Consider the following 72,089-nt stretch of genomic DNA (forward strand, 5'->3'; position numbering starts at 1 on the left):
AAGCTAATGTGGCAGAAAATGAGTTGACAACAGAGGTAACTAGAGTGTGTGTGTGTGTGTGTGTGTGTGTGTGTGTGTGTGTACACATATGTGTGCATGTACATATCCTGCTTCAGGCAAGAAGAAGTTAAAACACACACACACACACACATACGTATACATATATAAATACATATATTTTTTCTTTTAAGATTTTGAGATTTTGATGGTCAGACCTTCAGGTATGTCAGACTCACTAGTGGGAGTAGAAGGACGTAAAACCTGGGAACCAGGTGGTCCTGTTTGCACTATGTGCCATGAAGAATTTAGCCATGCGCAAGCATGGTTCCTTCCCTTCTCACCTCCAATCAAAGGTAGTTAGAACCACTTATGTGTGATCAGAGGAGGCCCTGGCTGGAAACAAGGAGGAATTGCCTTTATACGTGGGCTGAAAAGAAGAAATTGAGGGTGTATTTTTCCTCCCCACCTGCCCTGATTTTGCTGGGGAAACCTTATTAGGTTGTTACAGTCTCAGCAGATAAAATCTGAGAATTCATTTTTATTTATATGTGTTTTCTCGGCATTTCCTCTGATAGACTTCAGTTGTAAAGAGAGTTATAAATGCTGTTTCTGCGGGCTGTTTTTACCGCACTGTATCTGTGTTATTTCAGAGGGCCCCACTGAGACTTGATTCCAAAAGGTCTTGTTGTTGGATAGAGGTCTGCTCCTTGTTAGCTGCAGCTCAGAGAATTCTTGATTGGCATTCTGGAGCAGCTCCAGTTACCCAGAGCGGTCAGGGAAAGCAACACACTGTGGATACAGCTCAGCTCATTCACTTCTATGCGCTCAGTATCTGCGGAGTTAGTCATTCATTCATGTATTTAATAGGAGTATGAGTACAAATCTAAATAGAAGTATATTGTATATGTGTGCCTATATGCACATAATATATTTATATACACACACACATACACATACATATCATATTATATGATGCAAACTGTTTTATGATCCAAACTATTTTAAACATGTGGGATACAATATAGAACAAAAACAAATAAAAACACTCTCTCCTCTTGGAGCTTACATTATTATAGAAGTGGGGTGTAGGAGTAATACACTATCATAAACTATTATATCAATACATAATATAATTTCAGATAGAGATGATTGCAATAAGAATAATGCAGAGTGGAGGGACTTCCCTGGTGGTGCAGTGGTTGAGAATCTGCCTGCCAATGCAGGGGACACGGGTTCGAGCCCTGGTCTGGGAAGATCCCAAATGCCGCGGAGCAACTGGGCCCGTGAGCCACAATTACTGAGCCTGCGCATCTGGAGCCTGTGCTCCGCAACAGGAGGCCGCGATAGTGAGAGGCCTGCGCACCGCGATGAAGAGTGGCCCCCACTTGCTGCAACTAGAGAAAGCCCTCGTACAGAAACGAAGACCCAACACAGCCATAAATAAATAAATAAATAAATAACTTAACTAGCAACTTTCACGCTGTGCATTAAAAAAAAAAAAAAAAAGAATAATGCAGAGCGGTGGCTTGAAGAGTGATGAGGAGGAGAGAGAGGTGGAGGGCAGGAGGCTGTTTAAGTTGGAGCGGCCAGAGTAGGCTTCCCTGAGGACCTGAAATTTTCCTGGAAACCCGGGAACTGAGAGAGCAAGCTGTGCAAAAGAATGTTCTAAGCAGAAGGGAGAACCTGTAGAAAGGCTCTGGGGTGGGAACAGGCTTGACGTTTTTTAATCGAAACAAGATGGCCACCATGACAATAGTGCAGTGACCACCAGGTGGGTCGTAGGAGGTGAGCAGGGGGAGACAGGCAGGGACAAGGTTATGTAGGATGTTGTAAGACCTTGTAACAAATTTTATGGGTTTTGAGTTTTATTCTAATGGTAAATGTTCTGAGCAGGAAAATGACATGAAAAGATTTATGATTTTAAAGAATGCTCCGGAACTTGGCTGTAGGGGAGAAAAGTGCCAGCAAGGAACCAATTCAGAAGCTATGACATTGATGCAAGTGAGAGATGAGGGCAGTGTGGGGCCGGATTAGCAGCAATGGGAGTGATGAGTACTTTTTTTTTGGATGAGGAAAATTAAGCTTAAGTTCTCGACCCAAGATCATAAGGTGAAAAGTTGGTGGAACAGGATGCAAAGCCAGGTCTATCAGACTATTTTATTTCCACTACAGCATCCCTGGAGACCTAAGTTTTACCACACAGGAATATGCTTATATGAGCAAAGACCAAGCATCCTAGTCAGTTTGAGCTGCTACAGCAAAGCATCACAGATCAGGTGTCTTATAAACAACAGAAATTTATTTTTCACAGGCTTGGGGCTGGAAATCTGAGATCAAGGTGTCATCACCATGAGGTTCTAGTGGGGTCTCTTTTCCAGTTTGCAGACTACCAACTCCTCCCTACATTCTCACATGGCGGAAAGAGCAGAGAGAGAGCACTCGGGGGTCCCTTTTATAAGGGCACTGATTCCATTCATGAGGGTTCCACCCTTGTGACCTACTTACCTCCCAAAGACCCCACCTCTTAATACCAGCACATTGGGTGTTAGGATTTCAACCTATGAATTTTGGGGAGCAAACCAACCCATTCAGTCTGTATGCCAAGGATGATATTCTTTATATATATCATTTCATATCTCATTCATCCTAAAGGCTTAATGGTCACCTATGGACTGATTGACCTGACAATGACACAGGTCAGTGTGGATACTTTTGATTTTTTAAATTGCTTTGATAGAATTTTAATCATTTCCTCTCCTTTCCTCCATCTCTCTCCCTCCCTCTGCCCCCCCAATGAAGAAATAGTGCCATGCTTTGTCTGAGAAACCTCTTCCACTTTAGCTTTAACTCTGCGTCTCAGGAATGGAACCCTCAGTGTTGGCAGGCAAATCCTGGTCCCTTTGGCAGATGTGCACATTGGCAAGCGGTACCTTAACGGTACCTCACGGTGCACGGTGCCAACAGCTCACAGATCAAGTGTTCCCTAAACAGTAGTATTCCCTGACATGATGGATCATTATAGTTTCATTACAGTCTTTTGAGTCAATGACGTGGGAAGAATGGGCTATCCTTTTCAGCCCCTTGGGAAGAGAGCTATTTTGGCTCCCAGTGGAACCACCTGCCATTTTATCCATGTCCACCATTTCCGAGTTTCTCCCTCAGGCTCTAGTACCTGCATTGGGCTATCGCACACAAGGAGCCACATTTTTAATGATTTTCAGTGATATAACAATTACCTTAGCATTTTCCAGTGCATTTATGGTGTGAGGAAAGAGCACCAAACTGATAAATCAGAATAGCTAGCAACTGGTTGGGAGTCTGGTCATGCCATTTGCTCTGTGATTTTAGAAGAGTAACTATTTAATATTGATTGTTATTAAAGTTATTCCTACTCCCTTTAAATTCTGATTTAGAAAAATTCTACAAGCATTGATGTTGTTAATATTTTTATCTATGTTCTGTCATTTAGCAAAAGAGGGATGTTGAAATCCCTGTATTTGACTGTAGATTTGTCTATATGTCCCTTTAGTTCTGTCAATTTTTGCTTTGTAAAACTTTTTGAAGCTCTATTATTAGTTTAATACAGAGTATGATCATTACACAGTCTTGATTAATGTAATCTTTAACCATTGTTAAATGTATTTGCTTAGTAATATTCTTTCCTTTTGAAGTATACGTTGATGACTACTAATAGAGTCACATCTTTTTCTGTGCAAGTTTTTACAATGTATTTTTTTCTATCCTTTTATTATCAGCCTGTTTGAAGTTTCTTGTTAATATCCGGTAACCAGGTCTTGCTTTGTATCCAATTTTACAACTTCTGCCTTTTAATTGGTTTGCTTAGTCTCTTTATTTTTAATATAAAGATATATGTTTGGGCTTAATCCTACTGTATTTCCTATTTGTTTTCTATTTATCCCATTTACTTTTTGTTTCTCTGCATCTCAGTCCTTTCTTCTATTTTTGAATTTTTAGTATTTAGTATTTTTAAATTTTTGAATTTACCTCATTTACTTATTTGTTATAGCTCATATTTTTCAGTGGTTGCTCTAGATATTACAACATGCATGCTAACATTTTACATTTTTCTTCAAACAAAACTATACTACCACATGAAAAATGTAAGATTCCTATAATAGTATATTTCCATTTTACCTCTCCCACTCGGAGTCAGGACAAAGGTGAAGTGAGTGAGGTACAAACATGACCCTGAGGGTGAGTGCCTCCTTAAGTTTTGTGTCCTAGGTGCCTCACTCTCCTCACCCTAGTCTCAGCCCTCCTCCCACCCTGATTTCTGATATTTTATGCTATGGACCCACAAATTGCTATTATACTAATTTTAAACACTCAATGGTCTTTAAAGAAATTATAAAAACACATAATTGTGTGTGTGTGTAAATAAAAAGGTATATTGGCCCTTTTGTTTCTTTTTAGTATTTCCTGTGATCTGACTTTCATATGGTATCCTTTAGCATTTTTGTGGTTTAGGTCAGCTGTAGACAAATATTCTCACCTTTCATCCATCTGAAAGTGTCTTTACTTTGCTTTCCTTTTTGAAGAGTAATTTCGCTATATAAAAAATTCTGAGTTGATTTTTTTTTTCTTTCAGCACTTTAAAGATCTCACAATTTGACTATAAAATATGTATGTGTGATTTCCTTTGTATTTATATTGTTTGTGATTTGCTGAGCTTCTTGGTTCTGTGAGTTGATATTTTTTTCAAACATTTTGAAAAATTATTGGAAACTCTCCAATTCTCTATCTTCTTTCCTCTGATACACCAATTACATGTGTTATATTATTAATTTTGTTCCAAAGGTCTTGGATGCTAGAACTCATTTTTACTGAATCTCTTTTTCTCTTTGTGTTTTATGTTGAGAAATGTCTATTGACCTGTCTTCTGGTTCAGTGATCCTTTCCTTGATGTAGTCAGATTGTTTTGAAGCCCACGAAATAATATCATATTTTTTATTTCTAGCATTTCACTTAATCCTTTTATTAGTTTCACCCCCCCGCTGGAATTGTCCATCAGTTCCTACACGTGAACTTTTCCCACTAGATCTTTAATATATTTTTTCATACTTATTTTGAAATCATAATGTGCTAATTCCAACATTAGAGCCAACATAGACCTGCTTCTATTGACTAATTTCTCTCTAGGTCATGAGTCATATTTTCCTACATTTTTCATATGTTCCTAATTTTTAATCATTTGCCAGACATTCTGTACAAAATACAGCAGCTAAGGAAATAGATGATATTTACCTCCAGAAGAGGGTACACTCTTTCTTCCATCAGGCCACTCATGAGTTGGCTTGAGTCAAACTACTCTAAAGTTGAACTGAGTTTGGCTACTGTGTGGAGAATGAAGTTAGGATTGCAGGAGAATGAGAGTGGCATCAGGAAGGCCACGTGGAAGGCTTTTCTGTTCCCCAGAAAAAGAGCGAATGGTGGCTGAAACCAGGGTGTTAGCAGTGGAGGGGACAGTGGTCCAATTTTAGGCATGAACAAGTATGGGCAGAAATGAGGGCACACTGTGAGTACAAAGCATCCCTAACCTGGGACAGAACAGATGTGCAAGTGAGAAGGATGGAAGGATTGAGGAATGATGACCTCAGGGTTTACCGGCTGGCTCTGCCTCTTCAGGATTGATCACATGGCAAACACATCACCCATTTCTCCCACAAGCCCACACACAGAAGATGGCACATAGTAGGTGTACACACAAAAAAATGCCTACTGAATCACACAAATTCCGCCTGATCTGCCATATCTTTGAAGCCTACCTCAGTGTTCCCTGAGCTCTCTTTGACTAGCCCCATCTACAAGTAGCTTGCTGTAAATAAAAGATGTAAAATTATTTCAGGGGCAGCGGAGTGATTTTAATATCCTGTGATATTAATATCCTGTCAAAGACGCTGCCACCCAGTGAAACTCTATGGCTTGCTTTACTTAATTCTGTAAGAAGAAAAGCCACAGTGGCCTTAATGAATCCTCACCTGTAGTTCTGAGACATCTAAATATTTCAAACCCCTTGTGCACACCATAATCCTGCCCAGTAAGTAGCAAATAGTCCTCAGTATTTTCTTTGTTCAAACTGCATTATACATTTCTGGACTTACAGATCATAGCTCTGCTACCTATGCATGACAGGCAGGGAGATTAGCACAGAAAGGAACTGATAAAAATGTTTGCAGAGACATGTTCATTCTTAGCAAGACACAGGGCATTTGGGTCATGATTATCAGTGTCCAAAGATGGGGGTGGGGGGCAGGTGGAAACTAGATTGGGTGTACAGGGTCTGGAATTATTGAGCTGCTTTAAGTTACAACATATCCTCGGCTTTCCTCCAATTACTGTCTCCTTACTAGGCAGGCTCTCTGTGAATGCCTCAAGCCACAGGGTTTTCCCTCCTCATTTTCTTTCCAGGTATTAGCAAATTACCCAAGGAAGGGCAGTTACTGGGCTCATGACAAAACTCTTTAAAACCAGCCAAGCCACACTCTAAAGGAACTGCCACCTCTCTTACAATTAAAACCAGCGTCTTCAAAGCTATCCATGCGAAACAGCATTATTTGGGAGGTCTAGCTTCTGTCGGTCTCTGCTTCCACACTGGCCTCGGGGCAGGGACAGTGTTGCTTTTTTGAGCCTCTAGACTAAGAATGGACACTCAGTATAACCACTTATGTAGTGGAACAAGGCTGACACATTTAAGTGAGAGTTTACTAAAGGCTTGGTGTTAATCAAAAAATGAACACCGAAAGTTATGTACCACTCAATAATCTGATTTTCAAGGCGTGGCTTGCTTTCTAGGGCTTACGGGCTAGATATTTCTCACCATTCACAGACTCCCTCTCATGTGGTAGGTGTTATTTCTACACTGTCTCCCCAGAGCCTAAATACCTAAGGTCCTGGCAGTCTGGACCTAAAAGATGAGGGCACAAATCCAAAGAGAGAGGCAGGATCTTTGTTTCCCATCTACTGAAGGATTCCTTTCTGAAGCCAGGGTTATATTGTGCAGTTCTGTCCTCATTTGTGCAAACTATTCTAATTCTTCACCAAAATTAGGTTCTTTCAATGCAAGTTTATCCAGAAAAACACAGTGGAAACCCAAAATTTTCCCTAGAGCTACCGCAGATGCTGCAAGGACCAGGATTGAGAGTGAGTCTGGACCCCTAAGAGTGGCTCCCTTTAATGTAATCTGCCCACATATTCATAACTTCCCGCAGTGACTAACATCTAATGAGTACCAGTGATGGAGCCCATGTCCTCCAGCTGAAGACTACAGGGACACACTGGTGTCTAACAATGCTGGATTTATGAGTTGCTGAAAGAAGGGTACCACACACCTTAGGGAACCATGGGACCTTCAGTAAGACGGTGTTAGGAGGCACTAGTTACAGGATTTGGACTTGTGTTAGGTGACTTGGGGAAAGTTCAAGGGATTTTCTCTGTTGTGTCTTGCTGTCAGGAGCTTGGAGTAATACAATGATTGGATGCCAATAATTTTTAATCTAGGCAGTAGGAGAAATGAAGTGGCTCACAGCTAAAAGCTAAGAGCTGTCACAACTACACAACTACTCCTTTTTTTTTTGTCCTCTCTTTTGGATGCGGGTAGATAGGTCAGGCTGTAGGCATTTATTCAGGGTATACAGACCTTCATCGTTGCCATCTTCTGCTATCATGAATGTTTTAGAGAATGTTTTTTGGTAATTGGGCTGGAATTCATTCCTCCTGTTTCTTGGCTGCAGGATAAATCATTGAATCATCTGGTATAAAAATGGCTTTGCAGTTGCATTTAAGGGTCTGAACAAGAGGCACCGGCCAATCGTAACACAAGTGATTACCAGAAACAAAATGGCTATCAGTTCTTGTAGGAGATCCTAAAGCCAGGAGCTTAGATTACCAAACCCAGGCTACAAGAACATGTCTCAAATCCCAGCTAGGGTTGTTCTAGAGAGCCAGATGGCTTTTTCTTTTATCTTAGCCACAGACTGTTCTATTTGACTGGCTATATTTATATAGGTGCAGCAAGATGTGTTTCTAGGACAAGCTCCTTCTTGGCTAGCTGAAGGAACAAGAGGCTACATGATCCTTCATCACAACTTTTGTTTGTCAAGTCTTCAGGGAAGCTGCTGTGTCATGTATGACTTTTGCGTGGGTCAGAGATGACTTCTGAATCTCTTTTTTCCAGCTGTAGTATTATTCTTGTCATAGGAACTCAAGCTCCCTATCAATTAGAGCTCAAGGTGAATCCTTCTTTTTGGTCCATGATGTGGTCATGAAGAGGACCAGTTAAGTTAGCTATATCAACATGAGTGATCTTATCCAAGAAATCTCTCTAGACTTTTCTATAATTCCAGTCTGTGCTTGTATAAACACTTTGCCTTTAAAAACGCACACCTATCACTCAGCACAAGCCACAGGACTGGCTGATCTTGAAAAAGCTATAAACATGAGTTGGCACCCAACCAAAAACCTTCTGTTGCCTCTTTAGAGAGACACGAAAGCATAAAACAATGCATTTCATTTTTTTTTTTTTTTTAATTTTTTTTCAATGCATTTCATTTTGAAAGAAAGGAAAGAGAATGGACTATTTGAACACCTACTCTGTGCTACCTGCTAAGATAATTTGCAATCATTTATTTTAATTCTCCCAACAACTTCATGAGGCTCAAGTGCTAGATTTTCAGGAAAAAATAGGTAGAATGGACTCTGCTCTTTGTGTCTGCCCTGTAAATTATGCCTCTATCATTTGGAAGCAGCACTCATAATAATTCCCTTTGGGAAATTAACCTTCTCCTTGTCCATGGGATTCTGATGGAGTTAATCTCACCCGTTACTGTTAAGGGTGGGTGTATGGACCAGAACTGACCCAGCAGAGTGGTTGGTTTGATGTGGCACAAGAGACCCAATTTGGTCTAATCAGAGTGAATCTTGAAAATGTGTTTTCGAGCAAGTAAGACAGTGAGGACTTTTTCCTTGTGGAATTCTAGGCAATAGGGATAATGTACAAGTGGAGATACCAGAGGTCACCGTCTCAGAAGCCCTCTGGAGAAAAACAAAGGAGCACAAAGCAGTGATGGAGAAAGTGTGACACTAAATCTTCTGAATATATGTGAATATGAAGACAGCTGTGCTTGAAGCCATTTTCCACCTGACTTCTCAGTCCTGCAAGCCAGTGAAACTTTTCTTTGTTTTCCCTTCAACAATTTGGGTCAGGTCTTTTTCTCACTGAAAACCTGTAACAATGGAGCTGTTATAGGGGGTGGTGAGGAGGGTCGGCAAGATACAGTTTCTTGCCTAAATTGAAGCTAGTATTAGGACAACTAGAGTCTGACAAATTAGTTTGACTCAGAGGTCCATGCTGTGCCCGTGCCTGGTGACACAGAGAGTGGAGTGGGTGCTCGGAAAACGCAGGTGAAAAGGAAGCTTCGTGAAGAAGACATGAAGGATTGGTAAAGCTTTGATAAACTATGGTGAGTAGAATGTCCTTTGGTATTTTTTATTGTGCTACACTGTCCCTGGTGATCACAATTAAACTTGTCTCTCTTTGTGGCAGGAACACCATTCTAAGGACAAAGGCAAGCATTGTCAATAAACTAGGAGGCAAGCCACATTACTCACGTGTTTTGCAACCACTGGATTTTGAGATGGTCAAGCCTATTCAAGAGTCACTTTTTTAAAAAAAATTTGAATCATCTCAAGGAGAAACACAGTTATCACAGACTGACAAACTCCCCACGAATTATGTTAATTTTACTTTATATCCCCAGTATTTAGCATGGTGCCTGATATATAGAATATCCTCAATAAATATTTGTTTAGTGAGTGTATAAGTAATTAATTCTACCTGGGGCATAACCTCCAAAGACCTCTTGCTCAGCTGTTTGCTATCAATTTCCTGAGTCCAGCAGCTCCTTTCGCTGATAAATGGTCTCATTGTTCCTTCAACTGTAGATCAAAGAACATCTGTCCTACAGGAAAGCAAAGTCAGTCTCCTAACAGTCTGGGTTTCCATTATGCTCACAAGAGCAAGTTTGGATCACTCCCTAAAATGCTATGGATAACAATATGCTCTCCCTTCATGATGCGAACGGGGAGGGCAGCAGACTTAAAATATAAATAACGACCCGAAAGCCAGGTAATTTGGAACTATTTCATAGCTGATGAGCCATTATTCCTCCCTGTCATCAATGCCTCTAAAACAGGCTCTCCTATCACCTTGTCCAACCTCCATCATAAAATTAATTACCTCTGGATAGACCCCATTTAATTGCTCATAAAATTGATCTTACTTCTCAGATTTTATGGCAACTAGTATGTCATCAACAAAAGTGCCTAGAATAAATGGGATGCTCATTATCTACCTTGAAATAAAATAAAATAAACCCATGATGGATGCAGGCGCATTTGACACCTGTGTCTCTTGTACTGTAATGGGTAATTGCACAGCACCCCAGAGATCTCTGCTGGGCGGCTTCTTCACTTTCAAAAAATAGGAAAAAGGCATGTTCTTTCAATTAGAAAATTCAACGCATTTCATTTTTGAAAAGTGCTCTCGTTAGTGCATTTGGTTGTCTCTCTGTTTATTCAGTTATTCAATCCGGAAGGAGTGTGGTTATAGAAAGAACGTGCAACTTGGAACGAGAAGAACCTGGATTCTAATCTTACTTCCTCCGTGTAATAACCATTTACCTCAGAAAAATTACCTTTTCTCAACTATAGGTTTCTCCTCTGCAAATTAAGCATCATGATATTTATTTCATAGGCTGTTGTTAGGTTTAAGGGCGATGATGAATACAGAGCACCTAATAAAGCCCCTGGTCCAAAGACGTTTAATCAATGTTAGATGCTATTATATGACTATCGTTGCTATTAATAAACCAACCAGGAAGCAAACATGCATTCAGTGAGGCAGCATGATGGAGAGAGGATGGATTTCGGTAGATCAGTGCTTAGATTCTGTGATTTATAATCTGTATATCCTTAAGTGAGTTACTTAATCTCTCTTATCACCCACATCCTAAAATGTAAGTGGGAATTTTAACATTTAACTTGGAGGATCAGAAGAGATGGTGGGTGAGAGCGAGTCCAGAGCAGCGCTTATTGTAGAGACCCTGCATGCACAGTAGCCCTGGCTTCGGCCTCATACTTCTCCTCCTGTGTCCATTCTGAGTGGCGCTGCTGAGGCTCCTGATATGCACCCGGAGTTTACTTAACTTGCTGAAGGTCCGGCCAGAAGGGCAGGACTCTGACCCGCGGCAAAGATCCGCAACGCCTGCAGCCGAACGGAGCGCGTGAGTCCGATGTTCCCTCTCCATTCTCAGCGAGGACCGGTCCAGGAGGCCGGCCTGGCCAAGCGTCCACCCCTAGGTTGCTGGCCCAGGGAACATTTCCTTCCCTTTCATCTGAAGCCTCACACCCTGTTTCTCAGCTCCTCAAAATACATGTTTCAGTTAATGGAAGTTATTTCTGTTCTAAGATCACCTTCTCTCTCTGAGCTCAAACTCCTACCCGTGTGGTTCCATCTATCTGGAACACAACGCTCTGCTTCCACTTCTATGTTCTTTCACTTAGATGTTCCTATTCACCCCGTAGTTTAGAGTATGTGCTGTTTCCTCTAAACTTGGATCTTCTCCTAACCCCCAGGTCTGGGTTAGATGCCCTTCTTTATCTGCATGTTATTCCCTTCCCATAATGCTTGCCGTGTTGCCTGTTCGTCTAGCTTTAATTTATAAACAAACTGTGTGAACGTACATGTCTCTCCTATTCATCTCTCTATGTTCAGTGTGGGCTTCCAGTAAAGATGTGTTGAAATGTTGGATAAACTATAGGCCAATATGGGAAGTTCTTAGGTCAGAGACCAGGTGATGAGTCTTTGAAGGGTACCTCACTCAGCTCAGCCCAAACCAGATAATCCAAAAGCCTTGGTCAAGTGAGTCAAGGGAAATAGCCCAGCTAAAGAGCAAGAGGTCAGAGAAGCTAAAGAGAGGTAGAGCAGGAAAAGCAATGGAAGCACCCTGGAGAAAAGACTTAGACGGGATGTGGACCTCTGCTACTCATATTACAAAGTCTCCTGTTGGTTGTGGTGTGGGGCAGATAGGGCAAGTCTTAGAGGTTTTACATCAAGGGCTTGAACAAGTGGCTGAGAAGGAAAAAGAAATAGCTTCCTATTGGCATTTTCCACGTATTTCCACAGGAAGTAAATACACAGTATATTTTATCAAGGACATTCATTAGAGAGAAAAGATGGTTTTGTGTCTAAGTGAGTTTGGAATTGTCATTATCTGAGTCAAGCCATGTTAACTATAATATTGCCAGACATCTTAGAATCTTTACAAAGAACATGAATTTCTAAGCTCAGACCATTTTCCAAACTACACAACCATATCATCTTTTTTTTTAAAGGATAATTTCATTGAGCTTATATCCCACGAGGCATTGGTTTAGAAAACACAGCTTCTTACTATTCTTCGTGGTTTGTATTATTTTTACGGCTTCTATCATTTCAGGTATTTATTTATACTTGCCTTGTTTTTAGAAAAGATCTAAAGCAATCAGTACACTAATGATCATTATAGTTTTGCTTTCTTTGGGGCTTTTTACACTAATGGTTTTGTTTGACCTGGAATTTAAATCCTCCTTCATGAATTCTACTGAATGAATCAGAGGTTATTACTTCCCTCTGGCAAAGAGAAGTAGAGAGAGCTACCTTCAGAAGGTGGAGAGATGAATGAGCATTTGCAGAATCTAGTCTGGGAGCTTTTGATCTAGGATGCAACAGACCCATGGAGCCTCACAGGGCAGGGCCGGGAAGGAGAATGGACATGACGTGGAAGATTTTGAGTCACAGTGACTTAAAAACTTGCTTAACCTTCTGGGGTCTCAATTGTATTGAGTGCATGGCTTCAGATAATAATATCTATATGAAAAGGTTGTTGAGAAGATTAAATGAAGTGAAGTTTATGGACCCCCTAGCACAGAGAAGCTCTGTGAGCACAGAGAAGCTCTGAGGGTATGATGATGATTTGGTAATGGCACAGATTCTCACCTCTAAGATTTCCTCCCATCAGAGTCTCGTGGCTCCTTTCTATTTTGGTCAATCTCTTATTCTTCCCTGAATATTCTCTTTCTCCATTTGCTAGTATAAGGTTTCCTACCTTTTCTCCCAGATGTCCCCAGAACCCTGAGGAAAAGTATAAATTTTGTCTGTACCTGTTCTGCTAAGGTAGTGCTCCCAATTCTTCAGCTAAGACAAGCTAAGTGCGGGGACAGGGATTTAACAAAGCTGCCCCCCAGGGAACACCTGTGCAATGTGCTGATGGATAGAGACAGCTTTGTGTCTGATCCCTGGTGTGGCAGGGAGAGGGAGGAAGGGGAAGGGACTAGCAGTTTTCTGCATGGAAATAAAAGTAAAATAAAATAAAATAAAATAGTACATTCTCCCTATGAGCTGCACACACCCAACTGGTCTCAAGCCAGTCACAGAAAGACAAATACTGCATAATTCTACTTAAATGAGATATCTAAAATGGTCAGACTCAGAGAAGCAGAGAATAGAATGGTGGTTGTCACGGGCTAGGAGGAGGGAGAAATGGGGAATTGCTTTTCAGTGGATATAAAGTTTTGTTACACGAGATAAGTTCCAGACCTCTGCTGTACAGCACAGTACCTACAGGTAATGATAGGGTATTGTGCACTTCAAACTGTGTTAACCGGGTAGATCTCTTTTTAACGTATTCTTACCAAAGGGGGCAAAACACACAAAAGAGTGCAAGGACATTTTTGGAGGTAATGGATATGTTTAGTACCTTAGCTGTGGTGAGAGTATGCATATACCCAAGCTCATCGAAATATATACATGAAATGTGTACAATTTTTGTATATTATATTTCAATAAAGCTTAAAAAAAACACAGATATGCTCACATTCGTTCTAATATAAAAAATAATATTCCCTCTTCTATATTTCTTGCTAGTGAGGTTGTCTGCCCACTATTTGAGTAAAAATGTTGATCCAGGAAATTCTGACTTTGCATATCTCCCACACTTTGCAGTTTTCTGCATTTACCTCTGCGTGGAAACATGGACCCAACCACTGGAGGGTTGTGAAGAGAAAATGTGAAGAGGTGTTAGCAGAGCATCTGGTATATAGTAGATGCAAAAGAAATGGCAAGTGTTGCTGTTACAAAATGTGTTATAATATAGGATATTATTTTGTATCACATCGGGAGTAGGAAGGTATAGAAACTTTGTGCATGGACAAGAGAAAGAAACAGGGAAATGGTCCCGTGGTACCCAGTCTGTGTAACTCAATGTACCTAGGGCTTTATTACCAGAAAGTTGAATTTGTAGGACTTGTGGAGTCTAATGAAAACTGCTTTATTGTTTTGCATCTAACTATCTCTTTTTAACCTATTTAGTGTTGGCGATCTTTCCCCTGCCCTTGGATGGAAACTCAGTTTCCCGACTTTGTTGGGTATACCTAAAATCTAATGTCTCAAGACAGCAACTGAAAATGTCTAGTCCCAGTGGATTATAACTTGGAAAGTTGAAAGGGGTCTAGTGCTCACTCATATTCAGCTCTCTCCTTCCTGGGCACATAGGAAGACAGCATTTTCCAGCTTCTGGTGCAATTATGCTTGCTACCATGTTGGTGAATTCTGGCCATTGGGATATGGAGAAAAGCCATTTATGCCATGTATACCGTTCCAGGTCACTTTATGAAAGCCCATGTGCAACACTCCAGCTCTCTCTTGCTGTGCTTCAGAAACCCTGGAAGTCATTTGTTGAGGTAGTAATGATGAGATGGAATCTCAGTCGGTGACATTCCCTATGTGAATATGTGAAAGAGCACCTCCACCCCCCAAACCTAGGCATACACACACCCACTGTTATAACTGAGACGTGTGGATGAGAAGAAATAAAAAAAATTGTGGTGTGAATTAATTGGAATCGTGGGTTTATTTGTTACCTCATTATAGCCTCTCCTATCCTGACCAATTTTCTGAACTTGATTTAGTTTTAAATCTTCTGCTCTCTACGTGCTGCCAATGGGTTTATGCTGCTCATTTAAAACAAAAGAGGTTGGTATAATCCTCCTACTCTCTTTTCTACCTGGAATTTCTCCTCCTCCAGACTCATGAAATAATTTTCTGCCCCCACCAAGCAGAGGGTAGGGAGGAGAGATAGGGGAATGAGAAAGTTCTTATCTAGTGTTGTGCTAAGATTTTCTTACTTGGCAGATGATGAGAGTTGCCCTCTCCTTTGTGAGTGCCATGGTGAGTTCTTCAGAATCTCCCCTGCTGAGACCCCGCCACTGCAATTCCTATCACGTGACTTCCTTCCCAAATCTCCTCTGGGCTTCTGTCTTAGCAGAAAACTCCACATCTCATTACTGCTGAGTCTTATCAGCCCGGAAGGTGGCCCTTTGGGGCAGGAGTCCTTTGGAAATTACTCCAAGCTTCCATCCCTACCTCATGTGGTCCCAAAGTTCCATGCCTGTTTGATTGACTCTCAGAAGGAGTGCAATTACTTCCAAGATGTTACTCTCCATCCTTGAAGCCCAAGGTTACTCTAACTTTGTCAGGTGTAGATCAGCACCCATCCCTGGGTACGTATCGAATCTGCCTGTGCTCAGAAAGCTTTCTTACCAGGCTCCTCCCCCTTCACACTCTCATTGGCCCCAAGGCCTCTCCCCAAAGCCCCCGTTGCAGAGTCCTCCCGATCACTCCTCCACCTACTCTTTTATATCCATGTTTTATGACAGTCATATAAGCAGTTATTTTTTTCATGGTGTTCTGTCTCCAACTCACTTTGGAATGTAACATCTGTTGAATTCATGCCTCATGAAGCGTGAAGAGCACCATTTTAACATCTCTTTACACATACATTGTCTCATTTAAACTCGATACGCGCCTTGTGAGTTATATTGACCCTTACTTCATAAGTGAGAAACCGAACTTTCAGGCGGATTAATCAGGTCACATATGTAATACAAGCCAGAGCGTAGGTGCCATGAGGGAAAGGAATCTGTCCTGTTCACTCTTGCATAACTGAATATAGAACAGTACCTGGCACATGGTAAATGCTTAAGAATTTGTCCTGTATGAATACATGATATCAGGGATTTACAGATCTGCTGCTATTTACTCTACACCAGGTTACTCAATCATGGCACTGCTGATATATGGGGAGAGTTAATTTTTGTTGCAGGGCAGGGGGAGGGCTGTCCGGTGTATTGTAGGGTACTCAGCAGTAGTATCTCTGGCCTCTACCCATGAGATGTCAGTAGCGGCCCTCACCCTACTTGTGACCACCAAAAGAGCCTTCAGACATTGACAAATGTCACCTGGGAAGTAGTCACAGGGTTGAGAATTGAAACTCTACACTGGTGTTTTTCCCACGTATGTCTGAGGTGCACGGCGGGTAGGAGGGTATTCTTGTACTTAACTGTAGTTTTCAGGTTCCTTGCAATTAGGCATATCCCTGGGACCAGTAAGGAAATTTCTTCAAGGCCTCGTACCCGGGGACTCCTTATGCACGATTCCTCATTCTCTTTTACCCACAGATTGGCTGATACTGAGATGAACACCAGGTGATTTTGTAAGTTGTATGTTGAAGGCCACTGAGATACAAGTTGGAAGAAATTGGATCCTGAATCAGTGCATAGAGGCCAGTTGCACAAGAGAGTTTCCTGGAGAATATCCATCTTTGGAATGTTTCACAGGAAGAAATAAACTTTTATTCTAAGCCAATGAGATTTGAGGATTTGTCACTTATAGCAGCTGGTGTCACCATAACTAATACACTCTTCACAAAGATTTACATAAGTAAAAATATGAGTAGATATAAAGAAAAAATATTTATTTAATTATATCTCAGGTGATCCTTGGAGGTGGTAAAACTCAAAAGTAATACCAATAATGGATCAGTTAGACTCAATAGAGACAAGGATGTGACCAAGACCATCTCACCTATCAGGGGTTCTTTTCTACTGAAAACTGTCCTGGTTGACTTCAGAAAATAAGGGAAAATATAATAAAACTCTTTTCTTTGACAAGACCTTAGGGATGTAGTTTTGCCATAAAATAATTAAAATTCGTGTCATGCAAGGTAGCTGTATTCCATTTTATATTGCGACATAACAAAGTACCACGAATTAGCAACTTGACATGTCTTCATTACCTCACAATTTCTGTAGGTCAGAAGTCTTGGTATAACTTAACTATACCCTCTGCTCAGGGTCTCCCAAGGCTGAAATCCAGGTGTCAGCCAGGCTGTGTCCTCACCTGGAGGCGCAACTAGAGTAGAATCTACTTCCAAACTCCAGCAGGATGTTGGCAGCCTCATTTCCTTGTGTCTATAGAATTCATGTCAGCTTGTGTCTTCAGAGCCAACAGTAGAAAGTCTGCTGCTTCAAGACTCTAACATCTAGACCCCTGTATAACGGATCCATGTGATTAGGTGCTTCTCACACAGGATAAAATCCCTTTTGATTAACTTAAAGTCAATTGATTAGAGACTTTAATAATTACATCTGCAAAATTCCTTCACTTCGCCAAATAGCATAAACCACAGTCCAATGTGGGTCAGCAAGAGAACTCTGCATTGCTAAAGATATTTGGGAACCGAACTCTTTCCATTTTTGGCTCCACTTACATCCAACTCCTTCAAAATTTCTACATTAAGCTAACAGATGGAAACAGAGAATTGAAAATTATCTATGGAAAATTTATATTTTAATGGGTCAGACCTAAAAGTATAAGTAAATTACTTCAATTCATATTCCACTGGCTAATTGCTGGGAGGGTGAAAAATGTAGTCTAGTCATGGGCCCAAGGAGAAGAGAAAACGTGGAATTGTTTTCAGTTTACCCTTCTGGTCACTGCCAAAAAATCTGTTTCATTCTTCTGTCGCACAGAAAAGCTCTCATACCCTCCCCAGGAGAGCCAAGCCGGGTTTCTTGTGTCCCATTGCATCCAGCTCAAAGTCTGGAGGACGCTCAGTGTCCCAGTGGTTCCCCTTGGATATGTCTCCTTATGGTTCAATAATTTACAAATAAAAAGGAAGTTGTCTGTTTCCCCATCCTCCTCCTATGCACAGAAATTCTCAGTCAGACAATGGTAGAATGGGAGGCTACAGCAGGCACTGGTCCATATCTCCTCCGAAGTCCTGCAGGGCAGGCTTTAAGAAGGTCCTCTAACTTGAAAATTGGTGATGTTTCTTAGTTAAATCCTGCTCTGATGTTTGGGAGAATACTCACTGCCCCTCGTTCTCCATGGATCTTTGCTCTGTTCTCTGGGAGTTCTATTCTTGTCCATTATCCTCCAGGGTGCATTATTATAGGTCTGCAAAGTTTCTGTAACCCTGTAAAGCCCACTTCTGTGGGTGCAAGTATGGTATGGAGTCTCAAAGGCCCCTTTAGGTCTCAAAGAGTCAGAGGATCTTTGGTAGTGTTTTGACAATGTAATTTATCCCCAGACTTAGGAAGCTTCTGATCTATTTCTCTCCAGTCAGTTACACGTGTCAGTCATCACAACCTAGACACAATTCTGAAGCTTGATACACTTTGTTGCTTCCTTTTTTATGTCTCCTATCCTCCACTTAATGGGTTGACAGTATGAGGCACCTTGTGTAAAGCTTCTCAGAAGGTCTTGGGATGACCGGGCACCTGACACTCACAGGAGTGGCCAATGTTCTTAAATTGGATTTCCTCCTTCCCTGCATGGCTTTCCTAGTCTTTCATTCTTATTCAGATAAGACACATGGACATACAACATTGTCTTGGGCTCTGTTTTCAAGACAACTAGGCTGAGACACTACTACTTTTTGCAGAAAGGCTGAGTCTTTATTTGTCTTTGTCAATCCAAGCTTTTCCAACATTGTTTCCTACTGTTGAGAGCCTAGAAATACTCATTTTGCCAACTTTTTGATGTCTCAAATTTCTGAACTGTCTCTTGTCTCTTTCTTTTTCCTCTTACATATAAGCCAACCATTGACCAAGCTCTTCACTTTTTTTTAATCCTTTCCTAATGTCAGCCACTCACACTGACCCCTTCTAGGTACTTTCTCTAGGGCTTACAGGCTCAGCCAGCCCATGGTCTGCCCCGAGTTAGAGCAAGTAGTATTTTTCCTTGAAAGTTTTATTGAGATAATTGTAGATTCACATATAATTGTAATAAAAATCAATACTACATAGATATCCCTTGACTACTTTTCCCAGTTTCTCTCTGTAGCAAAATTTTGCCAAACTATATTAAATATCATAGGGCAATGACTTTAATACAATCCTCTGACCTCATCCCAATTTTCCCAGTTCTACTTTACACATGTATGTGTATGTTAAGTTCTATACAATTTTATCTTCTTTGTAGGTTCCTGTATCCACCACCACAGTCAAGATATTGAATAGTTCTAACTACTGCTTCATGTTGGATCTCTCATGTTGCACTATTATAACTATCCCCATCTCCTACCATGCCCACCCCACTTGGCTCTGGAATGAAGTCCTGACCACTAAAAAGCTGTCCCTTTCTAAAATCTGGTCAGTTAAAAATGTTATATAAATGGAATAATACAAAATGTAACCTTTTGGAATTGACTCTTTTCACTCAGCATAATTCCCTGGAGAATTATCCAAGTTGTTTATTCCTTTTTATTGATGAGCAGTAGTAGTCCATGAAACTTACATAACACACGTTGTTAACCATTCACCTGCTGAAGCACAGCCAAGCTGATTCCAGTTTTTCGCCATTGCAAATAAGGCTACTATGAATTCTCATGTACAGGTTTTTGTGTGATCATAAATTTTCCTTACTCTGGGATAAATGCCCAGGTATGAAATTGCCTGGTCATATGGTAATTTTAAATTTAGTTTTACAAGAAGCCAATAACCATTTTAATGAGTGGCTATACTATTCTACATTTCCAGCAGCAATGTGTGAGTGATTCATTTTCTTTGCATTTTCTTTGGTATTTTTTGTTTTTAACTTCATCCATTCTGATAGGTATGTAGTGATAGCAGATTGTGGTTTTAATTTGCATTTCTCTGATGGTTAATAATGTTGAATACCTTTTTTGTGTGCTGCTATTTGTTATGTGTATATCTTCAGTGAAATGTCTCTCTTTTTTTTTTTTTTTTACTGTTGTTTAGAGAGTTCATTATATATTCTAAATACTGATTTTTGGCCAGATATGAGGTTTGAAAACATTTTTTCCCAGTCTAAATTGTCTTTCCTTCCTCTTCACATGGACTGTCAAAATACAAACTTCTTAAAGTTTTTATGAGGTCCAATTTATCAGTTTTCCCTTTATTGCAACATATTTTTAATGTCAAGTTGAAGAACTCTCAGATTAGCCCTAGATCCTGAAGACTTTCTCCTCTGTTGCTATTGTTTTTGTGGAAAGTTTTACATTTTTATATTTTATATTTGTCTATGATCAATTGTGAGTTAATTTTTATATAGTGTGTTGAGAGTAGGTTAAGATAATTTTTTCTTTTCTTGCCTATGGGTGCCCAAATGCTCCAGCACTATGTGTTTAAAAAGCTATCTTTCCTCCACTGAATTACCTTTGTACCCGTGTCAAAAATCAGTTGAGCACATTTATGTGAGTCTCTCGGTAGGATCTCTGTTTTGTTCCATTGATCTGTGTTCCATTGATCTGTGTGTCAATCACACAGTCTTGATTGACAAGTCATTTCTACTTTACTGTTTGAGTTCATCCAGTGAGACTTTTCTATTTCTCTTACTGCATTTTTTAGTTTCTTAACTTCCATTTGGTTCTTTATATATTTATATAAAACTTTTATTCTTTTGCTGTAATTTCTATTTTTTCATTTGTTTCAGGAGAATCTATAATTGAATTTCGAAGCATTTTTTACAGCTACTGCCTTAAAATCCTTCTCTTACAATGATATAATTCCCACGTCTGATTCGTCCTCGTACGCCATCAGTTGACTGTCTTCTCTCATTGAAGCTGTGATTTCCTTGGTTTTTGGTATCCTAGGTGATTTTCAATTGCGTCCTGGACAGCGTCTGTATGTTAGGATACTTTGGGTCCTATTAAAATCTTTTCTTTTAGCAAGTCACCAAGCTTAGGTTTAGAATGCAGGCTTCGGTTGACTTTGTGGAGTATGGTTCTAATGGCAGCTTAACCCTCAGAACGTGCGCCGCGTGATTTTCACCTGCTTGGTTTGGTGCTGCTGGGCCTTCCCGGTCCTGGCTGGTGCTGCCGAGGATGCAGAGGGGGCTTCCCCAAGTCTGCTGTCAGACGTCGTCCCCTGGTGAGGGGCGTGGCTCAGGGCCCCCTACTGGACCCCACTCCCACCCCTTCTGCCCCCCTGGTGTCTCTGAGTGGGAAAGGGGAAGCTCAGCTAAGCCTGTGAGGACAGAGGGGCTTCCTGGATACGGCCACTGGTTGTCCTGTATTTTTCTTGCGTTCTCCCTGACCCCTCAGAACCTTTCAGCAGAAAGAGGGAGTCTCAGGCCCAGTGGGGGAAGAGTTCTTTGTTTATCCTCTGGTTACTCATGGTGTCTGAGTAACCTGATGCATCCAGAGAGACTCCTGTTCGATCTGGGGACAGAATGCGTCTGCCTGCATGTTATTCTGTTGGTGGGTCAGGGATCGGGGAACGCCAGGCCTGGGTGACTTTGTTCTGTTGGGCGAGAGAAGACAAGATGCCCTGCCCCTGAGCTGCTCCTCCAGTCCTGGAGCCCCAGCCTGCTGGCCTTCTTACACCTCTCACAGTTCTCCTTGGTTGTCTCCTGCACCCCTTCTAGGGTTTATGGTGATGCTGAGTGAGGAGGGACAAGGAAAAACACATGTATGCCACCCTGCTCAGACCAGAAGACCGAGCAACATTTATTCCAAGACATCTCACAATCAGACCTTCGTTTCCCTATTTTTATCATTAATTCCTCCCACATATGCACCTTATAGAATTACTGATTTGCTGAACTTAACTGACTTTCTTGCCTTTGTTTAAATTGTTCCCTCAACCTGGAATGCCCTGTCGTCTCCACTTCTTTACAAATGCTCGTGGGATTTTATGGAGTGTTTTCAATGATTGGGGAAGTCAGGGCTGACTCATTAAGGGTAGTGGATGCTAAGGGAAGGTGTTTGGATTGCAGGCTACAGGTAAAAACAATTCCCTTGCTGGCCTCAATCCTCTGAGAACCCTTATTAGTGGTTATTGAGGCTGTACTCTTCTGGGTCACTTGATTTGTAAAGAGGGAAGCACACCTTGCTGCTTTGTGGTAGAAGTCGGTTGACATTCAGTTATTAGACTAATTCAAACTGTGTTTTCCAATGAACGTCTCCAGGGACGGCTTCCAAGTCACTTTGGCTACTTAAGAGTAGTCGTCAGAGTAAATTAAGGACTCAGCTCTTACTCAGGCAGTGGATGCCTCTAAAATAACACGTGTTGGCCTCTCTTGATGAACAGAATACTCTTGTTTGCAGTCTGGTTTGGCCACATAACCATAGAGACAGTGGTTCTTTTGTAAGAAAATAACAAGCCATCCAAAAACCCCTGTGATGCATTTAGGTACCTATTATATTTGACACTAGATGCTAGGAAGTGTATGAGAATGCTCACCAAAAAAAGCTCCCGTGTGCAGCAAGTGTAAAATGTTTATTCATTCACTCATGTATTTACTTATTCAATCACCTTTGCACTTATTGTTTCAATATTTACAGTTATATGCCAGTTAAGCTAACCACCAAATCAGAAGACAGGCTTCTAAAGAGATTCTTACAAAACCACGTGATCAGGGCAGTGGCTTACTGCCCCTCCCCCTGGCCCCAGTCACCAGAGGCCCATGGAACCCCATAAAAATGTAGAGGCGATACCTACCTCAAAATGCAGGAAAACGGGGCATCATGGAAAAGTCCTAGAGGAAGTTCTAAAGGGTGAGTAGGAATGAAGGCAGAGAGGAAAGCACTCAGGGCAGAAAGAAAGAAAGACACCAAGTATGTTCTACATACTGCATAGCAGATGCCACTGGGGAGGGGGGTGGGGAAGGGTTATTGACAAACCTTAATGGCTCTGATTTGCATAGTGTTTTACTGTTTACAACTTGCATGGTTTGATTATCACACAAAAATCCTTGATAATTAATTCCACTCAGGAGTCCCAATACACAAGGGTAATATGAGGCTCTGTTAAATGGAGTGCCTACCTAACTGCCTTCTTTCCTTCCCTCTTTTTTCATCTCATTTCCCTCTCATTTATCCATTAGTTTATTTGTTCCTCCCTCCTTCTCTCTCTCTTTCTCCCTCCTTCTCTTCCCTCCCACCCACCCTTCCTTCCTTCTTTCCTTCCTCATTTCCTTATTGTCGCTGTTGTTTTTCCCAAACAAATATTTATTGATTACCTACTAAGTACCATGAACAATGATAGGTAATGAGGACAAACCTGAACAACAACAACAATGATAAAAGAAACCAATATCTGACTTTATAAATTTTGCATTTTAGTCTAGAAAAAACATATTCAAGCAAACAGGCACATATTTACATGTTTAAAAAGCATTGTGAACTAAAATACATATTATGAAGGAAAAAATAGAGGTTGAAATAGTGTCCAAAAGAATGGGTTTTACTTTGTTAAGTCTGCATAAGGAAACCTCTCCAAGAAAGTGACATTTAAACTGACACTCAAAGGAAGAAAGGGAGCCCCCCGGGACATGGCTGTGGAGGGAACAGCGTGTTCTGAACGTTGGCGTGTAGAGCAAGATGGTCTGAGTGAGACTGGTGCAAACAAAGACGAAAGTGGCAAACAGAAGACTGACCATCAAGTTCATAATATTATTCTGCCAGTTGTAAACCCAGGTCTATGGATGGCGCAGTCCTGGCTATTGGTTTTGTTTCAGATTAACCATCTGTTACTGAGTCTCTCCTGGACACTCAGAAGCTTCGGTATAGCCATGAACCAACAATTCAATTTATCCTAATCTCAACTACACTGGAGGAAGAAATCCCTCAGAATTCCCTGTCTCTCTCTCTCTTTCACACACACACACACACACACACACACACACACACACACACACACACACAGGGGCAGGGAAGGGGAGAGGGGGGCAGAGAGAGAGGTAAAAAACATCGACGCACTTATTCAGTTGGATTGTAGATGGAGCGCTAGTAGGTATCAGCTTAGCTAAGTCAATCAATCATTTTGTCAGATCTCCTTGGATAAGCATTGGTTTTACAAGAGGGTAGGTAGCAGGAAGGGCAGAAACCCTAGTCTGGAAGAGACATATGGAGGCACGAATCAGCATGATGTGCTGAGATGCTTGGTGTTAGAGTTTAAAATTGCAGAGGGTGCAGCAAAGACGGAGTTTACATACATTGCACAGAGTCACACGGTTAGTGGCAGATGGGAGATTTGAATTCAGCTCGCTCAGTGACTCTAAGTCCAGGGATTTTGCTTCTATGGATGCTTTTCTTGTCTTCAGTTTTCTTACAGGAATGAAGATGAAAATTCATCCTCCCTCCCTCAGGAGTATGACTTGACTTTATCAATTCTTTTTAAAAATGTGGCTACTCAGAAAAATAGGAAGTACACGTACGGCTCCCATTCTATTTCTATCTTGTGGTCCTGCACTGGATTGTTTGCTCTAAGATAAAATCTGTCCACTGAAAATCTGAACCCTGGCATGTGCTTGGCTCAAAGCGAGTCCTGACACCACGGAGGTCAGGGGCAAAGGTTATCATAGAGTCTGGAATTCAACCCTCTGCCCACCTCTCTGGTGGCTCTCGGACCCTGGGCTCTGTTTCCTCATCTGTAAAATTCAGGTTGCTGTGAAGAATAAATAAAAATTTTGTAAAAGCCATTAGACTAGTACCTGCTATGGTGTGTGTTAGCTCCTGATATGAACAAGCTGTGGGACCTTAGGAAGTGATATAAGGTCCCCTGGTCTTTATAAAAAGCCCAGGGTGGGCAGGGGTGCAGCTCTATCAGTCTACCATCCTCGCAGGAGGACAGGTTAGCTTTCCGCTGGGTCAGTGAGCCCAAGCTAGTTGTGTGCACTTGGGCAAATTATGTAATGACTCTCTCCTTTATTTTTCTCATCTAAATACGTGGATGATAAAACCTCATACAGTTGTTGGGAGAATTCAGTAAGGTTCTGCAAGCGTTTATCACCGTGCCTGGCATACAGCAAGCACTGAGTAAATGTTTATGATGATGATAATGATGATGGTGATGATGATGACGACGATGATGATGATATCAAAAAGAGCTTAAAAGGAGCACAATTCCATTTGCTCCTCCGCCTCTTGATCACAAAAGTGATGCAGCAGCAAATGGCAGGTGTGACTGTGAAGCCCAACCAGCGTGGCAGGTCCCAGGCTGAGCAGATAGCCTCCTGCCCAGTGCAGAGCTGCTAGTGAGGCTGCTGGGAAGTGACAGGGTGCTTGCTAAGGGGGGATCAACACCTGGTGACAGCTCGCGCATGAAGCGCCTCTCCACAGCTTGGGATGCTGTCACCTCGTGGCAGTGTTTATGGGAACAGCTATGACTGGAGAAACCGGATGACCTGAAGAATCAGGACCGAGGCTAAGCGACTCTTCACCTCCTCCACAGCCTGCACCATGCAGGTGAGCACCAGCGCTCTGACACCTACGCCGCCTGGCTGCCGGTCACAGGCGCTGTCTTGGCACGGAAGGTCGGCGAGCATCGTGTTCATCTTTGCAGCCCGTCTCTGTGGCCGTCCTGACTCAGGCCCTCCTGCCTTTGACGTGTCAGCGCCAGCACAATGCCACCCTCACCGCCTGCACCAGCCTCCTATTGCTCGGCAACGATGAGGAGACCGGGGACCCCAAGGTAAAACTAGCATTTTGATGGAAGTTTGACCGAGAGACAGGAAGATTTTATAAGTCCTTGTTTCATCTATTCTCCCTCTACCTGACCCTGCTGATTTTCCAAATGTATGTGCTGCCCTCTCCCTGCCACTGAGTCTGTGCGAGCCGCGCTGGCCTTCTTGCTTGTTCCCCCAGCAAGCCAAGCACGTTCCTGCCTCAGAGACTTTCCACTTAGTCTTACTGCCTGAAATCCTCCCTCCCCAGACGTCCTCATGTCCTGCTTTCTCCTTCTAGTCACTGAGCTCAGTATTATCTCATCAGTGAGCACTTACCTGACCTCCCTGCGGTATATAACAGCAGCCCCCAGGCACCGTGTTCCCTCTTTCTCCATAGGACTTACATACGGAATCATATTTACTCAGCCCTTGTTTTCTTCTACTAGAGTATAACTTTGTGTAGGCAAAGTCTCAGTCACTGTGTCTCCAGAGCCAAGATCGATTTCACAAAATACGCGCATGATGAATATTTGTAAAATAAGTGGATAGAATGAATGAGGGACCCTGGAGCAATGTCTTAGTGGGTTCCTCTACCTTTGGTGACCTCTATATCATGTCTACCCACCATGTGCTTTTTTAAAGCAGATCTTACTATATCAGTCCCCACTTAAGTGCCTTCAATGGCTTCCTATTGCTCAGGAATGACGGCAAGATTGGGGACATCAGAGTAATAGAACTACTACTCTATAGTCTATATTTTTACCAAGTGACATAGTAGTATTCATAGCTCCCTTTACCCCACCACTCTTTTCCCTGTGAAGTCCTGAGATGGGCACACATGCAGAAGAAAACAAAGAAAATTACCCTCTGTGTTGGCCCCAGACTTCAATGAAAACCATCAGACAAAGGACTAATATACAAGGCTGAACTTATGGAAAACTTCATTTTGCTAAAACTAAACGTTTTTACCAAGACTAAGGCCAACTCTGCCTATTTTCCCATCTGTTTCCCAATCCCTTTTCTAACACCCAATCTGATGTCTTAGATTTTCTAACCATAATGTGAGGAAATAGTAACCCAGTGAGAACCCACCCATGTCACGGAAAAAGGAGCTAGAACCGTACAGTGGTGATTAGTGTAGAAAGCTGCTCCTGGGTCTGACCTTTCCCCAGAACCAGCTAATGTATCCCACTTTGAGTTCGCCAAATATATCATACTCTTGTGGTTCAGACTATTAAGTACTTTAAACACTTCACTTCTAGTTAAAGTGGCCCTCCAAAAATGTCCTCAATCTTAAACCCTATGTGAATCTAAAAGGCCAGAGTTGGGGGTGGGCTGTGATAAGAATGAGCGCTTTCTAGAAGTCACCATGTCTTTGAGTTTTTGCTTTCCTGTTAACCCACTGGTCTTGATAGTGAGGTCTCTGGTTGATTGGTCAGGGCTGGCAACAGAAGTGTGTTTTCTCATTCTAGTTCTGGAGGCTAGAAGTCTGAGATCAAGATGGCGGCAGGATTGGTTTCTTATGAGGCCTCTTTCTCTGGTTTGTAGATGGCTGTGTTCCTCTAGTGTCTCTGCATGATCTTCTCTCTGGGCCTGTCTGTATCTTAATCTCCTCTTTACATAAAGACATCGGCAGCATTGGACTAGGGCCCACCCCAGTGACCTAATTTAATCTTAATTACCTCTTTAAAGGCCCAGTCCCAAATACGGTCACATTCTGTGGTCCTGGGTGTTAGGGCTTCAACATATGAATTTGGGGGCTGGGACCCAATTCAGCCACCAAGGGATTTCCTGTGTCAGACCGCAAGGTAAATAAGGTAATATTAGCACCACGAATGCCTGAAATGTGAACAATATTAAATCACCCATTAGTGATATTTCATTGTAAGATTAAACTCTCCAAACAGAAAAGCTCCATTCTTTTCAGAGAAGTTGAACTTTCCAAATCTCTTGTTCTTCGTGTGCTCTCAGCTCCGGGTGGTAGAGTCTTACCCAGATGCCTGCGTGGAGTCTGGGCTCCATTTTCGGCACCTGAAGCCATTTCTACACCATTTCTACAGAAATGACGGATCCATTGATGTTCCATCATTAAAGCCTGGTTATTCCAAACTCGGGCTTCTCTGCCTCTTAAAACAGAAGTCATTTAAGATGGCAGATGAGTCCCTCCATTATCCAATCATTCCTCTCTCCACCCTTCCCTCCTTCATTCCTTATTGCTCCCTATCTTCAGGATCTCTTTGCTTCTCACCTGGATCTTTACAGAAATCTCCTCTGTCTGCCATCACTCAGTCCATCTTTCCGGTGCAGCCAGAAGGGTCTTTCAAAAATATAAACAACATGTCCTTGCTTTGAAGACTTTCTTTAATTCTTCTTTACCTTTAGAATAAATTTCAAACATTTTACTGTAAGAGGCTCTTTATTCCCTAATGCCTGTCAATGTCTGCAGCCTCATTTCCTGCCAACCCCTCCTCAAAACATACATTCCAGCAATTTTGAGCTACTTCCCTTTTCCCAAATAGTCTACATTTTCCTCCTCATGTTCCCCATTTCACTTAAGAAACTGACAATATCCCAGGTTGTTCCAAAACGAAATTCTGGAAGCGATATTAGATTTCTACTTTTCTTTCTCACCCCCCTCCACATACAAGAGCTTTCTAAGACCTCTAGATTTTGTCAAAAGTCTGTCTTCATGTTTTCTGCCCTCTCCCGGTTTACAACCTCGTTGTTTACTTTTATGGATTGTCGAAACAAGAGCAAAGTCAGATGCCATCTTTCCATTGTTGGTATTGCCACCAGAGAAACCAGTTTACACATCTGCATTGAGTGAGTCCTCATCGCCTTTGGTTAAGCACGTACTGACCTACGGTGGGGCCTGGGCTGAGTCTAAGCAGCTGATTCTCCTAACTAGAGAACCCACTGATGCAAGTCTGGGCACTTGGGCGGACATGTGGGGCTGGCCTGCCATAGCCTCTCTGTGTGAGCTTTGAGGAACCTACTGAGAAAGAACTCCTGCTGACAAAAAGGCATGCAATGAACTTGATCTGGTAAGACGGCCTTAGCCATCAAAAGGAAGGCTGATTCTGAGGCCAGCACGGCGGCTGTCCGTGGCCAGACCAGACCTACACCTCCTCTGCCTTCACCTCTCACCCCGCCCCCATATACACTCAGAATCACTCACATACACAGGCTTCATCCATGCTCTGGTGTCTTTCTGTTCTTTGAGGTCAAGTAATGCTACTCTGTCTCCAATGTCGTACGGTATGCAAAAAGTGCTCTCTGCATGCCCTCTCTGCCCCAATTTTCAAACCCAACTTTGCAACTGAGCCTCCATAGATTCTGCTTACCAGTGAGAATGAATGTGTCCCCATTCTCAGGGGCAAGATGGAGGGAGGGCAGGGAGGGAGGAAGGAACAGACACTGATTATCTGTCATATATCAAATTCGTTGTCTACATTATTGTATTTAATTCTCAAAAGCATGCTGTACAGCTGTAATTCTTTCCCCCACTTTCAAGGTGATCAAGCTGAGAGTGAGATGTTGAGTTGTTAATCTACTTACTACAGCCAGTAGGTGGAAGAACAGGAATAAAATCTAGTCTTTTCACAACCAAAGCGGATGATACTCTATTCACATCTTGCATCCAGCTATAAGCTGGACATGGGTTTTCTCTGTGTTTGTGGAAAGCAGTGGAGCAGACACTGATGGTAGCTAACTCCACATCTGTTCCACACAGCCTGCTTCCCCTTTCTCCCCAGAGTTCTGAGTTTGCTTCAACACCTACTTCTACTCCTTCTAGTGGATGGTGACTCCATGACCTGCCCCAGAGTTTAGATTCTGATTTCCCTAAACCAATCAGTGTATGACATTCCCCTGTGATTGCTAGGACTCAGGGGAATGCCTTAATTATCACAAGAAAACTGAAGGATATGTCCAACCACTCATGACTGAGGGAGGGATTTCTGGGCTGTCCCCCTGAACATGAACAAGGCAGCATGCATAGAAGTCATGTTACCTCTGGAAGCCCTCTTGGTTCTACAAGGGATACCAGGATCTGATTCAGGAGGAATCTGGAGCTGAGGCTAGGAGAGAGGGATAGAGTGAGAGAGAGAAGGAGAGACTGATCGAAGAAATCCGAGTCTATGTTACATTACGCATGTGCTTCTCCTAGAGGCTGCCCAACTTCTGGGTTTCCAGTTATATGAGGTAATAAATTTCTTTATCGTTCATACTCACTTGAGTTTGTCCAAGATTTCTGTTATTTGCCTCTAAAGCATTATGAGTGCCATGGGCCATCATGGGTCTTATTTGTCTCTCTACTTCTCTACACACAGCCACCAGCACTGTGACAGAGGACACAGGTGCTTCTCCTAGCTAGAGAACCCACCTTGTCACCTGGTTCCCTCCACCTCATCCTCATGTCCTTTCCTAAATATCACTTCCTCAGGGACACATTTGCTGACATTCAGAATGGATGAGAGCCCCTGATTATACATTCTTTTCACAGTCTGTATTTTTCCTCCTTGTATTTATCAAATCTTGACTGATTATTTGTGTGATTATTTACTGTGTGGATCATTCACTAGATTATGAGCTTCCTCGAGGTAGGGCAACGTTGGTTAAGCTCTACCCATATTTCTGGGCACACAAAACATTTGTATATCGAGTGATGAATGAATAAATAAATGAAGAGCCAGCCTTTAATAAATGTGTGTTGAATTGGAATTGAGATTTAGTATATCTGTACATAATGTGGACTCAGCAGTGACATTGCCAATTAATATACACTGAGCACCTCGGATGTCTCCTATGAATCTAATACATTGGTTTCACTCTGGTGTCTTTGAAGGTGGTGGCTGGAGTTCATTTGAAATGGTGTATTTGCCAATTTCACTTTATTTCCTCAGCCTGGATTTCAGAGGCAAGCAGCATGCCTTTCATTTATCCAACTTACCCAGAGCCTATTCAATAGAACAATCAACTCCCAGTGTGTTCCACACTTGCTGCTTGTCAAAGCCTCTTACAGTCATGGAATGTAAGTAATCAGTGCAGTGTACTTGGCAACACATGAAATGAGAGGTTCAGAATTTTAATTTTGTTCTTCCTTTAAGAACGAGTCTCTATCTGGGCCAGCCAGAGTGGCCTTTCTGCTTTCATCTGTTCAACGATGAGAGAGCATGGGGTCAGCCTCTAAGTGAAGCCTCCCTCTGCACTTCCCTCATACCCTTCCCTTCCCTTCCTTTACTTCTCACTACCAGATGTTATGATGCTCAGTGATGAAACCTTTGACTTATTCACCTCGGTCCCCAGTACCCCAGACAGGGGCTACAGTTCAACTCAGTTCCATATAACAATGTTTCCTGGAGGCTTGTTATGGACCAGACACCGTGGTGGGCATGGTGAAAACACAACAGGACACATACACCCTGCAGCAGTGGTGATCAGAGAGGCTTCGTGAAGGAAATGCCTGAGGGAATGAGTGAGAGTTATGCCAAGACAATGTAGAGAACTCAAGAAATATGCGTGCTGTGGTGTGAATCAAGAAATGAATTAGATGGATGAAAGGACAGAGGACTGATGAATATTAAAGTACTTTGAACAAAAATGAGTTGTCTGTCAATTCACAGCATACGTCATATTTAAAAGAAACACCAGTCTGACATCTAAAAAGAGATAGAAGTAATTAAGAATTTACCAGGTCTCTTAGTATAACGGAAAAGGAAGATCTGGCATAATCTTAAATACAGTCTACTTATCTTGTCCAGCATACAGTATGGTGATGACCCCCACTCAAGCCTCGCATTCTCAATCTAACCAAATATCTTTTTGTCTTTTCTCTGCTGCTCCCAAACTCTCCTTGGACTCTGTCTGTTGTGGCCCTCGTGTATCCCCTTCCCCTTCCCATAAATCCTGGATTAATTTATTTCTTCCAGGGGTGGCTTGATGACCTTTCTCATTAAACAAATGAAACCCTTTCTATTAGCTTCTGAAATATTGATTCTTTATGTATTTTTTTTTACAGCATAATAAAAGACCTCTGTATCTAATTGGCAAACACAGAGTATTCTTCAGAAAGATGGAAAAGAGCAAAAGACTTGGTTACCTTTTGTCCCAGTGATGCTAGAGAGAAGATTAGATTTGGAGTCTGAAATTCAGTTTCTCTTAACGCAGTAGTTACTTGCTATGTCATTTGGTACCAGTTGTTTTTGGTTTCCTTTAGACCTCATTTTTCTCATCTGAAAAATGGAACAGTGGGAAATGGCGTTGGGAGTAGTCCAGAATATGTCTAAAGTTCTTTCCTAATTTTTCTATTTTTTACTTGCAAAAGGTAAGTTAAAGTTCCTACGGACTTTTTTCTTCTTTTCTTGACACTTTTCACAACCAGACGTCAGGAAAAGACACTCTCCCTGGGAGGAGATTCATAATGAAGAGTTCTAAGCCGAAAATCACCCTTTCAGATGATGACCTTGACGGCATCAACTGGAATCTGCAAGGAAGTGATTGGATAAATAGTTCTCTTGTTACTCAACAAAGGATTGCCTCCAGCGTGCCCAGCTCCTGGGCTCCGGAGGTGATGACAACAGCACTGAAATCCCCTGGGGACAGGAAATGCATCGGTAACAAGAAGGGGTGGGCTTCACAATACGGTTTCCAGTCTTTGGAAAATACAGCTGGAGAGAATTGAGGTATTTGAAAGAGCATTTCCTCTGGACTCAGGCAGACCTGACTTGATTCCCACATCAGCTGGTTATTAGCTGTGTATCCTTGGGCGAGTTACTAAGCTTCTCTGAGGCCGAATATCCTCTCTGTAAAAGGAGAACAGTTGCTTGCCTCATGGTATCTTTACAAGGATTAAACAAGGTAACTTGGGTGGATATCCTGCTACGATACCTGGCTTATGAGTAGGTAGTTAAATACGAACAGAATGACAGCAGATTAAAGTTACTTTAGTCTCAGTTTCATATAGGTCCTAATATAATAGGTGTTAACTTTTGAAAGGAGAAGCAACAGAGGACTGTGCTGTGCCTATGAAAGAAGGGGGCAGAAGGAGGCCCTTGCCTCTAGCCCAGAGTTCACCAGCTTTTTCTGTGAAGCACATGATGGTAAATGGCATAGGTTTGTGGACCACTTGGACTCTGGTGCATCTACTCAGCTCTGCTGTTGAAAAGCAGACACAGCCTCAGACAATACGTCAATATGAATGAGACTGGCTGTGTTGCAATAACACTTTGTTTATTACAACAGGTAGCGGGCAGGATTTGGCTGGAAGGCCATAATTTACTGACCCCTGCTCTGAACTATGAAAGATTGTTGGAGCAGCTGAAAAAATGTTGGTGGTTAGAAGAGGGTTTTGGGATAAGGCCTCTCATCTACCTTAATATCTCACTCCGTCCTCTTCACAACCAGGCTCAGTGTGGGTGGCGTGGGAAGCATTCTCCTTCCACCTCAGGTGAAAGAGGGGGGTTGAAGGGATCACTCAGAGAAGGGCTGTCAGTGAACTAGTGTCTGAATCACACCTGAGACTTTTAAATGACAAGGGACTAGCTGACTCACAGCTCTAGGGAAGGAGAAAGTGGCTGAATTGGGACTGACTTGAACTCTCAGAATTTCTAAGGACAAAGATTATGTCGTGGCCTCCCTTAGACCCACGTGGGCTCCTTGCAAGAGAGTTGCCTTAGATCTTGCTCGAGCGGGGCGAGTGAACTTGCGTAGAAGGAAACCAGAGGCATACCACAGGTGGCTTAAGGCTAAAAGAGAAGTCCTGTGTGATCAGCTGAAATAGAGACGCATTGATGGACCTGGAGAGAAGGGCAAGGAGGGAAGGGAAAGCCACAGAGAAGAAGGAGCTTATCTGAGAAATTCACAGCTGGTTCCAGAGAGAGAAGTGTGCTTAAACACTCACCAACCCCAAGGAGGACCTCAGTCCTCCCTCCACAGTTCAGCCAAGTGAGACATTTCCTACCTTTTTCCTCCTCTCCTTCTGCCCCATCCCTATTCCTGAGCCCTGGGGGGGTCTGGACTCAGGACTAGGAAGATAGGATAATAAAAGAGCAATGTGGAGAAAGAAAAAGGGAGTCAACCATGAATCTTCCCCCAAGTACAGCTGGCCAGCTGGCAGTAAGCCAGTTCCAGGAAAGAGAAGTATTAGCTACAACTTGAATGAAATTTAAAGTCTTGATTATTTCACTGGAACAGACAAGTTGCTTCTTGATTACCTGTATGTTAATTACTCATACATGACCAGAAGGAGTGTCAGACTGACCCTAAATGTAATCCAGGAGCAGTGCATAACTACCCTCACAGAATATATGCAGAGAGACGATAGAAGACTAACAATAGTTACCTTATGATTTATCCCACAAGTACGTTTTTCAGTGAAATGCATACAAATTTTAGTATCCTCTTTACATCCAAGAATGTGCAACTTAGTCAAAACTGAGCCAGTAACTCTATACTGCATCATGGGTATTGAACTTTCATCTACTGAAAGAAGCATTTCAATGGAAATCTCCATTCCTCAAACACCATCATTAAATTACAAAAGCAGATTGTCAAACAGATTGGGAATTTAAGCTTAAGTTTAAAACTTAGTTCCTTACCTTCAACACAGTAAATTTCCATGCTCTGGACACACTGAATCTATAAATGTACATTATGGCACTTTAACATCTTAGAATGGCAGCATTATGGTATTGTAAAATCATAGAAGTCTTATTTCCTAGAATAGAGTTTATTAGAAACATAACCTCATGATGCCCTAGAATCTAAGTTTAAAGCCTCTTAAGATCTTAGCATCATAGAAGCTTAGGAAAGTAGTCTTAGATTTAAAGTAGCTTAGGATAATATATAGAATCCCAGGAATTTAGAATTGTAGCTTCTTAGAATCATAACACATAAAATCTTTTAGATCTTATAATCTAGGGATCATAGACTTGTTAAAGGTCAGAATCCTAGCACGTTAGAAACCTGAATAATAGAATTTTTGAGAGATGCAATTCAAACTTGGTGGGATCTTAAGCGTTACCTATTTTAACTTCTAAGATTAACAGAGACTCTTTTATGAGGGCGTTTCTCAAATAGCATTGCAATTGACATTTTGGACTAGATAATTCTTTGTTAGGGTGGGAAGGAGGGGTTACCGTCCTGTGCACCATAGTATGTTTAACAGAATTTCTAGCCTTTACCCAGCAGTTTGCTGTAGCACCGCCTCCGTCGTAACAATGAAAATTATCTTCATCCATTGCCAAGTGTCCCAAGCACTGCTTTATAACACCTGTTGGACGATCATCCCTGAGGGAGGAAATTATCTTCTGAGGATTTCCCCAGCACTTAAAATTTAGTGTGTACTCTCTGCTAGGTTTGATCTCATTTGAACCTCACGGTTATTATCTTTCCACTTTACAAGCGAGAAGGCAAAAGTTTAGAGAGGTTGAGTTCCTGGGAGTCGCACAGCTGATGAGGGGTTGGGGAAGGATTTGAAGTCACATATTGGACATTTCTCTAAATGCTGAAACTTCCCCACCTTTAGTGTTGGCAGTTCTAACTGTAGGAAAGCATTTCTTTTGTTGAACTGATTCCGACTTCTTTTTCCGGTCTTATTCATAACATAATTATCATATGGTTATGGATTTTCTACTAAAGGGCAGTATTGTCAAAGAGTCAGACTGTAGAGGCAGACGCTCTTGAGTCCAATCCGAGATCCACGACATGTCATCAGTGTGATCTTGGAAGGTCTTCACATTTTCTGCCTCTGTTTCTTCAAGTGGTATTTGGGTTCTTTACTGCTGTGTGCAAACTGTTCCAAAACTGTTGTCTTAAATCAACATCTATTTTAATATATTGCATAATTTTGTGGGTCAGAAACATAGGAGAACTTGGCTGAGTTATACTTCTGTTCTACATGGTGTCAAAGGAGGTCACTTGATGGTATTCAGTTGGCAGATGGCTGGTCCTGAGGATCCCAGACGAGTTTGCTGACATGTTCGGCACTTTGGCAGGAGTGATGAGGAGGCTGGGTGTATATGGAACTGTTGACCAAAAGGAGGGCACCGATTTCCCGCATGGTGGTCTTGGAGTGGTCAGACATCTTACATGGTGGTTCTGGACTCCAAGAGTGAGACTTCCAACAATCAAGGTGGACTCACTGTGGCCTTTGTATGACACGTTTCTGGAGCCACTGAGCACCTTGTGTGTCATTTCTCTATTGGCCAGCACAGTCAGAGCCCACCCAGATTTGAGGGAAAGAGACACAGACCCTACCGCACCTTGGAAGGACCGTCTGTCTAAGAATTCACAGCCATGTTTAAAAACCACTGCACAATAAAAAGAGACAAGAATAATTCTTATCTCATTGAGTTGTGTGAGTCTTAGAAAGGCTATACTGTAAAATGCTCAGCATATAATGAATAATCCAACATGTGAGTTGTTTTTATTTACACGTGGCCTCTAATTACAGGATTATCTCTGTGCTTGCAAAATCACCGAATCCTTCTCCCTTTCCCAGAGCAGTGGAAACCTTGAGGGCTGCGTGTGAGCCAGGGCACTTAAGGACACCGAGTTAATTTAGACACAGCTCCCGCGACAGGGGCTGTGAGATAAAAACATTTCCATTTTAGAGGGTGAAAGAGCTGCTTCCATAAGTGATTGAGGCAGAAGGGCTGGCCTGGATTTATTCATGTCCGTATTGGAAGTGACGGCACATGTGTGCTGCCCTTACGTAGCTACTGTGCTGGGCACAAGCGACAAATACACTTATGAGGCGAAATAATAAATCATTAGCAACTGTGAGCCTCTCCTTGCAATGAACCATGAGGGGGAAGGATCCCCCAAGCAATTCAAACCCAATTACTCTGCTCACAGGGTGTTTGAAATGGAAACAAATGAAGAAGGCAACCTCAGAGGCAGGGGGCATTCATCAGTGCAGCTGAATGCGTTTTATCCTGGGCCACTGGTTAGATTTTGTTAAATGAAAACAGGAGGAAAAATAATAAGAGGAACCCCTCACATTTGTAGAGCATGTCTGAGTTAGCAAATTGATTTGCTGTCCGTCATCCCCTTGAGCTGTCCTGGAAGGCTCAGATGGCTAACTAACTCCATTTTACCAATGAGGTGACTGAAGTTTATATGCATCAGTGGCCTTGCCCAGCATTACAGGCTACCAACTCCCAGTCCCTTGGGTCCTTGCCTGGGCTTATTTCCAGTGTTCTGGTGTGGGTAGGATATAGTTATAGAGCAGGTGAGGCATTTCTTCTGCTGGAGACTCTGTCTTCTCTTTCATCCAAGTGCCCTCTATTCTGCAGGGTCTCTTGAGGCCTGGGTCTGGAAGAGGGTTATTCCTCTGCAGTTGTGGCCCGTGGAGTTCCGGAGCTTATGACACAGTGACCGTATTATTTGTTAGGACTGCCATAACACAGTACCAAACACTGTGTGGCTTAAACAACAGGGGTTTATTTTCTCACAGCTCTGGAGGGCTGGAAGTCCAAGACCAAGGTGTCAGCAGCGTTGGTTCTGCAGCCTCTCTCCTTGCCTCGTGAACGACCATCTCTCTGTGGCTTCACATGGTCTCCCCTCTGTGCTGTCTGTGTTCGCATCACCTCTTATAAGGACACTGGTCACAGTAGATTAGAGCCTTCCCTAATAACCTCATTTTAACTTAATCACCTCTTCAAAGACCCTGTCTCCAAATACAGTCACGTCATGAGGTACTAGAGGTTAGGACGTCAACATATGAATTTTGTGGGACACAATTCAGCCTATAACAGTGACCTTCAGAGTGGACTTACCCACCTGTCTCCACGCCCATCTGAGCACATTCATTCATGTGTTGGGTACTGGTCCTAAAGTGATCAGTCTCTGTGTTTAGGGCCTCACAGACAGCAGGGTACAATGAAACCACTAGCTCCACTTTAGAATCTCACTATGTGAATAATAGGCAGCTCTTTTTTTCCAGTTTGTAAACCAGCCTTTAGAATTTTCACCTCTAAAATGGGATAGTAGGAAAAGTCTATTCAATACATAGTGAGAGAATGGCTCAGCTTCTGCTCTTCTTTCCATAGAGGAGAACAACCTAATTATGAGGACGGTCTCAGGGAGCACAGAGCCTAGGGTCCCAGAGACAGCAATCACTCCTTCTGGAAGGCTAGCTCAGAGGTGTCAGTTGTAACTACTTCAGACCTACTTGTGACCAGAGGTCACCTGAAGAGACACAACGGGACAAGTCCAGTGTGACTCTGATTGCGTCTTTAGGATCAGGTGTTAGAAAAATCCTTGGCCAGTATCTGAGTTAAGCTCAAGTCTGCGGGAGTGCTCTCTTTGGTTGAGTTCAGCCCTCAGTGATAAGAGATGGAAATTGTGGACCATGGGCCTTATCTGGGACCATATCTAGAAGGGAATCAAGAAACAGTCATTGGGGCTTCCCTGGTGGCGCAGCAGTTGAGAATCTGCCTGCCAATGCAGGGGACACGGGTTCGAGCCCTGGTCTGGGAAGATCCCACATGCCGCGGAGCAACTAGGCCCGTGAGCCACAGCTGCTGAGCCTGCGCGTCTGGAGCCTGTGCTCCGCAACAAGAGAGGTTGCGACAGTGAGAGGCCTGCGCACCGCGATGAAGAGTGGCCCCCGCTCGCCGCAACTAGAGAAAGCCCTCGCACAGAAACGAAGACCCAACACAGCCAAAAATAAATAAATAAATAAATAAATCCCATTAAAAAAAAAAAAAAAAAAGAAGCAGTCACTGAAGGCAGAAGAGAAGGGACTTGTGAAACCAAGCCAAAGACAACTCCATTGTTTGGCTTGAACGATTGATATCTTACTGAAATGAGATGAGAGATGAGAGGAGAGAGGGTTTTAGAGAGGGGAAGATTAAGAATGGTATTCAGGTCCTTGAGTTACTCATTAGACATCCACATAGAGATGCCTCATGGACAGTTGGGTCTAAGAGTCTGGACTTCCAGGGAGAGGTCAGAGCTGGAAGCTCTAGATTAGGGAACCACTGGTGTCACAATGGTGCTTAAAGCCGTGGGCTGCTGGGATTATCTGAGGAGAGTGTACGGAAAGATTGACAAATGTAGGATGGGGCAGTCCAGATCCCATGCTGACACTCTCACAAGCAGAGCTGGAACGGAGAAAGAACCAGTGAAGAGGCTGAAAAAAAGTGACCAGAAATACGATATGTAAACAGGAGAGGGTGGAGCTCTGGAAGTAACAACACAAAAGAGTGTTTTGAGGCAGAAGGAGGACTTACTGTATTTAATGATGCCGCCGCCGTAACCTAAGAAAAGAACAGAAAAGCAACTGTTGGGGTTAGCGAAACGGAGGACATTGTGTCCTTGATAAGAACAGATTTAGTGGAGAAGTAGAGGCAAAATCCTGAATGACGTTACTTGAAAGGAGAAGTGAGGTAAGCAGGTAGAAATGGGGACTATGGTCAATGCTTTCAGTACTAATTTTGAATGAATGGGACTCATTTCAAATAACTATGAACTTGGCTGCCGCAGCATGATGCTGCCATTTCACCACTTTGCGTCCAAGGAGGGATAGCACTGGCCCTTAATTAATGTTCCCAGTTCCGATTCAAAACCTCCTCGTTGGGACCCCACCTTGGGTTAATTAATCACAGCCAAGGACTCTGAAAGAATGTGGCAGCTTCCAGATACATCTCAATTTGGGATGGACAAAAAAAGATGCAGGTAGGCAAGAGGAAGAGGGTTGTTCCCAAAATGGGGAGGAATGGTGCTGGTAGACAAAGCATAATATAAGTTAGCTCGCTAAATCTACATGGCAACCGTGTGAGGTAGACAGAGGTGTTACTCCCAGTGTACAAAGGATGAAAACTCGGGCCCCTCCAGCTCATCAGTGCAGAGTGTAAATTCACACTCAGATCTAATGGGCTCCCAAGAGCTCGTGCTAATTCCAAACAATTATATGATGCCATGCACTGAAAGTCAACACTTAAATACTGAAGCAGTAGAAGCAGCTGTTTCTGGAAACTCTCCTGGCCCCTTTATGGTCGTGCCACATGGGCACTATCTTCTCTGCCCACACATAAAGGCCACCTAAGGGTCAGAAGAAGTGACATACTTTTCTAGGAATATCAGAAGAATTCTTTGGGTCCTTGGATTCTCATATGCCTCTACTAAAAATGCTAAACCTTGAGAAGTGATTTTTGGCTTAAAGAAACTTTTTTCAGCTTCTATTGGGTTGGCCATTCTCCCCTTCTGTTAATTTAGCAAACAGCATAAGATGATAAGTCTTCCTGACTTGGTCAAGCATAGGTCCTTCTCTACGCATGGGGGGAAAAAGGGAAAAGGGAAAAACCTGTTGGTAGGTTCTGGCTCATTATTAAGTGTCTGTGAGTATCTATGTGTATGGGTGTGTGTGTGGGGGGTCTGTTTCTCTAGGCAGCAATATTATAATGCAATCATTTATACACAAGAATAAACCTGTGACAGTGGCAGTATTATTTTAAAGAGGACCATAATGACAAAAGTGATTATGTGTTATTTGGAGCCAATTTATTTTTATGTAACATAATGAAATGTGGGCTTGATTTTGATAACCTACTGCCTTACATGTGCAGAATTGCTAAAATGTCAGGCCTTCTTTTGTATTTGTCCTACCCTGGTAATTTAAGGTAATGCTGATTTCTATGGGTAGACTGGTAGGGGTGAAACAATTATAAAAGTGTTGGATTTGTTTCTTACTTAGTAAACGTTCAGCCTTCTGGGCTACAGTATAGTTGAGCTAAACCCTCTAATTCTCTATGGAAGGCTAACTCTTTTTCCAAAACCAGCCTGTATTTTGATTCTTGAATAGTGGGATTGGTCAGACCAATTGCTGGGCTTTTACAGTGACTGCTGTGCTGGTGTATGGTTGTCTCTGGTCAGTATGACATGAAGAAAGCCTAGTGTAGCACAAAGAAGATAGAGTTTGGATTCCAAGTTTGGAGTAAATCAGAGCAGCTGCTGTGACTTACTAGATCTTTGATTTGGGGCAGATCATGGCCAACTTTGGACAAGTTTTCTTACTGAGAAAGCTGGAATGATAATATGTAGGTTTAAGGGTCATTGTGAACTTTAAATAAATTGTGATACACAGTTATTCACAATAGTCAACATACGGAAACAATCCAAGTGTCCATCAACGGATAAATGGGTAAAGAGGATGTGATATATATTATATATATATACTTATATATGTATGTGTGTGTGTGTGTGTGTGTGTGTGTATGTGTGTTTATATATCCATCCCAATATCATGGATCTATTCCCCAAATTAGGCATTTCATTCTGGCTCTTGAGGCACTGACTCATACTTTAAAAATAAACCTCCATCACGCATCTCTTTCCCAGGATATGCCTTCTCATCAAAACTTTCCCAATCAGCTTCTGCTCATCTCTTGGCTTGCCAGGGGCACAAGAAATGATAACATGATAACCTAACTATGTTCTCATTAGAACCAACAAGAGATAGGTAAATAAAGATCATTCATTGACCTGTAAATCTGATTTTCAAGATGACCTTGAAAACTGTCAACCCAGATCTTCGGTCTCTCTTAATGTGAAGAATCAGTTTCTGGCCGCTTGCTCTTAAACTACTACTTGCTTTTAATCTACTTTGTGATTATAGCCATTTACATAGGTGCGTAGTTTACAAATGAGAAAGAGTGTTCCATTACCCAGTCATTTGGTTCCCATTTACTTAGGAAATTCTGGACTAAGTTTTTCTGTAATTTCTATGGGCCTGATTAAATGCCTTTATATTCATTAACTGTACACTGAGAATAGACTAAATAGCACTAAGTTTGTATTAAGGAGACCTTCATTCAAATCCTGGCTCTCACATCTGCTTGTGTGTGATCTTAATCGGGTCATTTCATATCTCTAAAATTGTGTTTCCTCAACTGGCGATGAGCAGGCTGAGAGAATTCAGTGAGATGATTGACACGAAGGTGACTAAGAACGGCCAGTACAAAGTAGCTATTAATAAATACAAATTGAACTTGAAACTCAGGTTTATCTCTCTTCGTTCCCATTCCCTGTTCTACTAATATGCTCATGATTTAACACAATGCCCTATATCATCATTTTGGTTAATATATCCTATGGGTCAAACAAAATACTGACCCATAATAACTGACTTTAAAAAAATCTAGTGTTTTAAATCTAAGGTCTGAGTTGGACTGGAAGACAAATGTCTGTGTTCAGATATCACTGCTGCCCATTCATTGCCTTGGACGAATTATCTGTAGGCCATGAAGGATCTCAGAATACAAGTCTTTCAGAGTTCAGAATATGGAACCGTCATTTCCTGTATTTTGTAAATGGTGAACTTGTTTCTTTTCATCGTAAGGCTGCTTCTCTAGATATTCCATAGGTGAGATGCAGTGTAACATTAACAGTGGTCTCCAGTTTTGGTAGACCATTAGAATTTTTTGAGAATAACCTTTTTTAAGTAAACATTTTCTGGATCTGTTTCCCATAATTACAAATATAACTCCTTATGTATGGGTTGGAACTGAGAACTCACTGCTGGCAGTGCTCTCTCCGGGTGATGTGGATGATTGGCTAAGTTTGAAAACTGCTTAGTCAAGTGACCTTTACGATTTTCTACTGAATACACAAGCTTGAACAGCTATTCCTCAGCTTCTTCCATCTTCAAGCTGCCAATAAACCCACCCTTTTTTACTTTCAGCAGAAAATCTTACCTTTACTTAATGAAGAAAATTGGGTCCATCTCAAAAGAACTATTCCATCTTTCTTCCACCAGACTGACAGCATGTATCGATATGCTCTGCCCTCCCTCCTGCTGCAAGGAGGCACTGTACCTACGTTGTCTGTTTTGCCCACTCAGATACTGCACACATGATTATCCCTTCTTCCAAAACAACACATTCTTTTTTTCTTCTGGATCAATTCTTCTCACATACGAATATATTGTGATATCTTTTATCTTTAAAAATTTTTAAATAAACCTTGTTAGACCCCTTATTACTCATTTTCAGTTTCTTTTTATAGCAAAACTACTAACATTTTAAATATGTCAATTACTTTTGATTATCCTATACCTTTTGTTCTTTCCTTAAATCTTCCTCATTTGGCTTTTATAGTCTAGAATTTCTATAATTATGCTCCAAAGACCGCTGAAGACCTCCATCCTACCAGTTCTCTCATTCTCAGTTTTTAGGCTGTCAGATGTCTCAGCAGTACATGACATCATAGGACTTTCCTTCTATTTGAAACATTTTTTTCCCATTTATTTTCTGAGATGTCACACCTTCTGGATTTCCTTCCATTTTACTGGCCAGTCCTGCTCACCCTCTCTTTTGTCTCCTATTATGATTCCCAACACACCACATAACAGCTCCACGTGATGGCTTAACCATTTTCTAACATCCTTTGCTCTTATATTTGGCCCAGATTCTCATGGGTTCTCAGGTCCTGAATAGCCCTACCTATCAGACAGACAAACATGTTCTTTGCAATAGGTCAATAAGAGTGGAAGATACTGGGTTATGGGCCAAGATTGGGGGTTGGGAGGAGATAATAATTCCACAAACATCTATGAATCCATAGACTGTCTGAAGCTGACATTCCAAAGTTTTCCTTTTCATTGTTTTTCTTTATTAAAGAAACAAATATAAGCTTTAGATGCATGCAGTCAGGCCACTCTTCCCTTCCAAATGTCTATTTTATACATTGTTTTATGTAGGAGAGACGGAATTTCCTTGTGGAAGTGGTACAGAGAGTGGCGGAAAACTCAACCTATTTCCACTATTGGAGTTCAGACATACAGAAATCTACCTGGAAGACTTGGAGCAGATGAGAAAGCCTGAGAAGTGATTTACCCTGAGGAGCACTGAAGCGATCAGATTAGCACCAGAGATTCAGAGAGGAAAGCTGGGGCGAGAAGAGGAGTTGGTGCTGGTATTGAAGTCTTCTCCAGGCTAGCACAAGAGAAGATGATTGTCCCAGAGGAGAAATAAGAGGAATATGCAAATCAAAGTCAATCACTTATTTATTCAGTCAACAAATGTACACTAAGAATTGCAAGGTGCACTTGGAGTATGCCAATGAATAAAACAAATAAAATTCTTGTCCTCATGCAGCTTACATTGTAGCAAAAGAAGAAAGAAATATGACACATAATAATTAGGTAAATTACTTACTATACATCGATAAATGATATGGATTTTTTTTTTTTCAAACAGAATAGCATAAGGAGAATGGGGGCAGGTTGCAGTTCTTTTTTTTTTTTTTAACATCGTTTTGGAGTATAATTGCTTTACAATGGTGTGTTAGTTTCTGTTTTATAACAAAGTGAATCAGCTATACATATACATATATCCCCATATCTTCTCCCTCTTACGTCTCCCTCCCACCCTCCCTATCCCAGCCCTCTAGGTGGTCACAAAGCACCGAGCTGATCTCCCTGTGCTATGTGGCTGCTTCCCACTAGCTATCTATTTTACATTTTGTAGTGTATATATGCCCACGTCACTCTCTCACTTCGTCCCAGATTACCCGTCCCCCTCCCCGCATCCTCCAGTCCATTCTCTACGTCTGCATCATTATTCCCGTCCTGCCCCTATGTTCTTCAGAACCATTTATCTGTAGATTCCATATATATGTGTTAGCATAAGGTATTTGTTTTCCTCTTTCTGACTTACTTCACTCTATATGACAGACTATAGGTCCATCCACCTCACTACAAATAACTCAATTTCGTTTCTTTTTATGGCTGAGTAATATTCCATCGCATATATGTGCCACATCGTCTTTATCCATTCATCTGTCGATGGACGCTTAAGTTGCTTCCATGTCCTGGCTATTGTAAATAGAGCTGCAATGAACCTTGTGGTACATAACTCTTTTTGAATTATGGTTTTCTCAGGGTATATGCCCAGTAGTGGGATTGCTGGGTCGTATGGTAGTTCTATTTTTAGTTTTTTGAGGAACCTCCATACTGTTCTCCATAGTGGCTGTATCAATTTACATTCCTACCAACAGTGCAAGAGGGTTCCCTTTTCTCCACACCCTCTCCAGCATTTATTGTTTGTAGATTTTTTGATGATGGCCATTCTAACTGGTGTGAGGTGATACCTCATTGTAGTTTTGATTTGCATTTCTCTAATGATTAGTGATGTTGAGCATCCTTTCAAGTGTTTGTTGGCAATCTGTATATCTTCTTTGGAGAAATGTCTATTTACGTCTTCTGCCTATTTTTGGATTGGGTTTTTGTTTTTTTGATACTGAGCTGCATGAGCTGTTTGTAAATTTTGGAGATTAATCCTTTGTCAGTTGCTTCATTTGCAAATATTTTCTCCCATTCTGAGGGTTGTCTTCTTGGCTTGTTTATGTTTTCCTTTGCTGTGAAAAGCTTTTAAGTTTCATTAGGTCCCATTTGTTTATTTTTGTTTTCATTTCCATTTCTCTAGGAGGTGGGTCAAAAAGGATCTTGCTGTGATTTATGTCACAGAGTGTTCTGCCTATGTTTTCCTCTAAAAGTTTTATAGTGTCTGGCCTTACATTTAGGTCTTTAATCCATTTTGAGTTTATTTTTCTGTGTGGTGTTAGGGAGTGTTCTAATTTCATTCTTTTACATGTAGCTGTCCAGTTTTCCCAGCACAACTATTGAAGAGGCTGTCTTTTCTCCATTGTATATTCTTGCCTCCTTTATAAAAAATAAGGTGACCATATGTGCGTGGATTTATCTCTGGGCTTTCTATCCTGTTCCATTGATCTATATTTCTGTTTTTGTGCCAGTACCACACTGTCTTGATGACTGTAGCTTTGTAGTATAGTCTGAAGCCTGGGAGCCTGATTCCTCCAGCTCCGTTTTTCTTTCTCAAGATTGCTTTGGCTATTCGGGGTCTTTTGTGTTTCCATACAAATTGTGAAATTTTTTGTTCTAGTTCTGTGGAAAATACCACTGGTAGTTTGATAGGGATTGCACTGAATCTGTAGATAGCTTTGGGTAGTTTAGTCATTTTCACAATGTTGATTCTTCCAATCCAAGAACATGGTATATCTCTCCATCTGTTGGTATCATCTTTAATTTCTTTCATCAGTGTCTTATAGTTTTCTGCATACAGGTCTTTTGTCTCCTTAGGTAGGTTTATTCCTAGGTATTTTATTCTTTTTGTTGCAATGGTAAACGGGAGTGTTTCTTTAATTTCTCTTTCAGATTTTTCATCATTAGTGTATAGGAATGCAAGAGATTTCTGTGCATTAATTTTGTATCCTGTTACTTCACTAAATTCATTGATTAGCTCTAGTAGTTTTCTGGTAGCATCTTTAGGATTCTCTATGTATACTATCATGTCATCTGCAAACGGTGACAGCTTTACTTCTTCTTTTCCAATTTGGATTACTTTTATTTCTTTTTCTTCTCTGATTGTTGTGGCTAAAACTTCCAAAACTATATTGAATAATAGTGGTGAGAGTGGACAACCTTGTCTTGTTCCTGAGCTTAGAGGAAATGGTTTCAGTTTTTCACCATTGAGAACAATGTTGGTGGTGGGTTTGTCATATATGGCCTTTATTATGTTGAGGTAAGTTCCCTCTATGCCTACTTTCTGGAGGGTTTTTATTATAAATGGGTGTTGAATTTTGTTGAAAGCTTTTTCTGCTTCTGTTGAGATAATCATATGGTTTTTCTCCTTCAGTTTGTTAATATGGTTTGTCACATTGATTGATTTGCATATACTGAAGAATCCTTGCATTCCTGGGATAAACACCACTTGATCCAGGTTGCAGTTTTATTATTATTATTTTTTTAATATTTACTTAGGCTGCACCGGGTCTTAGTTGCGGCACCTGGGATCTTTTAGTTGCGGCATGCGGGATCTTTAGTTGGGCATGTAAACTCTTAGTTGTGGCATGCATGAGGGATCTAGTTCCCCGACCAGGGATTGAACCCAGGCCCCCTGCAGTGGAAGCGCAGAGTCTTAACCACTGGACCACCAGGGAAGTCCCAAGGTTGCAGTTTTAAATAAGATAATAAGATGGGCCTTCATGTTAGTAATCTTTGAGATATTACCTCATCATTCAGGTCTAGGGAACAAGAGAAGAATTGTTTTGCTACACGCATATACTTTTTCACATAGGCTTTAAGGGAGGATTAAATCTCTCTCTCTGGTATTCCAAGACAAAGATGGTTAATTAAAGATATACACCTAGACTCAGTGATATCGTGAGGAGCAACCAAACTTGCTGTGGGACCAGTTGAACAGAATTCTCCCCGGAGGAGAAGGAGCTGTCCCCTCTGTCTTGCAGCGTTCTGTTTATTTGTTATGACACATGAGGAGTGAAAGCGTCAGTGGCCTAAGTTATCAGCTGGGAAGTAAGGGGAAGTCTTAGCTTGTCAAGGTGGCAGGATAAATGCGATTCCAGCTTGAGTTCAGCAACTCCATCTCTGGCTTAGAAGAGAATTCACTCAGCAAAACAACTGGAGTAGGATCAGCAAACCCAGCTCTTAGCACCTCCTCAGAAGATGATAGCCATATCAATGTTTTTGGAAAACACTGGGATAGGGAATGGGGGCATATATGCTATTTTCTCTCTAGAGAATATCAAGCAAGGGGAAGAATAGGCTCATGAAGACTCTGAATAGTGTGAATTTGATCTGGCTAAAATTGTGTTTAACTTTAATATAACATAATTTTTTCTCAAGGTCTAATTAGGCTTAATGACACCTTGTTTATGGATACATAAATACACACACAAAACAGAAGTAACATGCTTCTTCGGGCTCTGGGTTTAAATATCTGGAAAGAATTCCTAGTGATACATTTATCATTTAACAAATTATATATTGAGTAGCTTCTATATGCCACTTATTAAGCAAACTGAGGTTTAAGAAACGTTTATCATTTTTAGTGTTTCAGCACCCAAGATTCTTCTAACATCGCACAGCTTTGCTTTTGGAAAACAGCATTTCTCCAACTATGTGTAGTCTTGGTGACAGAAAAATACCTACCTTTCCTTGTCCATGTCTTTGGGAGACAGCCCCCTTCTCCTCACACTGGTGAAGCCAAGACTCTGCTGTGATGGTGACCCCGTGTCACTTAAAATGATGTTCTCTCCAAAGTGTTAGAAATTTAAGCCACTGATGGACGGACATGGGGACTTATGCAGTGACTGTAACAGTGTAGACACTTCCTGCTTCACAACCAACTCTGCAGTTCCCAAGAACTCACTCTGTACACTTTTGTTCCTCTAGCTCCTCAACACCTTGGGGAGGTATGGACACCTGCCTACAAGGGGCTCAAAGGCTTTGCCTAGTGTTGTCTAATTTTCATCATCCGGTAGCACGTTCTCAAAATATTTATTCAGTAATCATTTTAAGGACCTACTTAGTGTCAAGCAACGTGTCAGGCCCTATTGGATGCATTTAACCTCTTACGGCATCACTTCCCACCCTCGGGAAGCATACAGTCTAAGCAGAGAGATTATATATTTGCAAAAACAATACCATAACAGTCACATGTTAAAAAAAAAAGAGGTGCTTAGGAACAGGAGAAAGGACTGTGGAAAACCATAGGCATAAATAAAATGTCCAGATATGAGGGTCAGGGGAAACTGTGGTGTAGGTTTTTGAGATGCAAGTGGAGTGATTTCGTCCTGTGACACTGGGAGCAGGGGCCACAAGCAACAAGAAGAAGACAGGCCATATTTTATTGGTGTGTCAGGCCACCACTCTTGGAAACACAAGCGTTGTTCTCTGCACACACTGTTTTTTTTCATTCGAGGACCTTGAGAAAAGCTTTCCTTTAACTTTAACCGGATCATAATATATATTGTTTCTAAAGTCACAAAGGCTGTCCCTTACTTTAAAACTTATAGCAGTACCTTGAAAGTAAATCCAAGAGTAACACAAGGTTGTAACTTTTCCAAAAGGCATAGATTCAGGCAGCCAAAGTAAGTGATTAGTTAAAACAATCAGGCAAAATAAAGAAAAGCTCCTGCCTCTCTCCAAAGAGGAGGGTCTTTTATACAGGGAGGTAAATACAGAGCACCAAGTTTAACTACCACGGAAGACACCTGGAACCAAAGTTTAGAAGGATGTTATGGGAAATGTTGAATTAACTTTAAGAACTTGAAGTTGGATCTATTCTCACAAGGCATATAACTTTTTTGCTCTCTTTATTTTGGGGAAAACAGAAACAATATTCCACGACTGTGGGCTCTTTTTCTTACATAAGTCATATCAAGATATGGGTGCCATTGCCTAGAAGATAAATTATACACTTCACAGTAAGAGAAGATAACGGGTAATGTTTGCAACATATCTATGGATGTACTTTCTATGCCAGAAATTAGATTTGCCTGTTTCAATTAGAGGGTATAGAAAAATCTATCACTTAGTGTTCAAGATGGTAAAAGAATTATGAATAGAGGTTTCTGTGGTACATGATTTCTGCTCCCTATGAGGAAAGGAAGCCATCAGAATGGTTTCCCTTTTGTAGGCAGTTGCTTATTTGAACCCATGGAGTTTGGATGAGGGTTATAGGCAAACTCTTTAATATTCATTCATTTATACAAGTAGGTAAAGCCAGGCCAGGACCTAGTACATCTCCCATGTTTAAAATAGTTTCCTCTTTGCCAGAGTGATGAACTGGACGTAGGCAATATCTGAGCGTCGCTTAGCAGTGTGTTGCATAAAGCAAAGGAACAGTAACCGCCATCTGACTGCTTCTTATACCTTAGCATCCCATGACTCTCCCTCATTGCATTTAAAATAATTTTTTAAAATGAGGCCTTATCCAGAGAAGGAGGTCTTCTCTACTTTAGGGAAGGTTCTGTCGTTATCAGCTCTTGTGTCAAGGTGGTGGGACAGGGTTCTGTAGAATCACATGGATTCTTCTCCAACATCCTGAGCAATGGTTTGCCCTCAGTGAAGTTCTACAGGTGAGTTCAGGGTGACTCAGGAGGGCATGAACAGCACGGCACCTATTCAGAAAAGCCAAGGTCACTTACACAAAGGATTCTCTCTAGCAGTAAGTCATTCATGAATACGCACTAGGCAGGGTGTCTCCTGAGGTCCTTCTTCTGTGTAGGACCTTAGTCCATTCTGCTTGTAAATGACACGCCCAATGAGAAGTTGTCCTGTGGTGTGTCATAATCTTCCCTTTATTTTCTTTCTGGATGAAATAATGGGATTGCCAATTTGTGAACTGAATAATTGAAGAACGTTGGCAGCTTGAGTCAGAAAACCTCCCTTTAGAAATTATTTTTTAGGGTGAACAATAGAGGCTTTCACTTCTTCCTCATCACTTGTCCTCCCATTGAATTGGGAACGTTTGGGAAATTCCCTGAGGCCCTGCTCTCTTGGGGGGGGGGGGTCCTAAACCAATCAGAGACTACCTCTTTTCTAGACATCAGAATGAAAAAAAGGTTATTGTTCTATTATTGAAAAGCAGATAACTTCAAATATTTATGATTATCCTTTATAGAAAATATTATAAATATCTCTCCAACCACAGACTAGAGACCATAATCTAAGTTTTTGGAATATAAGGGGAGGCTAGCTTTTCAGAGAGAGGAAAAATCAAGCAGAAATAATAGTAATTTACACCTCTACAGGAATTATAGTTCACACTGTGATGTCACATATATTTTTTGATCTTTCTCACCAGTACTGGGTAAGGCAATCCAAGATTATTGTTTCAGTTTTACTGCTACAACTCAGAGAGGTTAACAGATTTCTATAAGGTCACATAGTCAGTTGGCAGTGAAACTAGAACAGAAGAAAAACATCTTCTGGCCTGAAACCCTGTGATTTTCCTACTACTGCCCAAAAGTAGTGAAAGAAGTGGAACACTGTTTTGTTTTTACTGTTGTTCTGTGTGTGCCATCATGAAAAAAGAGAGGTTGGACATTTTCTAAGGAATTCAATATTACTTAGAGGTAATTTATATGCTGGGTAGGTTTTTGAGTTTTGATATCAGAATTCTTAGATTTAAATTTCAAATTCTATTATTCATTAGCTATGGAAACTTGAGCAATTAAAAAAATTTCATTAATCTTTATTTACCTTAGCTATAAAATGAGAATAACCATAGTACCTACCTCATAGGACCATTGTACATTCAATTAAATAAAAATACATATAAGACACACAGCAGTCTTGAGTAAAAGGTGACAGTGGCACTGGTGGTGATGTTGGTGACAGAAGGGGTAATGGTGGTAATGGTGGTGGTGTTGGTGGTGATGGTGGTGGTAATGGTGGTAGTGTTGATGGTGATGGTGATGGCACTAGTAGTAGCATCAGAAGCAGCAGAAGCAATAGTCAGTATTTAGTCAATATATCAATACAGTCTATATAGTCAATATATCGGTGTAGAAACTGATACATTGAGAGGAGACTTGACAAATATAATTTTAAGTTTAGCAGAATATTGTGGACCCTAGTGTAGTTTTTCCAGCTCTGGAAACCAGAACCTCTGGGAAGATGGACCTAAAATTATGGGGTCAGGAAGAATGAATTTTCCAATTCTTGTTGGGCCATTACCCTTGGGAAGGGCTATTGTTCTTTATTCTGTTCTTGGCATTAGCAGGTGGAGGTAATTTCATGGGTTTGCACTTAGTCCTTCCTACTATAATAGCTCTTGGGTGAACCGACAATGTTTTCTTTTTACCAACTGATAAGTATGTCTACTCTGATTATATTTTTGAGAACTAGGGAAAGTACTACTGGGAGGGTTTGTGGTTTTAGTGAACTCACTGTGGTAGATATATTATTGTTCACCAAATCTCCCAGTTCCTTCCCTGTAATGCCTCTTCTTATGGGATGATTTTCCTTCCCCATCTTATTGGTGCTATCATGCCTATGAGATGCGCATTGGCCAATGAAATGTGAGCAGAAGTGATATGTGTCCCTTTTGGCCATGTCTCTCCCCCGACTGCCGCCCCCCACCCCACAAAAGCAGCAATTTCTCAGATAGACACCTTCTCGCCAGCTTTACCCTATATGGAAGACTCTGTGAAGCAGAGCTGAGGCTGAACTATGATGTGTATATAGCACGACTGAGAATAAATCTTTGTTGATTTTGAAGTTATATGTGCAGTATAATTTAATCTGACAGATATATCTCACTAGATAAATGAGATACCTAGGGTGCAGACCATATTTTAATTGTCTTTAAATACATATTATCTACGTTAGTTCCTAGAATATAGTAGGTACTCAATAAAGCTATTGTTTAATGACAAATAGAAGAAGTGTATCTACTAATATTGCCTTAGTGTGAAAACCCATAGATATTTCTGAATTTTGAAAGATTATTAAGTTTTATCTTTCAATTATTTACAAATAATGTGAATAACCTAAGATCTTATACACAACAGACATCCAATACATACTTATTGATTTTCTAGAGCCAGCTATGCCTTAACCTTCCTGCCTTCTGTGGCATTTGATTACGTATTGCAAGAGACTCTAAATTCCTCAAACACAAGAATCTTGTTATGTTCATATTTATTTCCCCATAGCCTAGATCATCCTTATCACGTTTGTCACAACTATGCAACCAGGCATTTAATATATACTTGGTAAACGACTGACTGAATGATTATAAAGAAATATATTTCCCATGGGCATATTTTAAGTTGACAGGCATGACATTATTCAGGAAAAGGGTGGAACATTTCCATCTCAAATAGTATCAGTTTACTCTCTTTAACTAAGAACTAGCCAATGATCAGAGATTGACCTTACAGAGTCAGTCATGTTCAAGATATTGAGTGTCAGATTGCCTGTGGTTTTATTGATTAAAGGTACCTTGTGGAATATAGACTAGTTAGATAATTTTGGATAAAGAATTTTGTCACTATTGTTGTTGGTGTGTATGTGACTATGTGTGTTTCTACCTAATTGATAAACATTCCCTACAATGGGGAATTGCAATTGGTATATTTTTGATGACTAATCTCTGCTAAATTTAATTGTAGGAAATACAAGTTGAGAGTGAATTTACTCACATTTATAAAATTTGTGGGGTCCATATGGGTGAACAGATTGCTTTATTCACAGGTTGTGCCATGTAGGGGTTATAGCCAGAGATAAATATCCCTCCCTCTTTGCCCTCGATGTCAGAAAGAATCAGTTTGCAGCAGCCAGTGTTCAAGGTAATTTGGGGCTAACCACATGAACATCAATTACGAAGATGCACCTGTGCCTGGACGATCGGAATGGCCTCTAACCTGTCTCCTTGCTTCCTGCCTCCCTAATCTAACTTCTTCTTCATTGTACTGCCAGATTCAGCTTCCTAAATCACCATTTTTATCAGGTTATTTCCAGTCTTCAATGGCTTCATTTTGTCCACAGAATAAAACCCAAGCACCTTGCACTGATATTCAAGGCTTTCTGCTAATCTTGCTTCAACTACTCTTCCTGGCCTACTTCTCATCTCTCACCTACACAAACTCCAAGTTGCAGCTGAAATGATCACTCAGTATCTCCTTCTGCACCTTATCTGTCTCCTCTTCTCGATCACGTCATTACTTCTGTCTAGAAAACACTTTCCATCCTCTTCACAGTCATTTAGTTGATAAATATCGAGTACTGAGCTATGGGTCTGGCCCTGTTCTAGCCACTAGGGATACAGCAATTAACAAGACAGCCAGGGCCCTGTTCTCTTGAAGCTTATAAAGAAATCTATTCTAATTTTTAAAATAACCTCAAATCTTCCCACTAGCAAGTCTCCTATGGTTTGTTCAACTGGAACGGTTCTTTCTTCTTACAAAAAATTTTAGCATCTATTATATGACTCAATTGTATGTTTATCTTATCTCTACAATTTGGACAGTAAGCTCCTAGAAAGGAAAATCATAAACATACCTGTATATTTCCACAAACATAGTTTCTAGAACACGGCACCTCTCAAAACTATTTATCATTATTTAAAAATTATTAACAAAATGAATCAATACTAGGTAACATCCTTTGAACATTTACTATGTACCTAGCATTGTACAGTATACTTCAAACACATAATCTCACTTCCACAACAACCTGAGATGGTACGTGTTATTTTTCTGGCTTAATGAGAAACTAAGGCAGGCAGCATGGAGTTCGTTGGAAAGAGTGGAGCATTCCTCTCTTAAACAGTGCTCAGTTCCTCTCTTTAACTGTAGAACTAGGCTGTAATCTGACATTGACTTTATAGAGTCAGTGGTGCTCATGGGAGAGGATGTAGGGTGACCCTGGCATTATTGATCTAGGGAATCATGTAGACTAATTCTTCTTTGAAAAAAAGTTTGCCTGAAAAGCTGTAATGGCCAAACTAGGCTTCAAATTCAGGTCTATTTTACTCCAAAGCCCACACATTTCCCCTATACCACTCTCTTGAGTAAATAAAAAGAATGGAAAGGACACAAACGTATTCACTGTAGCAGATGCTCTTGGTGCCTTGACCATATACCCTAAGCAATGACCTCTGAACCCTGAAGGCTATTTACTCCGTATTCTTGTGGGGATTTTATCTGGCCATGAAAGCAGTGACAAGCTGCATGTGTTGCAGAGTTAAGTCCTCAAGATTGGTCCTCATCCACTGTCAGACAGAGGGTTACTGCAGAAACACCCCAGCCTCCTCCCTCCTTAGTTGGGATGATTCTGAAGTATGTTCTACACTGTATTCCACATTTCTTCAATGCAATTTAGGCTCCAATTTCCCACAGGGGCAGCTTGCTTGATAATGCACCCTGTATTGACTTGCTTCCCTTCCCTATAATACTTCTCCATTTGTCATCAGTGTTTCTTGGAATTCACCCCCATCCTGCCAACACACACAGACACACACATACACACACACACATACACTACTTGCACTCAAATTCTTGTCTCAGAATCCGTTTCCGGAAAAACCCAAACCAAAACATCTGCCTGATTTTCAGTTGTCGGTGGTTGTCCTGTCACCCCTGCCTGCCCTCTCCACTGCCAACACACCCACCTTTGCTCTTTATGAACCAAAGTCCTGTCATCTGTAAGCTGGGTGATGATTGGCTCCAGATTTGAGCTCTCAGCCAGTGTTTGAGAAGCTCTCTTCACCCATGGTCATGATTTTAGAAATGTTTACTGCTGTTCTCTCACAGTCAGTCGTGCCAGGCTGGCTCTAGTTTCAGGGAACCCAAAGAAGCCTGGTAATGTGGATTGTTTGGCTATTTTCCTCATGTGTGGGCAGCCTTACCCATGCCTAGGGCAATGATTTCTTTTTCCCAATTCTGCTCTCTTTAGGGACAATCTGTAGGTCTGGTCACTTGACTTACTGATGGGGAAGCTTAACCGTGTTACTAGTCCTTCCTAGGCCTTTCTTTGCTGGAGAATCTGAGCCTGCTTCCGGTTCTCCAAATATCACCTTGGTCAGACTTACAGGATTTGTAATAAGACAAAAAAAATTGTATACAAGCCTTAGCTACAGATTTGAATCCAAGGATAGCCTCTCTGGGTGGAAGAATTTACCGTGGCCCTAGTCTTGGTGCTCTGATCTGGGGCACTCACAAGGATGAGCCACCTTTTCTCTGCAGTGTATTTCCACTGACTCCTCTCTGCCCAGGATCGTGTGCCACATTCTGATTGACACTAATTACCTCGTTCTAAGAGGCGTTATGGCAAGGTGGTAAGGACATGAGTTTTGTAGTCAGACTTGGGCTCAAACCCTAACAATTGCCCTTACCAGCTATTAAACCTTGAGCAAGTAACTGAGACTTTCTGATACCCCAATTGCTTTATATAAAAACCAAGGTAGTACCAATGACCCCAAAGCACATTTCAAGGATGAGGGATACATTTTGCATGTTTTTGTTGATACATGTTGAACATTCAGTATTTGGGAGCTATTATTTAGTCATATATCTGATATTTTTGGAATAACAGTCTTGAGTTTTGTTTTATTTTTAAGCATTCCTAATAACTCAGAGAGACTTGCATCTCTCCTGGATAATAAGAAGAGTTCAGGATTTAGATCAACATTTGTGGAAGACACAAGGCCCTAGTTCAGTGTAGACTTGAGATGATTTCAGAGATCAGAAGCACAGTCATATTCACCTCTGACACAGCTGAGCAGTGAGTAATGGCTGACTTAGGATGTTTTGCTGGGAGGCTATGATAAAAATTATGGAGTTGTCAGTGGCAGTGATTTGGGTTACATCTTTCCTTTGGTCGTTGTTTATTGTGCCAACCTTGGGTGATCTTCAGATCCACTCCGTCTGAAGCATCCATCATCTGACATCATCTGACATCATTCTGGGCTACGAAGGGGTATAATCTAGTACCGTCACCCTCTCCCTGGACATCAAGACTCATCACTACTCTTTCTCCCAGCAAACGAGTTGCGTTTTGTACCATGTTACTGGATATTTTGTTTTTATTATACAGTTTTCCAAAAGATTAAAATCCTGCTTGCAAGATATATGAGCAATGAATTTGGAAACAAATGACTTTGCTTCTAATATCTTTTCTGCCTCTCCGTTGCTGTATGAATGTGGCAGAGACACTTACCCCCTATGAGGTTTGGTTTCCTCAACCACGATATTGGCTTCCATATGATGTAGGGTTGCTATGAGTGATAAATGGGACATTCATGATGTAGTGCTTCATAAACTATAGTCACAATAAGACAATTTTAAAAAGAGAGAAAGAGGAGGAAGATAATGAGGAGGGAGATGAATAGGATTGATGTAATGCAGATTCTTTCTTTCTCAGTGGTCTTTAAAGTCCAAGACCAAGCTAACTCCCATCAAAGAGGAAGATGGTTTATTTAATATTTAGATTCATTTTGTACTAATTTATTAGTAGTATTAATTTATTTTGTATAAATTTATTGATTACTATGTCTAGTTCTACTGAGATTAGATTTATGGAAAGAAGCATAGGTGCTTTTTTTAAGTATCATTTTTCCTATAGATTCATTTTATTTGCTCTTCGATGAAAATCAGTTGCCCTTACAGATTGTCTGAAAGAAAAGTAAAGAACCATGTTGATAGATGGTTCCACTTGGAATTAGTAACACTCCCCTAACCAGACAGTGATGGATATGGTTAAATGGGTAGAGACTTCCATTATAGTCATCAGTGCCTGGTTATAATTAGATTGTGAGGAATATAGTTTAGCTAAAATGTATAGGAATAATGTCAAGGTATCTGGGACTTAGGACCAAGTTCCTAAGGTAAGTATGTACTTGATTTTGAACCACCCTCTATTAGTGATAAAAATTTTTGTTAAAGCACCTAAGGAAAAGGCTCCTTAAAGAGCAAAAGAGACAAGGTTTAGGATTATTAGGTCAGTGTATCTAGAGGAGTATTTTTCAAAATGTGGTTCTAGAAGTACCCAAGCATTGGACAAATTGCCCAAGTACCATGGTAAAAACACAGATAGTAAGACATAATGAACCAGAATTCTGGGATGGGGCCCTAGGATGTGTATTTAAAATGTGTCCAGATGCTTTGGATGTCTTTGTACTGAAGATCATGCTTTGAGGAACACTATTTTGGAAGTATTGTTCCTAATAAGCACACTGTTAATATAATTAGAATTTTTTAAATGTGCAAGAAACTGGAGATACACAGTTACCTGTATGTCAGATTTTAGATCTACCCATAGGTGCCCATCCTCAGTTTAAATTCTATTTTATTTACTTATGGGTGAGCATTTTTCCTTTGGATCCAAACACCCCAGCTGTCACTTCTGCTTGTTCATGTAAATAGTTGCTTAATATTCATTCTCACTTCAGAGGTATGGGTTCATCATTCTTGAAGTCAGAATTTTCAGCCTGGAAGGGAGCAGAGAAGTATTGCCAAGCCCTTCATTCTATGGGTAATGGAAGCATGGATGTGTGATGATGATGGAGATGGGACATACATCCTTGTCTCTGGACTCCAGGAGCCGTTCTTTTCTCTCTTTGGGACTTCCCATCTGGCACGCGATTGTGGGCTCTACTACTTTTATTTGCTACTGGTGCACTGCCAGATGTGCCTTCCCAAGCCCACCCACTACCACTGCCACCAGCACTCAGGTGGAACTCACTCTTTCAATCTACTTTAAATTCCAAGGAACTTCCCAATGCCTGAAGATTTCTGCTTAATAGAACGCTAGTGAAGCTCCTCCCTCTGTCGACAAACCCTCTTCCTTTTCACTGCAGGGCCTTTGAACAAGCTTCCCCAACCTTTCACCTTCGGCTTACTTTACCTGAAACTATTTTTCATCCTGTTGGTCTCAGTCTAAATGCTATCTCCTTGGGAAGTCAGACCCCCAAGCCTAGAGAACCTTGTACTTTCCTTTCCTGGCACTTGCCTCATCTACAGTGACCTTGGTGGATCTCTGGATGATGATGTCCTTGCACCTTGCATCCTGAATGTGGAATCTCTGTGAGGGGCAGTATCTCTCGTTCACTACTGCATGCCCATCGCTTAGGTGGTATGTAAACGCTGCAGGAACAATGCTCCTGGAATGGTGAAACTTAGCCTGGTTCTTACCTCCTGAACACTGATGAATGTTACGAGGTCATGGAAAGTTTATCTCATATTATCTAAAATTTATTGAGAACCTAACAATCACATTTTCAGCTGGTGCCCCTTGTGCAGTAGCACAGACATTCCAAAGCCCACACACCCAGCACTTGCCATGAACCTCACTTGTTGGTAACTGAAGTCTGCATCATGATTCTATTTTCCTAATATTTATTCCAACTACCAAATGATGCCATACAGGCTTTTTTCTTCCTTTTCCTTTTTTTGTAAAAGTAGACATTTACACACTCTGATTCAGAGGTGCAAAAATAAAATTTGAAAAGCACCTTTCATTTGTTTTACATTATTGATCCCAATTTACTCTCAAGGCCCTCTTTCTGATGACAGCAAAATACAGGCAACTCAGACTCTTCTGATTCAAAATGGTCTATTTTGGATAAATCTGATGACTTTGTGGGAAATTCCCTGGCATTTCAAAGTTCAATCTTCATATTAGGGCAGTCTCTCCCATCTCCAGGGGTAACTGCTGCTCTTGTACACAGGGGACATTGGAGACCCTCATGGGGCAGGGTGTTGACAGCTGGTTCACTGGGTCCTGATTTTCTGTGTGCAGTGTCTGGTCAGGCCGAGTCCTTTGTGTTGTTTTGGTGGCTCCTCCTGAAATCAGTTATCCCCAGCATAACCCCGCGCTCCCCACTCTATCTCTGCAACCTCCCCGTATGATCTTAGGCCCCTCTGTGATCCGTGGATTCTCTCGGCAATTTTATGTCCTACTGGAAAATGCTGGAACACCTGGTTTCCCTAGACACCAAGTGCATCTATAGGAAAATTAAGGCCTCTGTACCAAGCTCTTCCCTCAACCACTTCTGATCTTCTGCCCAGGAAGCAGCACTTTGCTCTTGAACCATCAGGAACGTAGGGGATCTGTAAGGGGCCTATCACTTTCCCAGGTTATAACTTGGAAAGCAAAATAAGCTTTTCTGCACCAGGATTCTCTAAAAATGTTTTGTTTGACTTCAATTGTTTCAACACTTGAAGTAAAGAACCAGAGCAGTCCTGTCTTTGGTCTCTTATCCCTTTCTACCCCTTTTCTCATTTCCCCCTCTTTCTGCACCGATTCTTCTCTCCCTTCTTGTCTGACAGTGACTCCCCTTATATCATATTTTCCCATTTTATATTCTATAGACTTCTTTGTCTAGGTAGATTTCTCCCAATCTTTTCCTGAGACATGAAAGACCATAATTTTATAGAAGGAAGGCATCAAAGTTAAATAAATGAAGCTGAAGAAACAAGGATTTAAAAACACTGATAAACAAAGAGACAAAATATACTGAGAATTTCAAAATTATCTACTCTACTCCTTAAGTCAACTCTCAGCTTGGGTAATTCTGCTCCCCAGGGGACATTTGACAATGCCTGGAGACATTTTTTTTTTTTTTTTTGCCACAACTGGAGATGCGCTACTGGCATCTGGTGGGTAGAACCCAGGGAAGCTGCTGAACATCCTACTATGCACAGGGCATTCCCACAACAAAGAATTAACCAGCTCAAAATGCCAGTAGTGCTGAGGTTGCAAAACTCTAATTTAAACAGTTTAGGTTTCTTAAAAAAATTTTTTTAAAGTTTCTTAATCATAGTAGGCACTTGAAAACACCTATAAAGCATAAAATAATTAATTATTCTCATTTACAGGTAGAAAAACAAAACCATAGAGGTTAAGAAATATAGGTAAGATTACACAATTTTAATCATAGGTCTTTTTCTTTTTAACTCAAAAAGCATGTCGTTTGAATCTAAATGCTTATAATTTCATCAGACTGTTACACACACACACACACAAACACACGTGAATGCACATACACATATTGAGAAGCGGTCTTATAAGGTGATTATGTACACAAGACTGGGAGTCCAGCATCCTGAATTTGAATACAGTCATCAGCAAATGCCATCCTACTGGAGTGAACAAGTATAATCTCCCTAGACCATACTATATTTATCTATGAAATGTGGTTAATAGTACTACCTTCCTCAATAAACCGTGAAGAGGATTAAATAAGGTATTCCCTGTAAAGCAATTAGAAGAGCGCTTAGAAGCACTAAAAATATTTGTTTTTATTTCCATGGCACATGTTAACCTAGCCATATTTGGAGCAATGCTGGAGCACAATGTCCAGCCATTAGCAATATTGGTTTTTGAATTATCAAGACTAAAATACCAATGTGGTAAACACCATTTTTAGAAAAAAATGAAGTTTCCATTTTTGTCCTAACTAATAAACATTTGAATCTCATTGTGCTAATTAAACCAAGACATTTCTAAACCTCTATCATTGACCTATGGAAATAGCAACCAACCAACCAACCAGATATCACATAAGAAATATTGATAAATTTGTTATCTCTGAGGCTGGGTACATCTCACCACTTTATTCTACAACCTACTGAAATAAGGAGATTTCTGTTGGGTTATAGACAATGACATCTTTCACTATATTCTCAGCTACCCCCTCAGAGTGGCCCTGTAGTTGTTTGCAAGTCCCTTAGACTTAGAAAGGCAGTAAAAGGAAGGGTTAGAATGATGAGTACAAGCCCTGCTGCTGTTGATTATCAGAAATGTGACTCTGGGCAAGTCAGTTGTCTTTTCTGAATTTAGTTTGCTCATTAGGAAAATGGAGATAATATTGTAGCTACCCCATAGATTCTTGTGACAACTAAGTCAAACAATCTATGTTAAGTTCCCAGAACAGCATTTACCACCCAGTAAATGCTAAATAAATGTGGCTACTATTAAATAAACATCTTAAAATTCTGGAAAAGCTATGAGAACAACAAACAGACAAGAGTGAAAGTGAGGCGGATGTTTCTTAAGAGATTACATAAAGGACGGGACTTCCCTGGTGGCGCAGTGGTTGAGAATCTGCCTGCTAATGCAGGGGACACGGGTTCGAGCCCTGGTCTGGGAGGATCCCACATGCCGCGGAGCAACTAGGCCCGTGAGCCACAACTACTGAGCCTGCGCGTCTGGAGCCTGTGCTCCGCAACAAGAGAGGCCGCGATAGTGAGAGGCCCGCACACCGCGATGAAGAGTGGCCCCCGCTTGCCGCAACTAGAGAAAGCCCTCGCACAGAAATGAAGACCCAACACAGCCAAAAATAAATAAATTAATTAATTAATTTTAAAAAAAAAGAAAAACTCATATCTAACATCTTAAAAAAAAAAAAAAGATTACATAAAGGATGTCACAAGTTTGATGCCCAATCCTTCTGTCTCAAATTCACTACCCATTATTATTATACATTTAAACCTAACGTCATTATGAGCAGAGGTCTTATCACATAGGTAACTAAAATAAGCTGTATTTGTTTGAGTTCAAGACTGTCAACTGTAAATTTAGAGATGATAGTAATAAATCATAGTGGAAATCCTGATGGTGCTATGTAAAGGTAAAGGCAAAATAACATGGAATCAGTTAGTGACAGATTATATAATCTGAAGTCCATCCTGGGAGCATATTACAGCAGCATGTGATGACTGATGTGTGCATGATCGTATGTCATTATGCAAGTGGTATACTTTGCTCAGGAACTTCTTTTTTTATTTAGTTATAATTAACATACAATATTATTTCAATTTCAGGTATATGACACAGTGATTTGATATTTTTACATATCATGAAACGAACTCCACAATAAACCCAGTTACCATCCATTACTACACAAAGTTGTTACAATATTATTGACTATGTTCCGTATGTGTACATTACATCCCCATGACTTATTTATTTTATAGCTGCACTTCCCCCAGCTCATGCCCACTCCAGCTCCAGCCAGCCCGCCAGAACCACCAGAACAGTTGACACAGAAGATGCTCCCACACAAGGTCACTCCTCCAAGACCAGGAGGGGTAGCTGTTTCATCTAATTCATAGAAACAAAAACTGAAGGTCAAAAAAAAAAGAGGATACAGAGAAATATGTTCCAAATGAAAGAACAAAATAAAATCCCAGAAAAAAAATCTAATGAAATGGAGATAAGTAATTTACCTGATAAAGAGGTCAGGAAAATGGTCAAAAGGATGATCACCAAACTCAGGAGAAGCCTGGAGGAATACAGTGAGAACTTCAACAAAGACTTGGAAAATATAAGAAAGAGCCAATCAGAGTGGAAGAATACAATAAATGAAATTACACACACACACACACACACACACACACACACACACACACACACATTAGGGGGAATCAATAGCAGATTAGATGATACAGAAGAACTAATAAGTGATCTGGAAGATAGAATAGTGGAAATCACCCAATCTGAACAGCAAAAGGTAGAATTTTTAAAAATGAGGAGAGCTTAAAGGAATTCTGGGACAACATCAAGAATACTAACTTTCACATTACAGGGGTCCCAGAAGAAGAGAGAAAGAAAGGGACAGAAAACTTACTTGAAAAAATAATGGCTGAAAATCCCCCTAACCTGGGGAAGGAAACAGACATCTAGGTCCAGGAAGCACAGAGAATCCCAAATCAGATGAACCCTGAAGAGATCCACACCAAGATGCATTAATACCTACAACCTAGAATACTCTATCTAGTAAGGTTATCATTCATAATTGAAGGAGAGATAAAGATTTCCCAGGAAAGCAAAAACTAACGGAATTCTTCACAACTAAACCAGCCTTACAAGAAGTGTTAAACGATCCTCTTTAGGCAGAAAAGTCCACAACTAGAAATCATAAATTGTATAAAAGGAACTTCATTTAAGAAAAAGGCAGGGGATTATTTGACTTTTATAATGACTGCCACCAAACTGCTAGAAATGTTTAAAATGTCACTTTGTGGGTTATATTCTGCTTCTCTTGAAAAAAAAGTATATAGCTTATTTCCAATTAGCACCAGATAGAAGGTATTTTTAAAAATATACTTAAAAGATTCACGGAAGTTTTATCTGATGCTAACATTCAAGTTTAAGAACTGCTCATATTGGAAGAGTGGGAGGTTTGTTTGTCATTTATGATGTTTCCTCTCATGTAGGGACCATCCATTACTATAACAGTTCTGTGTTCTTTCCATCGCTCACTGACTCCTTCCTGGGTAGAATGTTGAGGAAATGGCGTGAGTTACATGATTCACAATTTTGGGAGAGGGCACGTGTGGTTTTATTCTTTTTGTTACCCTTCTTTGTGAGCTTGTCTATTCGTAGAAATCATGTTCTCTCAATTTGTCTCAGCCTTGTTGTAAACTAATTGGTAAAGATTCCAAATGCACTAAGAAAGTTTCATCCATTTAATCTTTTATATTCACTCAAATCGGTTCAGAACTCAGACTGGGAAAATATATTATTTATTAAGATCTAGTTCTTTGCTGGGTGCCAGTCATGTGGGATTTTGATCTGAAGGGTCAGTGTTGCTTATGGAAAATTTTCCATATGAAAATATCCCAAAATGTGGAGATGAACCAGAATAATTCCAGAAATGAAAAAAAGTGTTACAAAAATTGAGGAATAATTGACAAAAATAAGTCACCTGGAGGCTCATGGAGGTAGACGTTTTTCCAAATATATGTAAAAAAGTGGAATTTATTGATGCCTTTGATGAGAATGAGTTAGAATAGTGGTGGAGGGGAAAATGGTGTGAAAACAGGACAGAATGAGAGATGAGTGGGAGGAGAAAATTTATGTGAGAAATTTTGCTTCAAAGAAGAGCAGAAAAATATGGCAGAAGTGTCTAGGGATATGGACTCAATGTACTATTACTTTTTACATGGGAGACATTCTGGCATATTTGTATATTGATGAGAAATAACTGAGTGGAGAGAAAAATTGATGATGTAGGGAGAGAAACAATCAACATTAGGATTAGTGAAAGAAACTAGTACTAAAAGATGACATATTGCATGATTCCACTCAGGTGTAATGTTAAGAACAGACACATTTATAGAGACGTAAAGTAAATTAGTGGTTGGCTAGGTTTGGGTAGTGAATGTGGTAAATGTGAAATGATTTCTAACAGATTCATGGCTTCTTTTGGGGATGAAGAATCTGTCCTAAAATTAAATTTTGGTAGTGGTTGCACAGCTCTGTGAATATATTAAAAATCAGTGAACTGTACACTTACATGGGTGAAGTGTATGGTTCATGAATTATATCTCATAAAGCTATTTTAAAAAGGAATGGATGGTGAACAAACAAAATGTTAAACATTTGAATACAACTACTCATGCACTGACAATTCAAAGTAATGACAATAATGCTCAATACGAAGTGTTGTAAAAATCAAGAAAGAAATTTGATCTGAGGCAAGGTTAATATTTGCTTTGTAAGGAGGTGAATTGCATTTAGTCTTAAAATACATACATTTTCTAGGAGAATAGTAAAGATATTGCTTAAATTTAGATTCTTAAGTTAAAGGTACAAGTTAAATTTTTAGAGTCATCAACAAAATGATACAAATATATTATGTTATACACATTCAAAATTAGTAGAGAAATTAAAATTTCAACGAGAAAAAAATCAGTATAAAAGAATCCAAAAAGAAAGGAAAATTTAAAGCACTATCATAATAAAAATCAAATAGAAAACAATAATTAAGATGTTAGAAATAAATTCAAATATATCAGTAAGCACAATTAATACGAATGGTCTGATTGTCTAGTTAAAAGAGATTAGAAAGAGTTAAAATCTTGGCAGATTGGATGAAAAAAAATTCAGCTATATATTGCTCTAACAGATATATCTAAAACAAAAGAATAGAAACAGGTTGAAAGTAAATGGATTGAAAATATACACCAGGTTAGAACTGTGTTCATATGCAACTAACAGAAATCTCATGTGACAGTGGCTTATATAAAATAAAACTTTATCTCAATCTCACATAAATTAATGCATCGTTGGGTGGTTGGAGTTTTTATGGTGGCTTAAAATTCCTCTGGGACCAAAAATAACTTCCTTATTCCCTTTTGCAACCTCTTAGGTGAGAAACCTTGTTATCCAGGCATGAGATGGAGTCCAAACTAACACACCCACAGGAGAAGCATAGAAGAAGGAGGGTAGAAAGGGGGCAATACCACACAATCGCTTTGTTTAACAGGCAGTTCTCAGAAGCTACCTTAGGACACTTCTGCTTAAACGGCTTATGTTCCCTTATGTCTGGTGAGGAATACAGTCTTTATTGATGATTCAATTACTTTGAGCAAAGGATAATGAGGGACAGTCATCTGTTCTTGCCAAACCAAGGAAGAGGTATAATAAAAAGCATCCTGCTAATCCAGATTACTATTATACAAAGTAGACTTAAAGTGATAAAGCATTGATAGAGGTAAAGATAGTCAAGTTTGAATAATAACATCTTTAGATATTAAATTCGACACAAGTAGACTACAGTTAACTGAGATTTATTTACTCGCCTGTGTCAACTTACTCAACAATGAACTCAAAGGATGAAATGATGACATTTTACATTTTCAGCTCCCCCCTCCACCCCGCCATCTCTGTCTCTGTCTCTCTCGCCCTCTCTTCTTTGTGTAGGTCCTTAGTCCCTCATTCTGAAAACATTTGGAGATGAAATAAGCATGAATCACTGCAGTGCCGGCAGAAGAATATTAACAACTTTTGTAAGTTAATAGCTCTTCTTCTCACTCTAGTCATTCTGGACTTTATTTGGTATTCATTTTCTGTATTTCTCCTTTCATTAAATGGTGATGGAACTATTTTATATTCATAAAGAAAAACCTAAAACCACTCCTTGCCACAAACTGTATACAAAAATAACTTAAAACAGGTCAAAAATTCACAGGTAATTGCTAAAAGTGTAAGACTTCTAGAGGAAAATATAGGAGGAAATCTCTATGATCATCTGGTTAGACAAATATTTCTAAATATGACACAAAAAACAAAAACTATAAAAGAAAAACAGGTACTTCTGACTTCATCAAACTTAAAAACATCTGATATTTAAAATACATGTTTAATAAAATTAAAAGATAAAACCTAAACTAAGAGAAAATATTCACAATGGATATATCGGAGAGAATTGATATTTAAAACACATTGAAAACTTTTATAAGTCATAATGTGAAGGCTAATATTTACTTATAATTAGTTTTATTCATAAATAAACAAAATATTTACAAATATTTTATTTATAAAATTAAATGAATTAAATAAATAGGTAAAGGATTTAAAACATGTATAGCACAGTAAACAATACTCATTATCATTATTCATTACAGAAATGCAAGTTAAAACCACAATGATACCTCCACTACACAGACACTAACATGGATACAACTTAAAAAGCCTGATAATATCAAGTGCTGTCAAGGATGGGGGGGCAGTTAGGGGGAGGGGATTAAGAGGTACAAATTACTAGGTATAAAATATGTAAGATACAAGGATATATTGTACAGCCCAGGGAATATAGCCAATATTTTATACTAACTTTAAATGGAGTATAATCTATAAAAATTATTGACGTACTATATTGTACACCTAAAACTAATATAATAATGTAAATCAGCTATATTTCAATAAAAATTTTTTTTAATTTAAAAAAAATGATTAAGACATTAAGGAAATTGTTTTGAGGTTTTTTTAACAATCCTGATTAAGGTAAGGATTTAATATTAAGAGAACAGAATCAGAACACTTCACAGTATGATTGAAATATTATAAAATATTTATATGTGCATAATAATCTACATTAATATCATTTCCATATCAATGTTTATATCAAACATGCTGTCTCAAACCGCTGGTTCCCAGGTCTGAAACCGCCTGCATGACCACTAACTAGCCCCTCTCTTTTATCCAGCTGTGATTATTTATATGAACTCTAACACTGGCTCTAATTTTATAATCCCAGCCTTGCCTTGGGTCTCCTGGCTCAGTTTCCCACCTTTCCTTTGAGCTCTGTCCACCTATACTCTGGCCATGATGGTGTCCCTCCCCCCTACCCCGTCCCGCCCGGTACCAATGTGCAGATTTATAAAGCATAAACACTGTGCGGTGAGGTGCCTTTCCTCCCTCCTCATTATCCCTATTATCTTGGAATAGTTGAACAGCCTAAAGTCCTTAGAAACCCTATTGTAGTTTAAAAAAACAAACAAACTTCCTAGGAGGAGATGAGAGCGGATAATCTAATGGGTCTTTTTCTTTTTTTACTGCACATCTCTGTGATGGAAGCAAATGTAATTTTTATGTAGTTATTCGAAGGAAAATTGAAACGGGGATAATTTTGTAGCATTATATTCCCGGGCACTCGTTCCAACTTCTCTCTGCAATCGCTGTTCACCACTCTGGTGTAATTGCATAGGTCATTTGAGGAAAAGCATAATTATACCTTAAGGTAATGTTCCCTCATGCATTATTAAGTTATGAATTTTTCTAAAGTAGATAGAGGGGGGGAACTAGGTGACTTGAAGAGAAGTCACAGAATACTGGATGGGAAGGGGCCTGGGGACCAGTCGCATCTCCTGTGCAGCACTGCACTCCTGCCTGGAACATCCTCACCAAAGGCTCTGACCACGCGGCGTCAACATTTATGTTTGCATGATGGTCTCTCTCTAGGTGGAGGGCCTCTGGAAGGTGATGGCTGGTCTAATTCCTCTGGATCTCCTCAATACCCAGCACGTTGTCTGGCACAGTGTAGAAGCTCAGTGTTTCCTGCCGAGTGAATGTTGAGGACATTTCCAAGAAGGAAAACGTGAGATGGATTTTCTTTGACAGATTATGCTCCATTCAAAGACATTTGGGCCAGTGAAAGACAGCTTTAGAGTCTGCTTGCACCTGAGTTTTCACAAAGGAGTAATGAATGTAGAATGGAATAAAGTTAGACATAGAGACAGAGCTGGTTCAAATAACTTGGATGTTTGCCAGCTTGTTACTTAAGCCTTATCAGTATCAGAATGTACAAATGTAGAACATGGATCACAGCGCCTACTGATTAGGTTGTGTCAGGTTCAAATGAAATAATGCATCTGCAAGTGAAGAATGCAATGCTGGGTTCAGATAGGTGCTCAATAATAATGTAACTGATGATACTTACCAACTGTCTTCTAGGCATGGCACAAGATTATTTACATTCAATGAAGCTTTTTCTTCAATCAATGGCCATGCATTAATCAGTTATGACATGCCAAGCAGTATGAGAGGTTCAAGGGTACAATAGTGACCAAGGCACAGTCAAGTGGGGAAGTCAGACAAATAAACTTATCTCATCATCATCCATTGCAGTTAGCCTCAGCCAAATTTATAAAACAAGTAGTTTTTTTTTTGCTGTGCTGTGCAGCTTGCGGGATCTTTGTTCCCTGACGAGGGATTGAACCCGCACCCTCGGCAGTGAAAGCCCGAAGTCCTAATCACTGGACCACTAGGGAATGCCCTAAGACAAGTGGTCTTTGATTCACTTCTCCCTTTAATAGTTTAACTCCTTAAAGGAGGGAATATACTTGCAAATTAACCAGATATAGGTTGAGTTATAATATTCAAATCACCTGTATTAGAGCTTGGCCCATAATTAGTGCTCAGTAACGTTAGCTATATTATTACATAGGGAAATGCATACAGACTTCAGTTTTCTTATTCGTAAAATTAAATTTGTAAAAAATAATTATTAATTACAAATATGAAACAAAATAAAGCTGGAAAATGAGAAAGAGAGTGGCAGGGGCTCTAATTCTCTATTGACAGTCAGAAAAGACGTCTCAGAGAAGGTGACTTTTGGGAAAAGAACTGAATAAACAAAAAGAGAAAGCAAGAAAAAATTTAAGTAGGAAGAGCATTGTAGACAGAGGAAAGAGTACTCAAGAAGACACTGAGCATAAGAATAGCTGGTGAGCTCAAGGGACATCACATAAATGATAACAAACTGCCTGACATACAAGAGGTGTACTCAGTAAGTACTCAAAATGTGAAGTTTTCACCTTACATAAATTACTTTCATGTAGATTACTTTATTGATCTTCATACCTGTTCCAAGATGGTGTTGCATAAAAGAGACTGAAAAGGGGTTTGTTCCAGGTTTCACAGCTACTCTGTGATGGAAGAAGGCTTGGACCCACAATTCCTAACTCACCTTGTCATTCTTTATGTGGTAACTGAACTCCCCACTTTCCTCCTCTGTTCACATTTTCCAACCAAAATCTCTGAATCAGGGTCCTCCTTCCTGTGTTTAAATACTGAAACTATCAGAAGACAATCTACCTATAAATAGGATGTTAACTTACATCTCCTAGAGCTGTAAGCCCTATCTTCCACCCATGCACCATATTCCCCTTTGAACAGACATGCTCAGCGCAGATTTTATCAAAGAAAAGAGACTTGATTACAAGGTGTTTAAGTTTTTAACGGAGCAAGGATTTCTTTCCATTTCTTCATATCGCATCCTACTTTGGCTACTTTCTCCTTCTCCACTACGTCAAAGCCCTCTGTGGAACAAGAGTGTCTGCAAGGTTACGGCATAATCGCAAATTATGGAGGTGGCCACTGGACTCACATTTCCTACCTACGGGTGTTCACGCTGGTTTATTCTTGGCAAAATGTGGCTCATAAGCAGGTCTCTGGAATAGCTCTGACAGAGAAAAATGCTTGTCATGTTTTGGTCCAGATGCTCTCAGGGATCAAAGGCTCCCTGGATATGAGCAGTCCCCTTGGAAGCTGTGCAGTTGGTTTTGCTGGACTTGATTCTTCCCTGAGTGTCAGGGACAATATTATCGGAGCATCCTTCTGGAAGCACAGGGAGAGTCATCTTTGCATTCTATATCTTCCTATGTCAAATGAGTGAAAAAAGGAACAGAAATATCTAAGTTTGAATCCAATCTCTTCCTAACTATATACTTTTGAGCAAGTTATTTACTCTTAGATTCTGTTTCTACAACTGAAAGTAGACATAAAGTATCTATTTTTCCCTCCTTCCCTCCCTCCCTTCCCCCTCCCCTTTCTTTCTTTCTTTCCACCCTGTTTTAATTTAAAAACAACTCTTTTGGTGCATCTGCTCAGGAAGTAATGAAAAGGTCTCCTCTTCCCTCAAGAAGTAAGAAACGGGCCTTGGGATCTTTGAAGACTGAGCCCTCCCTGCCCTGGAGGAGACTGATTTTGAGAACATTGTTGCTGATGATTTTGATACCATCTTTTAAAAAGGATGGCATTTTGAACTAATTATAGATTCAAATTGCAAAAATAGCACAGAGAGGTTCTATGTACCTCTCACCTCAATTCCCTCAATGGTGGCATTTTATGTGTCTGACAATATCACAACCAGGAAAATGGCATTGGCATGATAAAATAAAATACCTACTTTTAGGGATTCTGTGTAACATTTTGGCGCCCATGTTCTAGCATTCACTTTTACTTTCTGTGGAACTCCCATCTGAGGGAGTTATACACAGAAATACAGGATCTCTTAGAGTCTGAACAAATACCTATTACAGCAAACGAGAGGATCTTGGGTAAAAACTGGATTGTAGAACATTGTTGAGGCTTGACGTTTAAGTGATACCCTGTCTTCCCTTCCTTCTCTTTGACGCCCATGCAGTTTCACTTCCAAAGAGAATACAACATACACAGAAGTGTTAGACACATGGCTGGGTCTGCCCTGAGGAAGTACGCACTGTCTCAAGTTGCTGACCACTTAAATGTCCAGAGCATGCATAAAGAAGCATCCTTTAGGTAGCCATTCATTGTCAGAGCAGAAAATGGAAGAGAGAGAGGGATGGTGACACTTAAAGGCAATAACCCTGTTTCTGGAAAAGTATGTAGCCTAATATATTAATAAGTATTCTGACTTTCAACTTCTCCTCCATTGGGACAGACAGTTCCAGCTGAGGGAAGATGTGTGGAGAGAAGGGCAGAGGGAGAATGGAGAAGAGAGGGGTTTCTTCATCACAAACCTCATGAAATATCGAAGAGTATTTTATGAATCAATGCACTCAAGACACTCAGCACAGCATTGGGAGCATAGTAGTTGTTCAATAAAAAATAATGTTGTTCTCCTGACTTATATCCTCTTTAAGAAGCTGATCCCAGAATAGTCAAAGAATCCCAATGTTGGAAGGTAACTCAGAAAGTAGCTAGTCCCATCCAGTGCAGACTTTCCTTTTCTGGAATCCTCTCCAGGTTGTCTGACATTCTCTTCTAGACTCATGCTCCTGAAGTGGAACTCCGGGTAGAAGATAGAGTGGGCTGGTTCGTTTAGCACCCATCCACGGTCTCCTAACAAATCTTTCTGTGCTGGAGAGGCTGACAAGATAAGAACTACATTTCTGGGACAGCCTTGCAGCTAGGGTTTCATGTAGCTCCTAGATTCTGCAAAGCAGGTGCACTTTCTGAAACCTGGAGGCTGACATGAGTCACCTGATCTCCTACTCTGAGACAGCTGTGGTGATGTTTCTAGCATCCAGTTACTGAGTCTCAGTTGCCCAGGATGGGCAGTGATGGCAGTGGTGTTTCTGCTAGACAAGACTTGTGATGTGCCGAGCTGCTGTATTTATGGCTGTGTAGCGTCATTCCCAGGAAATCGGATCCCCCCAGAGATTCTGTGAGTGCTGAAATATAATAAATATTTCTTCTCTTGCTTAAGATAGCTAGATTGATTTTATTTTTTAAACAAGGACCCTGATTAATATACCCTTCAAAGACTCTATATTATCTGAACAATAAAATGTGATATATTCATGTAACAGCCAAGTGTCTACATGATTTACCCCCTGGGACATCTCCTGTCTCATCTCTCACCCCCGCCCACCCCCTGACCTTTCATTTCACATTCTGTCTCAGAGTTTCATGAATATCCCCATTCCATTTTAAGGGAAGTTTGGTTTAGATGAA

General features: G+C 40.6%; 1 long non-coding RNA gene across 1 annotated transcript; it reads left to right on the forward strand.

Annotated features, from left to right (window-relative positions):
* The first annotated feature begins 25,205 nt into the window (after positions 1 to 25,205).
* LOC309646987 lies at positions 25,206 to 51,122 on the forward strand. Its single transcript, XR_014255714.1, has 2 exons — positions 25,206 to 46,551; positions 46,781 to 51,122. It is a non-coding gene; the product is annotated as an uncharacterized lncRNA (long non-coding RNA).
* The last annotated feature ends 20,967 nt before the right edge of the window (positions 51,123 to 72,089 follow it).

Source organism: Balaenoptera physalus (assembly GCF_965194825.1).
Source record: "Balaenoptera physalus genome assembly, chromosome: 17".
NCBI classification, from domain to species: Eukaryota; Metazoa; Chordata; class Mammalia; order Artiodactyla; family Balaenopteridae; genus Balaenoptera; species Balaenoptera physalus.